This window comes from Elgaria multicarinata, chromosome 16 (assembly GCF_023053635.1).
Source record: "Elgaria multicarinata webbii isolate HBS135686 ecotype San Diego chromosome 16, rElgMul1.1.pri, whole genome shotgun sequence".
NCBI classification, from domain to species: Eukaryota; Metazoa; Chordata; class Lepidosauria; order Squamata; family Anguidae; genus Elgaria; species Elgaria multicarinata.
The window spans coordinates 14,109,365-14,181,453 of NC_086186.1; the positions used below are offsets into that span (position 1 = coordinate 14,109,365).

General features: G+C 44.0%; 1 non-coding gene across 1 annotated transcript; it reads left to right on the forward strand.

Annotated features, from left to right (window-relative positions):
* Positions 1-32,743: 32,743 nt before the first annotated feature.
* On the forward strand, positions 32,744-32,908 carry LOC134409895 (U1 spliceosomal RNA). Its single transcript, XR_010026221.1, has one exon. It is a non-coding gene; the product is annotated as a U1 spliceosomal RNA (small nuclear RNA).
* The last annotated feature ends 39,181 nt before the right edge of the window (positions 32,909-72,089 follow it).

Here is a 72,089-nt window from a genome sequence, read left to right on the forward strand (position 1 = left end):
ATGAGGACATGGTGGGAGTTGTAAGTCTTTTCTTTTATAAACAAAGAAAGCTTTATTAATCACAATAGTACAGCCGTAGAAAAATATGTAAAATGAGAAAAGAACAGTTCCCCCATAGACTAAATCCTGAAAATGTGCATGGGGGGAATTTGCACTCTTTGGATAGGATTTGTGCATTTTGGCAAGTGTGAATTTGCACAAATGTGAATTTGCGCTAATCCAAGTAATTGGGGGGGGGGAGATCTGAGTCCATTAATGAGCAGACGACAGAATGAAAGTCACCCAACAATCTGTGAAATGCAGTCAGAATGGATTTTACAAAAGCCATACATCCCTAATGCTGGGATCTATGTGATGCCTAGTCTTGTCCAGATGTTACTTTAAACATGCATACAATGTATTGAATCTGGGAGTAGGGATGGAAAGACTCACCTCCATTCGATTTCACCGGGTAGCCAATGAGCCACCGCTGCTTCCTGCCCCTTGCTGTGCTGCCACTGAGCTTACTACAGCCCCATTGCAAGTTGCCATTTTCCACAAGAAGTGCAGCTCAGGAATATCTGGGAAGGTCAGCTTGCACAAAATGAAAGCTGAGACGTTTCTGGTAAGGTCCCTTTGCATAAATGGCAGGCCATAAAGTGACCAGTTATGCAACATCACAGGTGTGAATGCTCCATATAATATACCGCTTGAAAAATGGTATATTAAAACCTTAAATAAATAAAACATCCCCATCTTCTATCCCCAGGTCCCTTTAAGACCTAAACAACTTGGGACCAGGATACCTGAGAGAGCGCCTTCTCCCTTACCAACCTGCCCAATTACTGAGTTCATCCGAGGGCCTGCTCCTGGTGGTTCCACATAGATCCATCCTCCGATTGGAGTCCACCAGGGGAAGAGCCTTCAGCATGGTGGCCCCCCTCCTGTGGAATTCCCTGCCTCTGGACGTCAGGCAGGCGCCAACCTTGTACTCCTTTCGGCACCTCCTGAAAACGTCTTTATTCCAAGAAGCCTTTCTTTAACATGCAGCCTTGGATTTCTGTTTTTGCTTCTTTTAAATTTTGTTTCAACTGTTTTATTCTGTTTTTATTTTCATTTTACCTTGTACATCGCTCCAAAATTTTTCAATGGGGAGCGGTATATAAATATTGTAAATAAATAAATAAATAAATAAATAAATAAATAAGACTCTATGAATCTCTCCCCCACCCCATCCCTCTGAAGACTTTATAAATCTTTGGACTTTCCGACCCATCAGTCTGAAGAGAATAAACTACTATGTACACACCACAATTACCCCAGAGTAGCATGATCTGACAAAGAAAATAGAAGAATATCTATGGCTATCATTTCAGCTATTCCATACCCTGAAAATTAGGAATAATAGTGGGCCTGCAAGGTATACTTTGCCTTTCACCTTCCTAGGTGTGGATGTACAATACAATTTTCTTTCACCTGGCATCTCTCCACTGACGAATTGCCTTCTGAAACAGAACTCTGATTTTTGGGCTCACGGCCAGAATTTCTTTGCTGAATAGAGTCTCTCTAAAGGCATATTGTCATAGTGAAGGGTGACTGTTTGCTAATGGGCCCAATCATCTTATCATTGACACTAACTGAATCGTTGATACCGAGTGGCAGTAGAATAAAGACTTCAGCATTATAGCCCACTGTCAAATTCATCACTGACGTCATCTTCATATCATGGCAGACAAAGGGACCATGCATGCAGCTACTTATCACTGATCCAGATGAAGCTTCATCTTCACATACTGTAACATTGGTGACTTTTGAGCTTTGGGCCTTAGGACTTAGGGTTTGGGGTTCATTCTCAGACTACCAGTTAAATCTTCATTTGATCAGTTGGTCAGGCTCACCTGTGCACATAATGGCTTGTTTTATGCATGCACAAGGGCTAATCTAGTTGATGCATGGCTGCTTAGCGTACTGCAGCATATGTTCTCACTAGTGATGGATGAGCTTGCCCTGAATGAGTTTGTTATCCCATTGTAAATTAGCAAATTCATCTGTGTTCTCCATCCATACAAGAGTTCTCCATTGATTTGAGATCTGGTTATGTGTATACATATTTCTGTGGATGTACAGTATCAAATGAAATGGTGCTAGCTTTAACTACATTAAAAAGACCATATTCTCCCTTATGAACCTGCCCATGCTTTAAGATCTTCTGGAAAAGCCCTTCTTTCAGTCCCACCATCTTCACAGGCGCGCTTGGTGGGAACACAGGAGAGGGCCTTCTCGGGGCTGCCCCAGTGCTCTGGAACTCTCTTCCCGGGGAAGCTAAACTGGCTCCCCCCTTGATGAGCTTTCGGAAGCAGGCAAATACTTCTTTGTTCCGGCAGGCCTTTGGAGAACAATCTGGTCCGCCATCTATCTTAAGGGCTTGTACAATTGTCATGTATTTAAAACATTTAATGTTTTAATATTGTAATTCTTTTAAAAATAATAATTGTACATTTCTTTTCCTAGGTTTTAAAATGTATATGTTTTAAATTTTGTAAGGCTACCGTGAGGCCCAGTATTGGGCAAAAGGCGGGATACAAATAAAAATAATAATAATAATAATAATAATAATAATAATAATAATAATAAATAAATGTTGCATTATTGCCCATTATGTAATGACCTATCAAAGACTGGGAGCTACACTCAGAGGCATGGTGTAGTTAGCAGGGAGATTAGTACTGTCTACTATACTAGCAGGCTGAATTGCACAATGTAAGAGTACTAGTTTGTCTGGAGGATGTCATGATGTTTTTGTATGGTTTGTGGTTGTTTTATGTCAATAAAGGTACATTGAATTGAATTGAATAATAATATATCCCAAAGTACATGCAAGAAAAAAATCCAACTAAAGTTTCATTTGCACAAGTGTAGTTGTGCAAAGAGTTGTGCATGGTGCCTTCACAGTGGATAACCACTTGTGATGTGACTCACTGCCATTGAGTCAGAGCTTTGGCTGATAACTGTGACCCTCCAGCCAGTCCCCTAAAGCACAAACACGGGTCAGATACATATGTAGACAGATCGATTGGTCTGATAATCCTGTATTCTAAGAACACTCACCATTTTTTTTAAAAAAAAGTATACAAACCTTAGCCTATTTCTAGTCCATGTCAATTTTCTATGTATCCAACCATAAGTCCATTCTATCCAATGTGTGCATCAGTCTGCAAATAGGACTAATACTAATACTAAACAACACACAAGAATTTACATTTATTCCCACATGCAATTTCCTCTAATATGTGCATTTTTCATTTTTATGCAACTTTCCTGATATATGCATTTCTGTGGGCAAACTTTGAGCTGAGCGCTGTACTGCAATCTTCAGAGCAGTGCCCAATCCAAAGGATAACTGCATTCTGATTGGTATACTAGTCAAATTAGGTCAGTTCAATTATACATGCAGACCAAACACGTTTCTTCTAGGGGTGTGCACAGACCCCCCGCTCTGCCCTGTGGGCCGATCCGAAAATTTTGGATCGGCCCGCTCCGCTCCGCCAATACTCCGCTCCTAATACTCTGGCCTAGGAAGTCTAGGCCGCAAGGGAGAGGAGGGAGGGGGGTTTACCGGCGACAGCGACAGCGGCAGGCCCCGGTAAACCCCACTTACCTTTCTTGCGGAGCTCCGGATCAAGGCGAAGGATCCGCCTTCACCTCGATCCTCTTTGCAACGCTCCACCGGCCCCCCAATCCTCTTTGCCTCCGCTTTAAGGGGAGGCAAAGCACCCCGCTCTGCTTCTAATTCGCCAGTCTGATTAGAAGTGGAGCACATCCCTAGTTTCTTCCCCTTTCCCTACCTAATTTGTATCTCAGTGAAGCTGTCTGAATATGGCGTCGAATCAAATTCAAGGTTTTCCTGTTCAGTAACGCTCATATCTCTCCCAGGTTCAACCGAAAACAGAGAGATGAGATGGTTGAAAGCACTCTTCCTTGTTTTCACTTTGCCCTTAGCTAGTGCCTGTTCATTTGTCCTCTCTCTCTCCCTCTCTCTGCTAAAAAACTATAAAGTATGCTTGATATAAGCCAATCTAGAGCCTGAAAAGTCACCCAGGTCCATATGCATTGAAAATTATACATCTTTTGTTTCTGAAGAGGAGACATGGCCACTTGGCAATCCCTTGGCAGCTGATTTTGTTGCAGAAAGGGCTTGTGCTGCTCATTCCTTTGAAGGAGATGTTCTCAGAAGGATTGACCACAACCAGTGAGTGCAAAGCCGTTTTTCTCAAATGTAAGAGCTTCAAATTGAAGCAGTATCTGCTTCATGTGGAAAAGAAGAAAATGACCCACGCCATTTGCTCGATTGTAAAGCTTCTCAACGGAACAGGTTTTAAAAGTCACAGAGCGAGATTCATCTACATCAGTCATGTAAGATCAGGGTGTAAGTGAATCTCTGAAAGAGAATCCGCTCAGCTTACATGAGTGACTCAAACATTCAGATGATTATGCTAGCAGGGAATCTCAGGGAACAAGCATTTTGCACATCTGCATTCCAGCATGAAGCAGAAATTGGACTGGCAAGCATGAGGCTTCTTCCTTAAAAAAATATAAATATAAAAATATATAATTCCATATAACAACAAAAACCTGTAATTTGCACAATTTTAAAAATACAGAAAATCTGTTAGCTGGCCCAACTTGCAAGAGACCAAGTGAAAAAATAATAATGCTAGTTTGGGGTGAATTAATAAAAGTATACCTTCCAAATCATTCAAGGTACTGGTTCCCCTCTATTTAGCACTGGTTAGGCCTCACCTTGAGTATTGCATCCAGTTCTGGGCACATTTCAAGAAGGATGCAGACAAGCGGTCAGAGGAAGGCAATGAGGATGATTACGGGTCTGGAAACAAAGCCCTATGAAGAGAGACTGAAAGAACTGGGCATGTTTAGCAAGAAGAGAAGACTGAGGGGAGACATGATAGCGCTCTTCAAGTACTTGAAAGGTTGTCACACAGAGGAGGGCCAGGATCTCTTCTGGATCCTCCCAGAATGCAGGACATGGAATAATGGGCTCAAGTTACAGGAAGCCAGATTCCGGCTGGACATCAGGGAAAACATCGTGGCTGTTAGAGCAGGATGACAATGTAACCAATGACCTAGGGAGGTTGTGGGCTCTCCCATACTAGAGGCCTTCAAGATGCAGCTGGACAGCCATCTGTCAGGGATGCTTTAGGGTGGATTCCTGCACTGAGCAGGGGGTTGGACTCGGTTGTCTCATAGGCCCCTTCCAACTCTACTATTCTATGATTTTATAATTCTAAGTAGGGCCAGTTAGTGGAAGGTCAAACCAAGTCCAGGGAGTTGGGACTGGTTCCACCAACTTCTCTAGAATCTATACGACAAGGTTTCCCTTTGTTATCTCTTTAGGCTCCCCTGTTGTGCCACTATCTGATACTGACACCAGCTCATATTTTCCTCAACGCCTCCTTAAGCTATTTGATCTCAACTAGTCCTCTTGCTCATTAAGAGTGGCCATGAGCTGAGCTGCTGAGCACGTTCACTGGAGTTAGCCGAGACACTTGCAGGTAACAAGGTTGGCAGTGACAAACCCACTCAGTTTGTCCCCTTGCCGCATCGTGAGAAAAGAGATAAATGGAGTGGGATTGATGGATCCTGAAGAGTGACAAGTACACATGGCTGCACTGCAGTGTAAGTGAAAACAATCCTGATTTGATTGGTCAAGTTCTTATCCATGTGTCGGGTATAGCCAAAACTGAGTTCAAGATGCTGAGCCCAAATGAAATGGGGAGGAACAGGTGATGCGAAGGTTGTAGACTGACCAGTAATTCCCAAACCATGTCAGGAGGGAACTGCTAGGCCAGATCTACACCAAGCAGGGCAAAACACTTTGAAAACATTTTGCAAACTGTATATGGAGCGTGTCCTGGGCCCCAGCCATTGCCAAAACTGTTATAAACCGAAGTGTAGATCTTGCCCTAGTGTGCTGTGAGAAATCCATTCGGGCACATTCCCATGCATGTTTGGACAGCGAAAAGACCTACAACTCCCACCATGCCCCAGCCAGCTGGCTGGGGCATGCTGGGAATTGTAGGCCTTTTCGCTGTCTAAATATATATAGGATTGCACGTTGAATCAATTCGTTACATAAGAACATAAAAATGCCCCTTGATGGATCCGACCAAAGGTAAATGCAGTTCAGCTTTTGATTTCCGTCAGGGCTCATCTGCACCAAGCAGGATATTCCACTAAGAAAGTGGTATATGGAAGATCTACACTACTGTTTTATAGTGGTATTGAAGTGCACTGACAACTCTTGGGGCCCATGACACATCTACTGCTTTCATACCACTTCCATAGTGTTTCATCCTGCTTGGTGTAAATGTGTCAATGGGCCCCAGCAGTTGTCAGTGCACTTCAATACCACTATAAAGCAGTAGTGTGGCTCCTGCCTTTTATATACCAATTTCGTACTGCTTTCATAGTGGAACATCCTGGTTGGTGTAGATGAGCCCACAGTGGCCAGGCAGATGCCTCTGGGAAGCCCACCAGCAGGACATGAACGGCCTTCTCCCATGGTTGCCTCCCAGGGCCAGCACAAGACCTTTTGCCACTTGAGGCAGAAGGATGCACCCCCTCCTCTCCTCCCCCAGCCACTCCCTGCCTCCCACTCCCTGCCTCCCTCTGAAGGGTTCTTCCTCAGAGCAAGGCATTGGCAGGGAGCGAAAAGCAGAAAACAAACCCTGTCCTCTGACATGGGCTCATGTCAGAAGTAGCTGTAAATTGGAATTTGGATAACTTTTTCCTGATTCACGCATCCCTACTCTCCACCAGAGGAGCAACACAGAGACTAAAAAGAGGGGGATCTCTCAGGGTCCAAACCCCTACTTTGCATGCAGATGGTCCCAGTTTTGATCCCAAGTATGTCCAGTTAGGGCTGGAAATATTCCTGCCTGAAAACTGGGAGAGATGCAGCCGATCCATATCTAGATGGACCAGTGGCCTGACTCTGTATCTTCCTAGAAACAGAATGTGTGGTGTGTGTGTGTGGAGGTGTAGTATCAAAGCATGCCTCCAGTTTTAATTTTGGAAATGACTGAAACCAGACTATTCCTGCCATTTGGGCAACTCTGTTTTGGAATGTGCTGCCATATCTTTGTGTGAGCTGAACCACCTGTCATTGCAGGTCATAAACTGTTGCCAAATGAAGCACCGTGGTGCTACACCTGTCTTTTTTATTCCATGACCTGGTCTTGATTAAGTTGTTCTGTTTCCCCCATCCACACTCTGACACACACTCCGCTCCTTCCAGCCTTAATAAATTATCTTCATGAGGTTCTTATCTGCTACTACCAGGTTCTATTGAGATGAGCTTTTCCATTCCTCCCCGCTTCCTGGAAATCACAGGGGAACCTGGAACTCTCTCGCTCTGCTATAAATCCATTCATAAAAGGACAGACTGCAACTTGCTTCAGAAGCTATTAATGCCACTCCGTATGTCAGGCAGAAGCAATAACTCAAGTGTATTTTCAGTGGACCTAGGGAAGGCTGGGTTGTCGTTTTTTTGCCTGTGCAATGTTTTCTCACGTGGATGAAGAACTCTATATTACGAACGTGTCCACATGGAGATCCAGGGCATGGATCTGTAGTTTTCTCGTTATTTCTCAGTACAATCTATCCTACATTGTTCTGAGCCAACGTCTGCTCGCAGTTGAGTTCCTCTGTGAATCTGAGCATTAGAGATTTACAAAGTTCATAGATCAGTGGAAGATGGCATGGTTTGCTCATCCCACATACCTGTTTCCCTTGAATTATCCCCTACAGCACTAAGCTGTTGTTGTTGTTGTTGTTGTTGCTAGCTAATCACACCACGGGCGGCAGCGCTCCTAAGATCCTTTGCATACCAGGAAAAGGGTTTAAGGGGGGAAATGTAAAAAGTAGGGATGTGCTCCGCTTCTAATCGGACCGGAGAAGCAGGAGCGGAGTGGGGGGCTTCGCCTGCCCTTAAGGCGGAGGCGAAGAGGATTGAGGGGCCGGCGGAGCGTGGTGAAGAGGATGGAGGTGAAGGCGGATCCTTCGCCTCGATCCGGAACTCTGCCGGAAAGGTAAGTGGGGTTTACCGGGCCCTGCCGCTGTCGCTGTCGCCCATGCAGCGACGGCGGCAGGGCCCGGTAACCCCCGCCCCGCCCTCCTCTCCCTTACCTGCCTCCGTCCGCGGTCCGTCGGCGTCTTCAATTGAGCCCGCGGTGGCCCAGACTTCCTGGTGGAACCGCGGGCTCAATTGAAGACGGCGACGGACCACGGACGGAGGCAAGTATGGCCCCCCTCTCCCTTGGTCCCTTACCGGGCTCTGCCACCGTCGGCGCATGGGCGGCGCCGTCGGCAGGGCCCGGTAAACTGCCCCCTCCCTCCCCTCCCTTACCTGCCTCCGTCTGCAGTCCGTCAGCGTCTTCAATTGAGCCCGCGGTTCCACCAGGAAGTCTGGGCCGCTTGCGGCCCAGACTTCTTGGTGAAACCGGGGCGACGGACCACGGACGGAGGCAGGTAAGGTCCCCCTCTCCCTTGGTCCTTTACCGGGCTCTGCTGCTGGGACTGCCTTGAGTCTTGGCGTGCGTATGTATCCCTGGACAAGCTATCATGGTGGCGAGTTTGAGGTTTCTAAAGTTCAAATTGACGGAGCTATGGAAAGGGGTGTGAATGGGGTGCCCGGTTTTCATAAATTCCCCAAAAATCAGGGGATGATGGGACTGCCTTGAGTCTCAGCATGCGTGTGCACCCCTGGATAAGCTTTCATGGTGGTGAGTTTGAGATTTTTAACGTGCAAATTGACGGAGCTATGGAAAGGGGTGTGAATGGGGTGCCTGATTTTCATAAATTCCCCAAAAATCAGGGGATGGTGGGACTGCCTTGAGTCTTGGTGTGCATATGTATCCCTGGACAAGCTATCATGGTGGTGAGTTTGAGATTTTTAATATGCAAATTGACGGAGCTATGGAAAGGGGTGTGAATGGGGTGCCCGATTTTCATAAATTCCCCAAAAATCAGGGGATGATGGGACTGCCTTGAGTCTTGGCGTGAATGTGCACCCCTGGATAAGCTTTCATGGTGGTGAGTTTGAGATTTTTAACATGCAAATTGACGGAGCTATGGAAAGGGGTGTGAATCGGGTGCCCGGTTTTCATAAATTCCCCAAAAATCAGGGGATGATGGGATTGCCTTGAGTCTTGGTGTGCGTGTGTATACCTCCATGAGGTGTCATGGTGCCAAACTTGAGGTTTCTAACTTTAACAGAAAAAAAGTTGTATACTTTTTTAGCTTGATGCAAGCCTATGGGGGGGGAAACGGAGCTCCGATCCGGATCCGGAGCTCCAAGCGGAGCGGAGTGGACATAGGCGGAGCGGGGGCGGGGCGGAGCGGCCCGATCCGCAAATTGGGAATCTGGAAGTGAAGCGGAGCGGGGGGTCCGTGCACACCCCTAGTAAAAAGTAATAAAAAAATCAACAGATGACCCAATCCAATTCAAATTTGGTATGCTTAAAGCTCTCCTTAATATCTATTGCTGTGCCAATGTTGATGTCTTTATCTTTAAAAACTAACACAGATGGAAGCATTTGTTTAATTTGAAGCTTAGAGTATCAAATCCTGCTCCTGCGCCCCCAGTGGCCGCTCGGAAAACAACAAATGATTCACTCCAAAACTAGTAGCAAAATAGGGAGGGTCTTTTGCCTTTGAAGCACAATTAAAGCAGGATGCACGGGAGTACTTCATAGTCATAGTGAAGTACTCTGGAAAACTTCAGAGTACTTCACAATAAAAGCAGATTATAAGCTGGAAAACTTTGGAGTCCTTTGCACACAATTTGCAGTGATTGCACAGTATAATGATGGTGTGATAAAGCTCTATATCTCAGGATAAGTTGGCCTAATGCTCTCTCTCTCTCTCTCTCTCTCTCTCTCTCTCTGTGTGTGTGTGTGTGTGTGTGTGTGTGTGCATGCTGTGTGAGGCTGTGTGAGGCCTTGCAAGCTCTAGACCATCAGTCTGCACTTGCGCTATGGGTGTGCAACTGTTTTTGGGGGCCAAACAAAGGGGAGTCTGTCCAACTCCTGGACTCAGTTGGGCACTGGCGACATCCCTATTGCCTGTGAACGAGCCCTGGGTGATGTATAAGCGAGAAAATATGAAGACAGAAATAAATGCAGAATGCTTTCAGTTTACATCCTGGCTAATCTGGAATTTATTGCCATTGACACATTGTGGAACTTTTCTACTCTTTCACTAGCTGCAGCTAGCTGCAATGACCTATTATGTGCGTGCGTGACATGGTGTGTACCAATTTAAAAATGACACTACGCTTTGATTGCTTCATTTTTATCGAAGGCCTCCTTCACAGTACAAACCTATATACTGTATTTCTTTGATTCTAAGGCCACAGCTAGACCTAAGGTTTATCCTGGGATCATCCAGGGTTCGCCCCTGCCTGAGCACTGGATCCCCTGTGTGTCACCTAGATGAACAGGTTTGACCCCTGGATGATCCACGGATAAACCTTAGGTCTAGCTATGGCCACAGACACACTTTTTTCCCCCATATAAACATCTCTAAAAACGGGGTGCATCTTAGAATCGCGGGTGCAATTATTATTCTTAGAATCAAAGCTTTTTTTTCTGTTGGTGGTACTGAAATTAGTGTGCGTCTTACAATCGATGGCGTCTTACAATCGAAGAAATATGGTATGTCTAATTAGAAGCAGGCCCCATTGAGGCCCAGGTATGTGGGTTTAAGATTGCAACGGTATGTTCTTAGAGCAGAAGGTGGGGGGATAGAAAAGTTTAAAATCCATAAATATGGATGAAGTCTCATTTACACGGGTCTTAACTTCCTACAGCTATTAGCTTCCCTGTGTATTGACCACGTCAGCCACTGTTTCCACATGAATTTGTTTGCAATCTGGTGACATTCATTGTTTGCTTGGCAGGCTTATGTGTGCTTTGCTATTTTTCACGCTCTATTGCTGGTTAATGCCCCTGATACTGGGGAATTATTAATGGGAAGCCAGTTATAGCAAGCTGTTGTCTCATTTCTGATGAATCATGTTGGATCCCAGCAGAATATTTCTGTATGCCTTTCTTGAACATTGCTTCCCACATCTAATTGCTGGGAGGTGAAGACAGCGAAAGGGTAAGACTGGGCCACAAGTATATGGATGTTTAATGAATATATATCAGCCCATCACATTCACTCACCTAACCTACACATTTACCCAAGAACTAAATAAATGGAAAGTCACAATGGAGTTTAGGAAAAAGAAAAGAGAAAGGTAAAGAGAAAAGAGACAGAGATGACTGAAATAGGTCAAACCCTGAGCTGATGGAAGCTTCTGTATTTGATCTAAGGCTGAAATCATGGGCCTTGGGCCTGGAGGTGGGGCGATGGCGCACTGACATTAGAGCACGCCGCCCCGGCTTCCAGATGCGGGACGCGCAGGGACATTGGGATCCCTGCAGCGTCCTCCATTTTTAAAAAAAGTTTAAAGGGGCCACGTGCGGCCCGAAGACTTCGGACCAGGTAAGTCCGTTTTTTAAAAAAACGAAGCCCCCCCCCATGCCAGGCATTGCCCGGGCATCGGCGCCTGCCACTTCCCCGGGCGGCGGCGCAACTCTTCCATGCCGGGCATTGCCCGGGCGTCAGCGCCTGCCGCTTCCCCGGGCATCGGGGCACCCTTTCCATGCTGAGCATTGCCCAGGCGGCAGCGCCCACCGCTCTCTCTCTCACCCGCCCTCCCCCCTTGCCATCCCTGATGCCTGCTCTCCCCCCCACTCCTGCCGGGTCCGGCCTTCCCTCCCCCATCTCCCCCCCGGGATCAACCCCCTCTGGCGCGATGGGCACAGCGCTTTTTGCGGCCACGGAAGTCTCTAGGCCTCAGGCCGGAGCTGCGGAAAAGGTGCGCCATAGGCGACTTCACTTATGGTGCATTAGAGGAGGCTTCAGTGCGGCCTGGGGCCGGATTCCCGTGTGCGTCATGTGGAAGCACAGCAGGGAAACCAGCTCTCAAGGCACGCTAAGGCCTCGTCTAGCAACGCCCTAAATGCCCCTTGGACTGGAAACTGGTAGGTCTGATTTAAGTAGGGCTGTGGATCCACTCTGGGTTATAGCCAGAATCAGCTATAATTCTAAAGGAGCTATCTAAAGGAGCTATCCAAGATGCTGAACTTACTTTGAAAATAGGGTTCATCACCTCAGATAGCCGCTTTGGAGTTGAAACATACCATAACCAATGCTCCAACCATTAAAATGTAATATACAACAACCAACGCAGATCAGTTAAACAGCAGTAGATAAAACAACCCAGATCAGTAAACAGCAGTAGATAAAACAAAACCCAATAAAATACAAAATTTTATTCTGTCCAATAAAAAAAACACCTTAGCAAAACCTTAGAAAATAAACCCTTTAAAACACCATGATATCATCAATATCATCATCATCATCGAAAGAGCTCAGACGTTTCTGATTTTGTAATAAGAGCTGTGGTGAAACACTGGCTAACCAATAGCTCTTTACCATTTTCCCCAATTCAAATAATTCCCAAAGGTCCATTTTAGTTTTGCAGCAGGAAAAGAACAACCATCAGGCACAATAGAAGTACCTTTATTTTATTTTATTTTATTTTATTTTATTCCTCTGTGGAGCTAACAGCAAACTTAGTGAAGGTGATTCCAATCAGGAAAATAGCCTGTATGAAAGCGTTAAAATGCTCCTTCCCTTTGAGCCACGGATTTGATCAAAATCAGAGCTCTCTGCAGCTGCTTTGAAGTTTTTTTAAAAAACCCAAAATAAAACAAAAGACCATTGAGAGAACTAATCATGGATCTCCTCATCGCATGTATTTTGCTCCTCGGGGATATTACAATATTATATCCCCAGGGGAATTATAATGCTCAGTAGTTCTGAAGGCACTGCCAGGCTTTGAGGATCATTAGCATTCTGTTCTTTTACAGTAGAGAGAGGCTGGTCATAAATTATGCCAGTGCAACTTTAATAGAGCTTTATGAGCTGAATTCAATTGAGGCCTTGAAATTTCTCAGTGCTAAACTTGTAAACAAGGATATCAGAGCCAATTAGGAGATGTGTCACCAACGGCTGCCGCAAATCTCTTACAAGATTGGTCCAATCGATGTAGCTAGATTTTCCCCTCAAGGGAATCCAAATTATTTTGTGCTTCGTTCTTCGTATGAGCAAACTACCCAAACACCCATTTTGGACACTTTTGAAACTTGCCTCCCAAGAGTTGGAGGTGTTTTTCTTTTCCCATCTTCCTTTGCCAGTTTCTCTTCAGAAAGCGTGAGAGCCGGTGTGATGTGGAGGCTGAGAGTTTGAGTTGGTCCAGTTGCGTTCACTGGGTGGCTCTAGGCAATTCACTGGATTTCAGCATCAGCTTTCTCATCTCTAATATGGGGATAAAAAACCCTGTTAATTTACAAATATAGATAGATCAATAGATCAATAGATTGATCTATTGATCTCAATAGACTGAGCAATATATTGATCTATTGATCTGTACACACATGCGTGCACACACACGCACACACACGTACATACTGAGTCAAACATTCTCAGCTGTAAACTTCCAGCTTAAATTTTGGAAGACAGAGTGGGGATACCATGCAATTTTTCTATCAGTGTGAAAACATTTGATGGGGTCAAACTCACTGCCACTCACTGCCCCGTGTATTTTGACCAAAAAACAACAACACCCTGGAATAATACTATGACACTTCATGAATGGTTCAGTGGGCATGTCCAGGCATGCGGGTGTGTGTGTGTGGAGGGCAACAATCTCACACTTTTATGATTGTGAGATCATCACCCTTGTCTACACAGGCGTGTGATATCGCAGCCACCATTTTGGATTTATTTATTTTTTAAGGAAAAGGAATGCACGAGCCCTCGACCGAAATCATTACTCATGAGGAGCCAGAGAAAAAATGCAACAGCGGGCCACATGTTCCGCAGTCTCAGGATCATCCCGAGACTGCGGGAAAATTGAAATTAATGAGTAGGGCGATATCCCGGGGAAAGGGAGGAATCATCCCTCCCTGCTCCCAGGATGGCCTGTGTGTCATGTGGATGCACAGGGATGATCCCCGGGATATCACCCCACCTAGCCATGCCCAATGTCCCCCGTACCTTCCTGGAGCCCCATTAGAATAATGCTGTGTCATTATGTGCCATCGCTCTTAGAGATTTGGGGGAAAGAGCATGGTCGTTACTAGCTAGAGGCTTCTAGAAGGAAATCTAGGCATATTTGTTTTCTGTTTTATTTGTTGTAACTCACCTTGAAAGGCTTTCTTGTGGGATAATAAGGTATACATTTCCTGAATGTGAATGGATGAATTTGAAGGCCAATGAGCTATTAGGAAATATGCTAAGTCAACGTCAACAACAACAATTGTTCTTGCTATGTCCTTCTCTGCTGTGGCACCCCGGCTGTGGAATGAGCTCCCTAAGGAGGTTCGCTTGGCACCTACATTATATGCTTTTAGACGCCAGGTGAAGACCTTTTTATTCTCCCAACATTTTAACAATCTATGAATACATTTTAACTTGGTGTTTTAAATTTGTAATTTTGCATTGCTGCTGTTTTTATCTGGTTGAGCGTTTATATTGTATTTTATATTATGGTTTTATACTGTTGTTTTATACTTTGAATGGTTTTAATTTTTGTGAACTGCCCAGAGAGCTCCGGCTATTGGGCGGTATAGAAATGTAATAAATAAATAAATAAATATTATTATTATTCCATGTTTATTTGTTTAATGAATGCATAATTTAAGTGTAGCATTGTTGGACTTAGGGCAACGTTGTATGGATGCTAATTCATTTCCCATTGGGATAAAGAGCGATGATTTCCCCACATACATACCAATGCACCCTCAAGAGGATAGGGATTAAGATGGTATGGGAAACTGACTTGAAGGAACAAATAGAGCAACAGAGTTGGAAAGGGATATGGAAACAACGAGTGTTGAGAAATATGTCCGTGAGGATAAAAGAAAATTATTACAAGCTTGTCTGGAGGTGGTACCTAACCCCTGCGAAATAAAATAAAATAAATAAGATGAATTCAGCAATATGTTGGAGAGGTTGTCAGGAGAAAGGAACGTATTTACATATGTGGTGGGAATGTGAATATGTACAAAAATTACGGGAAATGGTGTTTAAAGAGATAAAAGAAATTTTAGGAATGGAGATTGAAGAGACACCTACTGTGGCATTATAATCAGTTTATGGAGAACTGAATTGTAATCAAGAGACAAAAGAATTGATAACGAATTTGTTAACAGCAGCAAGACTAATGATATCTAGGAACTGGAAGGTTCAAGGGGATTATCATATAGAAGATTGGTATAAAGAAATACGGGATATTGCTATTAATGATAAATTAACACGTAACATGTAAGTTAGAAGAGGAATGATAAAAACAAATGATTTTGAAGGAATATGGAAACAGTTTTTAGAATTTGTATTACTAAAGGGGAGAGGGAAAACACCTCCAGAGGAAGTAATGAGATTTTGGAAATATGAATAAGATCCCGGGGTTGGAGGGAGCACACTTATGTTAATTATGTTATGTTAAATGGAATTAAGTTAGAACATATGTTTATTAAATTGTTTACTTTATATTATTATGTATTATGGGGCATTGTTATATTGTATTGTTGTATTGTTTGGATGTTTTAAAAATAAAAATTATTATATGTGTTAAAAAAGAGGATAGGGATTAGTGCCTCTCTTTTTTTATATTATTGATGTTGCCTAGGTTCTCTCTCAGTATACTTTATTGCAGGGCTAGAAAGTGCCTTGCAGAGACTGAGTTGTGGAGTTGTAAAATCAAGCTCTCTGAAAGCTGGAGAAAATTGAAATGTCACTCTCTACAAGGAGTTTTAAGAGAGAAACTAAACATTTATACCCCTCACTCCCCCACCCCCTACTCATCTCATCCAATGTGAAGTTCAGTGTAGAAACTCCAAAAAATAATTTTAAAATCTTTTCATCCTGACCTTCACATTCCTTCATTAACCTTTACGATCATATCATCACTTCAAGGGCAACATTTTGGACAATGTGTTGGATTACATGTTTATTGGTTTGGTTTCGGGTCCACATACAGAAGCTTCTTCAATCTAATCCCCTCCAGCAGTTTTGGACTCCAATTCCCAGCGTTCATGACCATTGGCCATGCTGGCCACTAAAATCACGGAGAAGTGTGGCAAGCAAACTAGCCTCACTCTCACCCCAGATTTCCTTGTCTCCCCTGTAATTAGTCTTACAACTCTAAGAACACCCACTACCAGTCTCAAGGCGACACTTTCGTTCCCATTTATATATGTTCATTTCCTGCTCTTCCACTTTGATCAACTAAAGCAATTCACATCTTGCAAAACAGTTTACAGAACTACCTGAGTTGGATCACAGTAATGTCTTTTGCTTGAACTAACAAGTTCTCTCCAGCAAAGGAGATCGTTACCTTGTCGTGGTGCTGGAGCTTGAGCACCTCAAGGATGCCATGAGCTAAACCGTGAAGGGACACCCAAGACGGGAAGGTCATGGTAGAGAGGTCAGAGTAAATACGATCCCTGGGGAAGGTAATGGCAACCCACCCCAGTATTCTTGCCATGAAAACGAAATGGATCAGTACAACCAGAGATGTGTTGATATACCATCGGAAGATGGGACTCCCAGGTCGGAAGATGGTCAAAATGCTACTGGGGAGGAACAGATGATAAGTTCAACTAGCCCCAGATGTGATGACGCAGCTAGCTCAAAGCCGAAAGGACGGCTAGCAGCCGACGGTGCTGGTGGTGAATGACGAATCTGATGTTCTAAAGATCAACACACCATAGGAACCTGGAATGTAAGATCTATGAGCCAGGGCAAATTGGATGTGGTTATTGGTGAGATGTCAAGATTAAATATAGATATATTGGGTGTCAGTGAACTGAAATGGACTGGAATGGGCCACTTCACATCAGATCACCACCAGATCTACTACTGTGGACAAGAGGATCACAGAAGAAATGGAGTAGCCTTCATAATTAATAATAAAGTAGCTAAAGCAGTGCTTGGACACAATCCAAAAAATGATAGAATGATCTCAATTCAAATTCAGGGTAAGCCATTTAACATCACAGTGTTCCAAATATATGCCTCAACCACAGATGCTGAAGAAGCAGAAGTAGATCCGTTCTATGAGGATCTGCAGCACCTACTGGATAATACACCAAAAAGAGATGTTATTTTCATTACAGGAGACTGGAACGCTAAGGTGGGCAGTCAAATGACATCTGGAATTACAGGTAAGCATGGTCTAGGAGAACAAAATGAAGCGGGACATAGGCTGATAGAATTCTGCCAGGACAACTCACTGTGCATAACAAACACTCTCTCCCAAAAACCGAAAAGATGGCTTTATACATGGACTTCACCAGATGGCCGACACCGAAATCAGATTGACTACATCCTTTGCAGCCAAAGGTGGCGGACATCTATACAGACAGTAAAAACAAGACCTGGAGCTGACTGTAGTTCAGATCATGAACTTCTTATTGCACAATTTAGAATCAAACTAAAGAGAATAGGGAAGACCCACAGATCAGTTAGATATGAGCTCACTAATATTCCTAATGAATATGCAGTGGAAGTGAAGAATAGATTTAAGGGACTAGATTTAGTAGATAGGGTCCCGGAAGAACTATGGACAGAAGTTCGCAACATTGTCGAAGAGGTGGCAACAAAAAACGTCCCAAAGAAAAAGAAAACCAAGAAGGCAAGATGGCTGTCTGCTGAGACACTGGAAGTAGCCCAAGAAAGAAGGAAAGCAAAAGGCAACAGTGATAGGGGGAGATATGCCCAATTAAATGCAAAATTCCAGAGGTTAGCCAGAAGAGATAAGGAATTATTTTTAAACAAGCAATGTGCAGAAGTGGAAGAAGACAATAGAATAGGAAGGACAAGAGACCTCTCCCAGAAAATTAGAAACATCGGAGGTAAATTCCAGACAAAAATGGGTATGATCAAAAACAAAGATGGCAAGGACCTAACAGAAACAGAAGAGATCAAGAAAAGGCGGCAAGAATATATGGAAGATCTGTATAGGAAGGATAATAATATCAGGGATAGCTCAGACGGTGTGGTCAGTGAGTTAGAGCCAGACATCCTGAAGAGTGAGGTTGAATGGGCCTTAAGAAGCATTGCTAATAACAAGGCAGCAGGAGACGACGGTATCCCAGCTGAACTGTTTAAAATATTGCAAGATGATGCTGTCAAGGTGATGCATGCCATATGCCAGCAAATTTGGAAAACACAAGAATGGCCGTCAGACTGGAAAAAATCAATTTATATCCCCATACCAAAAAAGGGAAACACTAAAGAATGTTCCAACTATCGGACAGTGGCACTTATTTCACATGCCAGCAAGGTAATGTTCAAGATCCTGCAAGGTAGACTCCAGCAATTCATGGAGCGAGAATTGCCAGATGTACAAGCTGGGTTTAGAAAAGGCAGAGGAACTGAAGACCAAATTGCCAATATCCGCTGGATAATGGAGAAAGCCAGGGAGTCCCAGAAAAACATCTATTTCTGTTTTATTGACTATTCTAAAGCCTTTGACTGTGTAGATCATAACAAACTGTGGCAAGTTCTTGGTGGTATGGGGATACCAAGTCATCTTGTCTGCCTCCTGAAGAATCTGTATAACGAACAAGTAGCAACGGTAAGAACAGACCACGGAACAACGGACTGGTTTAAGATTGGGAAAGGAGTACGGTAGGGTTGTATACTCTCACCTTACCTATTCAACTTGTATGCAGAACACATTATGCGATGTGCTGGGCTTGATGAATCCATGGCTGGAGTTAAAATCGCAGGAAGAAACATTAACAATCTCAGATATGCAGATGACACCACTTTGATGGCTGAAAGCGAGGAGGAGCTGAGGAGCCTTATGACAAAGGTGAAAGAAGAAAGTGAAAAGCTGGGTTGCAGTTAAACCTAAAAAAAAACAAGATTATGGCAACCAGCTTGATTGATAACTGGCAAATAGAGGGAGAAAACGTGGAGGCAGTGACAGACTTTGTATTTCTGGGCGCAAAGATTACTGCAGAAGCTGACTGCAGCCAGGAAATCAGAAGACGTTTACTTCTTGGGAGGAGAGCAATGACAAATCTTGATAAAATAGTTAAGAGCAGAGACACCATACTGACAACAAAGGTCCGCATAGTTAAAGCAATGGTATTCCCCGTATTAACCTATGGCTGCGAGAGCTGGACCATAAGGAAAGCTGAGCAAAGGAAGATAGATGCTTTTGAACATCTATGTTTTGAACATCTATGTTGGAGGGAAATTCTGAGAGTGCCTTGGACTGCAAGAAGATCAAACCAGTCCATACTCCAGGAAATAAAGCCAGACTGCTTATTTGAGGGAATGGTATTAAAGGCAAAACTGAAGTACTACAAGTTCAACCACAGCTTTTAAAGCACAACTAAAAACTTTTCTTTTTCCTAAAGCTTTTAAAACTTGATGTTGTGCAGACTTCTACTGTTACTTTCTACTGTTAGTTTTTCCCTACCCAGTGCCTGCTTACCCTACCCTGTACCTGTTTGCATTCTCTTCCCCTCCTTATTGTTTTACTATGATTTTATTAGATTGTAAGCCTATGCGGCAGGGTCTTGCTATTTACTGTTTTACTCTGTACAGCACCATGTACATTGATGGTGCTATATAAATAAATAATAATAATAATAATAACTTTGGCCACATAATGAGAAGACAGGATACCCTGGAGAAGAGGCTGATGCTAGGGAAAGTGGAAGGAAAAAAGAAGAGGGGCCGACCAAGGGCAAGATGGATGGATGATATTCTGGAGGTGACAGACTTGACCTTGGGGGAGCTAGGGGTGGCAACGGCCGACAGAAAGCTCTGGCGTGGGCTGGTCCATGAAGTCACGAAGAGTCGGAAATGACTGAATGAATAAACAACAACAACATCAAGTTCTACTCATGAACATTAAAAATCCTTGCAGACAACAGAGTTGCTAGATCAAAGTGAACCACTCAGTGGAACCTCAGCTATTTCCTAAGTTAATCAGAATATAGATCGATATCTATATCTATCTGTGGCCACACCTGAGCTGCATTGCAACTTGTATCTGAAGCCTTGCAAGCAAACTTCAAGAGAAGGCTTGCTTAGGATTTGCAAACAAACGAGAAGGATTAAATTTACTGTCCAACGTGAACTATGATGGAGCCTGGTGGATTTCAGTGGGGCTATTATTCCAATCTGAACCCATTTGGTGGCTAACATCCAGTAACTTATAGAATCATAGAATAGTAGAGTTGGAAGGGCCTATTAGGCCATCGAGTCCAACCCCCTGCTAAGTGCAGGAATCCACCCTAAAGCATCCCTGACAGATGGTTGTCCAGCTGCCTCTAGTGTGGGAGAGCCCACAACCTCCCTAGGTAACTGGTTCCATTGTCATACTGCTCTAACAGCCAGGAAGCTTTTCCTGATGTCCAGCCAGAATCTGGCTTCCTGTAACTTGAGCCTGTGGCCGTAGCTAGACCTAAGGTTTATCCCAGGATTGTCCTGGGGTCAAACCTGCTAGATGAACAGGTTAGATGAACAAACCTGCGCACAGGGCATCCAGCGCTCAGGCAGGGACGAACCCGGGATGATCCTGGGATAAACTTTAGGTCTAGCTATGGCCTGTTATTCTGTGTCCTGCACTCTGGGAGGATCAAGAAGAGATCCTGGCCCTCCTCTGTGTGACAACCTTTTAAGCATTTGAAGAGTACTATCATGTCTCCCCTCAATCTTCTCTTTTCCAGGCTCAACATGCCCAGTTCTTACAGTCTCTCCTCATAGGGCTTTGTTTCCAGACCCCTGATCATCCTGGTTGCCCTCCTCTGAACACGCTCCAGCTTGTCTGCGTCCTTCTCGAATTGTGGAACTTGGATAGCTCCTTTAGAGTTCTGGCTTGTTCTGAATGAAACCCACAATGGAATCACAGCCTCACCAAATCCACCGGAGCTCACTATTGGTGGGTAATTACTGCCTATTCTGGTTCTTCTTCTTCTTTTTTGAACTGGGCTCATACTGGACAGCTGTTCAAACTGTGGATGCCTTCCTAGAAGGACTCTCTTCTGCCAGCTCCTCGCATAGAGGACTATCCTTTGCAAAAGAGGGCATGTGGAAGCCTCGTTACAGCTCATCGATATGAACTATTTCAATCTTTTCCGCCTTTATCATAATTATGGGCGAGGAACAGCATGATCATGTTTGGCTGTGCTTCCAGCCTGATATCCATAGAAAGGACAAGGAGAGGAAGGTTTCATACCCGCCTTTTTCAGATTGCCCCCAAAGTTGGCAGGTGGTTGCACGAACCTTGCCAGGCAAAAGCTAGGTATTTGGGTTATTTATTTACTTACTTAATTAATTTGTTTTTGTGAGGTCCATTCGACCTCTGCACCATGGGGCAGATGTTTTTTCTCAATCACAGAGCCTGTAATGGTCTTCCAGGGTTGAATTAGATTCACACAGCATGGCTGCTTAGGCAGCAGCATACGCTAATTAGCAGCCGCAATTAGAAAACAGTGCCAGCTCCGCAAAAGAGGAAGAAAGAGGCCTGCTTGGTACGCCCTTGACAGAAACCAAATCAAGAGAAATCCCGTTCTGTCGCGCAGGTTTCTCACTGACCCCTGAATTTCACAGTCTGGGCAGCTTGGCCTCTATGAGGAAATTTCATTAATCCAATGTGTTCTCCTGTCAACAGGTGCATATTTAACATAATTTATGTTTCCTGTGGGCAGCTGGTTGGCCACTGTGTGAACAGAGCGCTGGACTAGACGGACCCTTGGTCTGATCCAGAATCCAGAATGGCTCTTCTGATGTTCTTACACATGCACACATATACACAGACTATCCCAAACAATGCAACGAGGGTCATTATTCAAAATTACACTAAATTCATTTGTTTCCTGATTATATCTCTCCTGTCAAGGCCTATATAATTCACCCAAGTGTTATACTGTCTGTAACGCACATGGCATCTGGGTAATTTCAATGGTGAAAGCCACAGATTTGATTTAGCTTTCTTTTCGCACAACATTACTAATGAGATAGGCAAGAAGACAAATGTTCTTAAATACTTATAACCTTGTCACGCTCTGGGCGTTGTTTGCTGCTTCTGATTTCACCCTTTTCAACCGCCCCTGCCATCGGTAACACCACGTGCCATCCATTCATTTTCCAACCTTATAATCTTCCATGTAATTCAGCAAGGTTGAATGAAACTAATAAGCTTTGGGGAGCTTAAAGCAAGATTATTTTATTAGGACGATCGGGGAATGAATAAAAAGAAATTTGGAAACGGGCAAATAGATTGGCCATATAAAGCAATACTTTTCTTTTTCTTTCCTTTTTAAAGGGAAAGGAGAGAGAGAGAGAGAGAGAGAGAGAGAGAGAGAGAGAGAGAGAGAGAGAGAGAGAGAGAGAGAGAATGCATTGGTCCCTGTTGTAACTTAGCAAACACGGGGTCCTTAAATTGAGTGTGATGGGCGAATCTTGACATTTAAGATGCATATTTAACGAGGCTTTGGCATCGCTACATTCCAACGGGAGAAAGAAATAATTCGCTTTTCAAACCCGGGCCTTCCTTGTTTTAAATATTAAAGGTAAATGTAATTTATTTTTTTTCTTCCAGCATGTAACCACATTATCCCTGCTCCCCACCGCAAACATTCCCCAAAGGGCCAAATCCTGAGGTACTAAATATTTTACTGCACTAAATTTTAATTAAGGAGGACCGAACATTAATCCTCTTCTCTTTGCTCTGGTCCGTCCCTTTTGTCTGAGAACTCTTGGAGCAAAGGCTCTGTTTCGTGTACAACAATGAGCAGCGTAATTAAAGATTCCAGGAAACCAGCTCAGTCTTTGGAGGATCTGACACTTTCAGCCAGCACCATGAGCAAGAGATCCTTCTGCATAAATTCCTATTGAGAAAATGACATGTATATTTTAGCATTCTCCCCTCCCCACCACCCCGGTGGATTTTACGTCAGATTTTAAATTGGGTTCATTTTTGTTGCACTGGCTAATCATCATTTTCATTTTTAACATGAGAGGAAAGAGCTGTTTTAGAATGTGGACAGGTGTTTGCCAGAAAATGGGTGATATCCACCTGGACCGTGGGATGCAGAGGCCCAAATGAGTGCACATCTTTGTTTCATGGCTTGCTTTGGAGTGAAGAGGCAAAGCATCCTGGTGGCTTCCCAACAGCTAGCTCCATAAAAATCCTTCATCACTAATGGGGCTTCTTATCCCAGAGGTCCTTCAAGCAACTGGCATAGCGTTATCAGGCATGCTACAGACAGTGTGTACACAGCCATAGCTGCTGGGGTGGCCTTGTATCCTCTCTTACAGCCCTCTTCTCGAAGAACTGCTGTCATGACCCCCACCATATAGTGCTCCTTTATTTCTTTCCTGAATCAAAGGACCCAGGGCAGGTGCAGGAGTCAAGAGAGTTGGAAGGCTGCAGCCGTCCCTGAGACACACCTTTCTCTACTTTGGCACCACAGCTATACAGCTCCAAATTCTCCCTTCTGCTGCCACCATAGATCTGTACCCCTCCCAGGTATTCCAAGGACCACCCCTGTTGTAAGTGAATGTAACTTATTAACAAGTATTTAGTGCAGGTACCAAAGTTTATTGGTTTCCTCAGTTCTCAAGCGTAATGGTTATAAAGGACAATGCATAATGGTTTCAGTCAGTTCTTTCTCTAATATGTTTCACAATATAACTTTAATGTTCTCCTGCCTACTCTACCCCTACTAGGCTACACTATTCTCTTTATTTATTTATTTATTTATTTATTTATTTATTACATTTCTATACCGCCCAATAGCCGGCGCTCTCTGGGCAGTTCACAAAAATTAAAAACATTCAAAGTATAAAACAACAGTATAAAACCATCAAATAAAATACAATATAAAATCTCAACTAGATAAAAACAGCAGCAAAGCAAAATTACAAATTTAAAACACCAAGTTAAAATTTATTTATAGACTATGCTGGGAGATTAAAAAGGTCTTCACCTGGTGTCTAAAAGCATATAATGTAGGTGCCAAGCGAACCTCCTTAGGGAGCTCATTCCACAGCCGGGGTGCCACAGCAGAGAAAGCCCTCCTCCTGGTAGCCACCTGCCTCACTTCCTTTGGTAAGGGCTCGTGGAGAAGAACCCCTGAGGATGACCTTAGGGTCCGGGCAGGTACATATGGGAGGAAGCATTCCTTCAGATAACCTGGCCCCAAGCTGTTTAGGGCTTTAAATGTTAATACCAGCACTTTGAATTGGGCCCGGACCTGGACTGGCAGCCAATGAAGCTGGAAAAGGACTGGCATAATCTCGTCGGCCAGTCCCTGTTAGTAAACATGCTGCCCTGTTTTGTACCAGTTGAAGTTTCCGGACCATTTACAAAGGCAGCCCCACGTATAATGCATTGCAGTAATCCAAATGAGAGGTTATCAAAGCATGGATCACTGTAGCTAGGCTATCTCTGTCCAGATAAGGGTGCAGTTGGTATATCAGCCTAAGCTGATAAAAGTGCTCTTTGCCACTGAGTTCACCTGTGCCTCAAGTGACAGTTCTGGATCCAAGAGCGCCCCCAAACTACGGACCCGACCCTTTAGGGGGAGTGCAACCCCGTCCAGGACAGGGCAAACATCACCTCGCCGGACAGATGAACCACCCGCTAACAGTACCTCCGTCTTGTCTGGATTGAGTCTCAGTTTGTTAGCCCTCATCCAGTCCATTACCGTGCCCAGGCACTGGTTCAGAACAGCCACTGCCTCACCTGGGTTTGATGAAAAGGAAAGGTAGAGCTTTCCCACATACTAATCCACCAAAACAACAAAGCATGCAGACCCTTCCTATCTCTAATCCAAAACTCATCCAACAACATCATACCTTCTCTCCTGTCAGCAGAAGCATATATACTCCACCCTCCTCCCAATCTCTCACACCAATCCAGATGCTCCACACCAACATCCAATCAGCACTCTCCTTCCATCCAGCACTCACTCCCCTCTATGGCTTTATACTTACCACTCTGCTGTAAATACACAGTGAGTACCTTCTTTAAACTTTTCAAACATTCTTATTAACTAATAAACCTTTATATTAACATCTCAGTCTAATGCAGTAGAATGTCACAACTTCTACAGGACCCTCTGTTTGAAGGCAACATCTCTGGACCAGCTTCAAGGGTCAGTATGGTTGGGCACCTGCCAAGGGCCCACACCTTAACAGGGGCTCCACTCAGAAGGGCTCCTTGGACTTAATCCTCCCGTTCACCATGATGACCCCCTTGCCCAGGCAATGGTAGTGGTGAAATGGTGGAGCAGTAGATGCCATGGCCTACTTGCTCACTGGCTCTCTGCCTGTCCAACAAGCAAGAGAGAGCAGTGATGAGAAAGAGAGAGAAGGTGAAGAGTAACATCAGCTGGTGACCAACGCAGTGGGAAGTTAGACTCACCGAGGGAAGGGGGACATTGAAGGTGTCTTGCCAAGGGGTCCTCCAAAGTCTAGAGCTGGCAGTGGATCTTCTGTTTGAAGGACCGACCTGTCCAAGGTAAAGAACCTACAGAACTTTTGCCGGTCAACAGTGAACACCAAAACAGCAGACCAAAAAGGCAGGCACAAACGTCACATGGTTACAGTCACATGATGGTGAGATGTACAGTATTTCTATTGAATTTCTTTTGCCGAAGGAAATTGGCACAAATGAGGAGATTGGCACAAATCAATCTGGGCATTGGAAATGAAACGAACGCGAACATGTGTTTGACCAATTACGAATTTCTGGAGCTTCAAAGTGGCCTATTTTGCGAGTAGAAACGAAATTCCTGTACAACCCTAACCCTGATCCACTTACCCATTTGGGGATTCGACTTCTAGAATGGGAGTGTCTGACCTCTTTCAGCCAAATGGTTGATTCCATTTCAGGGAAGCTCTTGGCAGCTGCATCACCATGCTCAGTGGGTCCAAATGCAAAAGGGGTGCAGTCAGAAACACACACACACAAACCAACAACACACATTTTGACTTAATGCCCTTACTGTCTGCATGCCTCAAGATAGGCATTGCAATCTTCTTAGTGTGTGTGTGGGGGGGGGGGAGGGGATAAAAGCCACAAAACCACCAAATGATCATTGCTTAAGGCTAGGAAGTGGGTGTGGAGCCAGGGTAGTGTAGTGGTTAGAATGTTGGACTGGGACTTGGGAGATCTGGGTTCTAGTCCCCACTCAGCCATGGAAGCTCACTGGGTGACTTTGAGACTGTCACAGACTCTCAGCACCACCTACCTCACAGGGTCGTTGTTGTGAGGATAAAAATGGAGAGGAGGAGGATTATGTATGCCACCTTGGGGTACTTGAAGGAAAAAATGCAGGATATAAATGCAATAAATAAAACGGGGTGCTCTTCTGTGGATCCCCAGGGAGCCAGTTTGAAAATCTAGGCAGACTGGATTTGCCCCCTGGATCTAAGGTGCTGTGCCCCTATTCTAGAAACCCTGGGAAGAGAGCTGAACCCCAAAGAATAATAATGTTAGGACATCACACTAACAGCATTTTGAGAAGACATTCCCTAAATGCAAGAAATAAATAAACTAGACACAATGACAAATGCCAGAAAATAGATAGATAGATAGATAGAAAGATAGATAGATAGACCACTTCTTTGCTTTATTTGCTTTGCCAAATGATGATAAATAATTGGTGCTGACAAGAAACCAGTTTTCAAAGATGAGGTGGGAGGCATCTCGGCAAGGATCATGATCCTTGCCTGCCTTGAACTATGAAGAAAGGTTAATTATATCCTGCTCTGCTCTGGCTGTGGACTCTTTAATGTTGTTGCTTGACTAATAATGTGTCACCGGAGAAATGGATAATATTAATGGAGGAGTGAAATTTCGTATTTGTTACAGAAACTTGCCTTACAGGTGGAGATGGAGGAGGAGGAGGAGGAGGAGGAGGAGGAGGAAGTGAGGAAGCAGCCCAACTACGAATAAATCAATTTGTAATCATTGGCCATCTTTTGGTTTAGAAAAGATTTCATTCATAGTAACTGTAATTTTCTCCTTTTGTGTTGGATGGATTTTAATGCTTGCTTGTGAAGCAACAAATTGGGCTACCATCAACCGTATGGTATTCTATTGTGATTGTTGTGTTCCCTGTAAAGGCTGAGCAGCCCTTCATATGATTTCAATAGGTTTACTCTAAGCATGATGGGTAATGGGTAAATTCTAGATCCAACCCCATCCATAGGCATGACTGTAACTAGATCTAACCTCCCCTCCCTCTCTCCCTCCCTCCCTCTCTCTCTCCCTCTCTCTCTCTCTCTCTCAGAGAATCTCTCTTTTGAATGAAATTCTAGTCACGATATGTAACAGAACCCTAAAGACAGATTATACAGTTGCCATGATGAAAATTGATTGCTAAGCACTCTGTGAGTCATCTGCTTCAGGAAGTAACTACTTCAATCTATTAGCCAATGTCCTGATGGGTCAAGCAGGACATGGAAGGGAATTTGCATTAAATTGATCTGAGTGTTTCCCTCCCCGAAAAAAGATCACTCAATCACAGGAACATGTTCAGATTAAGCTAGACAGGGTCCTGGATTTGTTTTGGGAAGGAAGAGCAATGAAGAGGAAATGGAATAATTCAGAAGGGTGTGTGTGTGTGTGTGTGTGAGAGAGAGAGAGAGAGAGAGAGAGTGAGAGAGAGAGAGAGAGAGAGAACGAACACACACACACACACACACACACACACACACACATCCTCTGAATTATTCCATTTCCTCTTCATTGGTCTTCATTTATTCAGTGCGAGATTTTAAGCAAAACAAATTTAGTATGACACAGTCAAAAGCTTGAGTTGCTTTTGTAATGCAGATTGGGTTGCATCTCCATGGAATACTTTTGCACAAACAACAAATACATTCCATGCTAAACTACACATGGGGAAGAATCACACAGTGCAGCTTTCCTTGGACAGTAACATCTCAAATTGCAGGGCGGAGGAGCTGTGGGTTGCACGTTTGAGCATACTCAACCTGGGGTGAGGGATGGAACCTGCCTGCACATCACCACCACCACCACCATCATCCACAGCCTATCCTAAAGGATAGTAACAAAGGCATTGAGCCATAGCCTTCCCTCTCTCCAGTAACCATCCTATTAACCTGCACACATAAGGGCACTTGGAAGCCCATGTTGTGACATCTCAGCTGTCCAAGTTAGCAATGCCCTTTAAAAGCAGCTCCACTGGCTGCCAGGTATAATATATATATTATTTATTTATTTATTTATTTATTTATTACATTTTTATACCGCCCAATAGCCAAAGCTCTCTAGGCGGTTCACAAAAGTTAAAATCATGAAGAGCATAAAAACAACCAACAATCTAAAAACGCAAACACAAAAGACAATATAAAACAATATTTGAAGACTGTGTTCACAGCTTGGGGGTGCTTCTGGATCTGTCGCTCCAAATGACAGCCCAGATAGATGCAACAGCCAGGAGTGCCTACTACCAGCTATGGGTGATATGCCAGCTGCGCCCCTTCCTAGAGTTGGAAGACCTAAAGATGGTAGTGCACGTGCTGGTAACGTTGAGGCTCAATTTCTGCAATGCACTCTGCGTAGGGTTATCTTTGTGCCTAGTCCACAAACTTCAACTAGTTCAAAATATGGCAGCCAGGTTGGTCACCGGTACATCTAGGGGTGACCACATTACCCCAGTTTTAAAATCTCTTCACTGGCTGCCAATTAGTTTCCGGGCAAGGTATAAAGTGTTGGTTATCACCTTTAAAGCCCTACATGGTTTGAGTCCAGGTTACCTGTGGGACTGCCTTCTCCCGTACAATCTGCCCCACACACTCAGGTCATCTGGGAAGAATCTCCTTCAGTCAGCAAAGACTAGGTGGACAACCATTACCCAGAGGACCTTCTCTTCTGCTCCTCCCAGACCGTGGAATAGCCTGCCAGAGGAGACTCATCAGCGTGACAGACTTTTAGCATTCAAGAAAGCTATCAAGACTGATCTCTTCAGGCAGGTGTATCCAGTAGAATTTTAGGGTGTTTTTAGGATGCTCTTAGGAAATTTTTAGGATGATTTTTAACAGTGTATAACTATGTTTTGAAACAGTAGTTTATATATTTTATGCTTGCTGTTGTTCCCCCCCCTCAATCCAAGCGGAGAGGCGGGTAAGAAATATATTATTATTATTATTATTATTATTATTATTATTATTATTATTATTATTATTATTATTTGAATCAGGTGAACATTATTGACTCAAGCACTGGGACAGGGACGGAGATTCAAGTCTGGATATTCTTTAATGAAGGTTCTTATTCCATTGATGTAACTTTGAAATATGTGTATGTGTGTTTGTTAGCTAGATGCTGCTTTATATGTATTTCTAGTATTTTATTTTTTATATATAAATATAAGCAGCCTTGGTTATCATTCAATAGAAATCCCAGCTACTGTATGAAATGAATAAATACGATATGATTTAAAAAGTGTTGTTCAAGGAAATTATTCTACTATATAACAATGAAAACCAAAATGGGGGAATATGTAGTTTTGTGGAGAAGCCCTAATACATAGTGGGTTGGATCCAGACTTAGTCATACTTAGTAGACCCATGAGTAGACCCATTGTAACACATGCAATTTAAGTTATTCATGGCAAATTGATGTCCCGTTGATTTCAACAGGCCTATTCTGAGTCTGACTAACTCTGGATACAACCTAGCATAATAACCCATCACTCCACCCATGAAAGGATGAAAACATGCATTCATTGGGTTGAGCAAACCAAACTCTCCCATTTTTTTCCTATCATCTTTACAATCTATAGAAAATTCATCCAGATAGGAATATAGAAATACCTTCTGGCAATTTTCTTATTGATGTGGATGGCTGTGGACAATGGCAAATCCTTGGTCTTATGCAAGATCATGGAGATTCATCATCTCCAATAAGTGATCCTTGCACACAAGCCCACATCCAGTTCTAGTGATGACATCTCACAATGTAATTTTCCATTATGCAGCTACAAGTGAATTCCTCTGAACAAATCCTGCAAGTCTTGTGGAGTTCTGCTCCCAGCCACTTTTTTCAAGAGAATACCATAATTGGACGACACTAATGCCCTCATTCTTAAAAGTAAGTAGCCTGCTTCTTACCTCCTCCACGTTTGTATTACTCAAGTTAAGAATGTGGGTGATCACTATAATAGCTTGCTCTTGACCCTCTTCACGGAAATGCCAAAAGCTCTTCTCTGTGGCTTTTCCTTTCAGGTTTGCATGCTTGCACAGATTGTTCATGCTATGGGGATGAATGTAAAAAATATACATAGTTTAATTCAGTATTTTAAAAAAAGATTCAGAAGAGAATTTTCTGAGAATATTCTTTTTAAACCTGTTGGATAATTCCCCGCCACAGAGTATATTTGATCAAATATCCCCACTGCATTTCAGTGCTGGGGAATATCATTGAGAATTTGGAGAGGCCATGTTCACTCGGGCCTGATAAGGTTGACAGACACTCACTCTACAGAACATGGAAGTGGCAATCTATACTCAGAAGGCCTATAATCAACTACATTAGATGGACTAGAGACAGATGGAGGAGTCATTGAGGATTGACAGGTGAGCTCTGGGGATGGGATAGAAGGAGAGTTAGATAGGGATGGACAGATCTGTCAATTCTGGTTTCTCTCAGTTCCTCATTTCATAGAATCATAGAATAGTAGAGTTGGAAGGGGCCTATAAGGCCATCGAGTCCAACCCCCTGCTCAATGCAGTAATCCACCTTAAAGCATGCCTGACAGATGTTAGTCCAGCTGCCTCTTGAATGCCTCTAGTGTGGGAGAGCCCACAACCTCCCTAGGTAACTGGTTCCATTGTCGTACTGCTCTAATAGCTGAGACATTTTTCCTGATGTCCAACCGGAATCTGGCTTCCTGTAACATGAGCCCATTATTCCATGTCCTGCACTCTGGGATGATCAAGAAGTGATCCTGTCCCTCCTCTGTGTGACAACCTTTCAAGTATTTGAAGAGTGCTATCATGTCTCCCCTCAATTTTGTCTTCTCCAGGATAAACATGCCCAGTTCTTTCAGTCTCTCTTCATAGGGCTTTGTTTACAGACCCCTGATCATCCTCGTTGCCCTCCTTTTTCCAGTCTCAACTTCATTTATTCCCAAACTTTGAGAATTCCATTTTTTTAAAAAAGTTTGCATGAAAATTCATCGGTATTTTTATGTGCATCCTTCCTAATACATGCATTTTTGTATGCATGTTGGTTCACAAGCAGTTGTCCTAATGCATTTTCACAATATTTCCTCTAATATGCACATTGCTATATGTATTTTTTTGATTGGAGGACTCTACTGCAAAATTCAGAGAAATGTAAATTTCAAAGGATGACTCAGTTTTCGTTCACATAGCAGTTTGAAAGCGTGAAATTGGGTTAGTTCTCATTCAAGTGGGAACCCAGTGAATTTCTCCTCCATCCCTAGAGTCCGACAGTTGTAAACTTGTGTTGGGGTAGTTGGACCTTCATGCAAGACAGCAGTGACAGAGAGCGAGAGACAAGTAGACATCTCTCTTTGTCTAAAGCAAGTAGTCCTCAAAACACATTAATTTATTGAGGACCTGGAGCCTAGCAGGTTGTCATTTATCTATGCGCTCAGCATTTTGAGCCTGAGCCAAAGTATTTAATCAAGGATGACATATAATAAATAATTGAAGCCAACCTCTTCACTTGGTACAAGGCTGCAAAGAGATGCTACCTCAACCAAGAAACCCAGCCGAGGATAAAGCAGATCTCAACATGCCACTCGGCAGTTAGTCCAAAATCACTTGGCCAAGACAATAAAAGACTAGAGGGAGGGAGAGAATGAAAAAAACTGTAACTCAACAGCAGCCCCCCCAAATCCTAAATAATGCATCTAAGTAATCAGAACAATTGGAAACAGCAGCCCGCAAAAAGCCACAACGTAAGAAAGAAACAAGCGTTCACTGGAGGGGAAGCCATCGAGACAAAATGGGTGATGATAAAAATATATATATATCCCAAAGGAAAACTTCTGTTCCAGAATTTTATTCATTATTTAAATTTTATTTTATTTATTACATTTCTATGAAGAATAGAGGCAAGCATAAAACAAAACAGGAAAATGGATTCTAGTCTACATAGAGAGATGGAGGGGGGGGCAGTTTGGGTCTCCAACATAGAGGCTGTAGTGCTCCACTGGCCAACTGCACTTGTGGGAGAAGGAGGCTTCTGACACATCAGGTGAAAGGGTAGCACAGTGTAAGGAAGGCTGCTGACTCTATGGCCATGGCTAGACCAAGCGATATCCCGGGGATCACCCCAGGATCATCCCTGTGGGTTCATATGATGCACAGGGGATCCCAGGGGCAGGGAGGGATGATCCCTCCCTTGCTCTGGGATATCGCCCTACCCTTTTAGCCTGCTTTTTCCGTGGTCTCGGGATGATCTAGAGACCGCGGAACGTGTGGTTAGGCATCACGGGTCCTCGTGAATAACTGTGAGGAGCTAGGAACCGGGCACTGGGCACAGAGCTCCTCAGGGGGTGGGTTGGGGAGGGGAGCGGGGAATTTATTTATTATACTTACCTGTCAGGGGAGACACCTTGATCATGAAGGAGGTTTTCCCAGGGTGAGGCTCATCCTTTGCACTTCGGGTGTGCTGACCCCTGTGATTTCCCCAAACGCGGGAAACTCGACTGCATAATTTGTGGTCTATTCTGTGGAATTTTAGGATGCTTTTAGGATGCTTTTATGATGCTTTTAGTATGTCTTTTGGGAATTTTTAACAATGTATACTATGTTTTGATTAATATTTTATGTATTTTATGCTTGTTGTTGTTCCCCGCCTCGATCAGGAAGGGTGGTCTATTTGTGGTCTATTCTGTGGAATTTTAGGATGCTTTTAGGATGCTTTTAGGATGCTTTTAGTATGTCTTTTGGGAATTTTTATCAATGTATACTATGTTTTGATTAATATTTTATGTATTTTATACTTGTTGTTGTTCCCCGCCTCGATCAGGAAGGGTGGTCTATTTGTGGTCTATTCTGTGGAATTTTAGGATGCTTTTAGGATGCTTTTAGGATGCTTTTAGTATGTCTTTTGGGAATTTTTATCAATGTATACTATGTTTTGATTAATATTTTATGTATTTTATGCTTGTTGTTGTTCCCCGCCTCGATCAGGAAGGGTGGTCTATTTGTGGTCTATTCTGTGGAATTTTAGGATGCTTTTAGGATGCTTTTAGGATGACTTTTGGGAATTTTTATCAATGTATACTATGTTTTGATTAATATTTTATGTATTTTATACTTGTTGTTGTTCCCCGCCTCGATCAGGAAGGAGAGGCAGGTTAGAAATAAATTTATTATTGTTGTTGTTATTGCTATTTATTTATTTATTTATTTATTTTTAAAAAAACACTTATGTTTGACATTCGAGTGCTCATGAGATCCTTCTCCTTTAAAAACAAAAACAAAATGGCGGGCACGACGTCCTCTTCATCCCTGGATGTCACGTGCCATGTGTAGACTGAAGGGGGGATCTCGCCATCATAAAATCACAAAATCATCCCCCTCAGCCCCCCTCATTGAGCCATGGGCTGTGTCAGGTTTTGTGAGGACATCTGGCAAGATGCCTCCCTCCCCGAGTGGACCCATTTCATGCTCACGCCTCCTCTTCCCACCAAGGGAGAAGACTAGAGAATTGGACACTGCTGCCAGTCAAAGGTCACCTAAAGGATGTCACAGATGCCCAGTGCCTGGTTCTTCATGTTAGGAGGCCTTGCTTTGAAAACAAACAAGCCAATAGAACTGCTACTGGAGCCCTGGAATTACACAGGTGTAAAACAAGTATTGGGTATGTGTCTTCGAAGCTCAAATAACAGGAACCTGCTCAGGCACAACAATCTCTCCCCCCCCCCCGAATAACATTTTGCTCGCAAAGCTAAACAACCTCCTGTTTCTACGTCTTCCTTGTCAAGAACAGCTCCCAGACTGTTATCTAATGTCCAGCCTTTGCCAAGACTAGACATCATTGCTCAAAGTCAGCTTTACAGAAAATGAAATTACTTCCTCTATGGCTTCACTCTAATTGGCAGAACTACATGCTCTCATAGGATTTTAATCAAATGCAAGTCAGTTCCATTCAGATCCCATGCTCCAGGTGATCACTCTTCCTGATACAGCATCAGAAACGACCCAAATCCAAATACTGAGCCAAGTCTGGAGAAAAAAGTCCCTACGGATGAAGATCCAACCATTGCTTTTCATTGCATAGATGATAACCAAGAGGAAATTCTTCTTCTCCATCACTCATAAAATATAGGCGCAAGATGAAATGGGCACGGTGCTTGGTGAAAGAAAAAAAGAAAGAAAATGCCCCCAGTGATATATACCCACTCCCATTTCAATGATAAACCAGGGACCTGTAGAACTGGACAAAACATCTTCATTTTCAGAGTAAGGACAGGAAGCATTGCCCTCACTCTGATTTGGCTTTAGTGTCATAAGACAGCTGGAGCTATTTGGCTGCATGACACTATGATGTCAGCACATTGGTTACATGTTCCCTAATTGGCTGGATCATATAGCCCACAAGAAATGGAGCACTTTTTAAACAAACAAACAAGCTCCTGAAAGAGGCAACGGATAGCAAAAATTACTTGTGCCTTTGCTAGACCTAAGGTTTATCCTGGGATCATCCTGGGGTCATCCCTGTTCATATAAATGACACACAGGCTATCCCGGGAGCAGCCAGGGATGACCCCGGGATGACCCTGGAATAAACCTTAGGTCTAGCTAAGGCCTTGGAGTGATAACTGGTTCTGGACAGGTGTATATGGGAAAAGATGATCTGTATATGCTTGCCCACTTGCACATACTATTTCACCTAGGATAACCTGAACAAGCTGGCATGATACTCTCCGACAGGGCCGTCTCCCAGGATCTGCCCACAAAGGCAACTGCTTCACTCTGCCTTGTGATAGGGCTGGCCCTGCTCTCCTACAAAGAATTATTATGCACTGAAATCTTAAAAATTCATCAGCCAATGTTATCAAATTTGTTAACAGCAGCAAAGGTGACAATAGCCCAAAACTGGAAAAATAGAAAACCAATTGCTATTAAAGAATGGTTTACTAAAGTGTGGCAAATTGCACAATTATTGAAAATTAGTGAAGTAGTGAGGTTAAGAGATGGCAGACAACAGATCCCTAAATTTATAGAGGAATGGAAACCTTTTATTGATTATTGGAAAAATAATTTTGATAGAAAAATTAATATATATCCTTTTTACTATATAATAAAACATTGCTTGGGAGATATGATATTCTAATCTTATGTGCTATCTAATCTATTTAGTTCAGTTTAGATTTAATTTATTTTGGGATGTTTTGTGTAGTGTTATGAAAATTCTATTTATTGGATACAAAATTTACTTAATTTATTCTTAGATATTAATAGGTGTGTTATACTGAGTGTTTTTTTGTTGAATTGCTGAAATAATTGACAGTGTATAATGAATATGTTGTATTTTGTTGTTGTTGAAATAAAGCATTAAAACCTGGGGGGGGGGGGAAGAGAATTATTATGCACTGCAGATTAATGTGTGAGTCAAGAGGGCTCAAATGATATGGACATGCAGTCAGCCCCAAAACTCATAAAACAGTAAAAGATTCACAATAACCAGGAGGAGCTGGTCTTCTTCTTTTGTCCAACTGACACCATTTTTTTCATCAAAGATAAACAACATCACCCTAGAAGACTCAAGTTTAGAACAAATCAGCTTCAGATTATGGTTGATAATTGAGGAACTTGTTGGGCCAATAAAAGGACAAGGGTTGAAAAAAAAATGTCTGGAGGAAAAATCAATAAGAACAGCTGTTTTCTCCATAAATTCAAGATCCTTTCCACACAATAGTTTTTGTTTATGGGGCCATAAAGCAGAGTCATTACTCCCAAAGTAACTTTCTTCACATTTGTTTTCACAACGTCCCAGCGAATGTGAAAGTCCTACAGAGGACTTTACCACTTGGGATTACATGTAGGGAAAGGATAATTTAAACGGGTTCACATTTCAAACTCTCTTTGCTTACAAAAAGCTAGTATTCCAGAGAGAAGATATCTGGCAGTTTTTGATGTTTCCACTTGGCTTTGTGGAAAGTGTTAGACATCAGCTTATAAATAACATCTTCTTAGGGCTACCAATTTAAAGCAGAGATGGATGGAGCTACTCACCCGGGGACATCCTGAGATATTTTGTTCCTCATGTAGAAAAACAATGGGTTTTTCTACATGAGGCTGTTCATCTGCTGTATCACTTCTGGTTTTGTTGCAGAGTTGAGATCCGAGCACAACATAGTGTTTCCTTTCCTGCTTTTCCACTATATAACCTCTAGGTGGCCCTGTGGTGTAGCAGAATAGCACAAATACACAAGTGGATTTTTTTCCCACTTTCCCAAATAATACCACATTTTTTATACTTTAAAGTGCTCTGTAAAAACCGAAGCAAAACTGGAGGGTCACGACATTGTCTAAAGAATCCATAACCATTAGCAGGTGCACAGTAAAGTCCTTATGTGGAAAAGTTCAAGATGGCATGCCACTCCATTCCATGTGCAGAAGTCAGCTGGACTTTCACTTGAAACTTACTTTGACTCTGGCAGTGGGATAGCATCCTCCGCCACTCAAGAGCAGCAGGCTAGCCTATAGGGTGCACACAGCTTTGCCCTACAAGAGAGGGGAATGGCAGGGGAGTTCAGGTAAAACAGCCAGGAGGTTACTGGGCTACCCCATAGCATCTGCCACTTGAGGTTTTTGCAACATTCATCCTAATAGTTGCTGGCCCTGCACTCACATTGGAAATATTTGCTTTCTCAGATTTCTAATCAAGTGTGCCTAGTAAAGTTCTAGAGATTGGTGTAAACTGTGCATCTGAATTCAGAAGGAGCTTGCTCGTTCAGGAAGAGCAAGCACATTCCAAATTGAGATGGTACCAACCATGGCATCAAGGAAATGGTGAGGCCAAGTGAGGGGAGAGGGTTTGTGTATTGGCCGGCCGGCAGGACGGAACAAGTTGAATTGTTCATGGCTCAGGTTTTTGAAAAAGAATCCCAGGATTATAATCCTTGCTGTACATTGATGCAGCTTTATGAGCCTCCAACGTTCATATTTCCAGGCCAGGAAATATGAATCTCGGTGACATCCCTATAATTTCCCAAGCATTTGCCCAAAGCTGGATTCCTTAAAGATCTGGGAGCAATGCTGATATTCTGGTTGAACTTGCACCACTTACATTTAATCAGATCCCCTGAGTCGAAGACGCTGCAATTGTTTTCATACTCATATTTGCATTGCTTCCTTTCAAGAACGTCTGTAGTCAGAAACTGAAAATCCAAGCGCGATAAAAGCTCTTCTCTGTGCACACCCCTGCAAAATCGCCAGGTGCTTTTTGTAAATGTAATTTGGAACAACTTTAGCCAATGGCCTGGTTCAGACAATACGCTAAACCATGCTGGTTAAGCAGCATGGTTTAGCGTGTTGTCTGAACCAGGCCATTGTAGAAATCTGCTAGATTTTATTGCTGCTAAATCATTTGGAATCCAATTCTTTGTTTAAGCTAGTTTTTTTTTCCCCCTGGAGTTGATTTGTTTTCTTTTGTGTGCTTCTGAAGAGGCAGATATCACTTTAGAAGAGTGCATATAAAGATATAAAATCAATACGTGCATTTAGGATTTTTCAATAGGGGTGTGCACGGACCCCCCGCTCCGCCCCGCGGGCCGATCCGAAAGTTTCGGATCGGCCCGCTCCGCTCTGCGCCGCTCCACCCATACTCCGCTCCTCTTCGCCACGGAGCTCTGGCTCCGAATCGGAGCTCCGCAGTGAAGGGGAGTGGCACCAGGTAAGGCCGGGAGAGGAGGACGGGAGGTTTACCAGGCCCTGTCGCCGTCGCCGCCTGTGCGGCGATGGCGGCAGAGCCCGGTAAGGGACCAAGGGGGAGGGGGGCCTTACCTGCCTCCGTCCGCGGTCCGTCAACGTCTTCAATTGAGCCCGCGATTCAACCAGGAAGTCTGGGCCGAGCGGCCCAGACTTTCTGGTTGAATCGCGCGCTCAATTGAAGATGCCGACAGACCGCGGACGGAGGCAGGCAAGGGAGGGGAGGGCGGGGGGGTTACTGGGCCCTGCCGCCGTCGCCGCATGGGCGACAGCGACAGCGGCAGGGCCCGGTAAACCCCACTTACCTTTCCGGCGGAGCTCCGGATTGAGGCGAAGGATCCGCCTTCACCTCGATCCTCTTCGCCATGCTCCGCTGGCCCCCCAATCCTCTTCGCCTCCGCCTTAAGGGCAGGCGAAGCCCCCCGCTCCACTTCTAATTCGCCGGTCCGATTAGAAGCGGAGCACATCCCTATTTTTCAACACTACCCCAGGGTCTTCATGTTTCCAGTTCAATTAGTTTGGGCTGGTGCTCAGTGGTAAAGGAAATGTTTTGCATGCAGAAGTTGCCAAGTTCAGTCTCTGATAACATCAGATAGAGCTAGCAATAGGAATGAATCAGCCTTTCCATTTTGGTTTCTCACGTCTCCGCTCTTAAGCTTGAGATTTTAATTTTTTTAAAGTTTGCATGAACATTCATAAGCATTTAGTGAACATTTCTCCCCAAACTTCCATTTTTGTATACATGTTTACTTAATATGCACATTGCAAGCAATTTACTAAACATAGTGCATTTAATGTTAATTTCCTAATATACACATTTTGTATGCTGTTCGTTTGTTTATTTGTTTGTTTAAGGGTGAGACCTCAACTGCAAAATTTGCAGAAGTGTGAATTTTGAAGGATTATGCAGTTTTGGTCTGCAGAGTGGTTCGAAAGTGCGAAATTTGGTAAGTTCACATTGAAATGTGAAATAAATGAATTTCTCCCCCATCTCTAACTGTGAAAGCCGCACCCACCCACCCCACCACCCCATACGAAGCCCTGGAGAACTGCAGCCAGCCAGAATACATGGACCTGTCAGGTATAGGCTTCGTACCTAGTGGTTAGATTTATTAGGAAATGCTTTGAGAATGTCAGATGTTCCCTGCAAGCTTATCTCTGTAAGCAGTTCCCATGGGAGTCGCTGGTTCATCCCTTTGCTTCGGCCTTGAAGTAGCTGGTTCTCTGGGAACTTTGGAGTGTTTTGGAAAAGGTGGGGGGACATTCTTCGAAGTGGGTTGTAACATCCTCTTGGCACGTGGGCATGGTTTACAGGTCAGAGGACCTGTCTGTCAAGTGACTTTGAATAGGCCTTAAAGGCTGGTGCAAAGCTGAAGAAGCTTTGCTAGGTTTCATCTCTCAACGCAACGCCTGACCTCCCTCCTGCTTTGGATTCCATCTCCGCTTGGGACTTTGAAAGCACTCTGCACATGGACGCTTTGCTATTTAGACTTTGGATATCTAAGAACTGCCATGAAAAGTAGTGAGGTTTTTAATAGACTTGGACTTGCATATGCTGTGAATTCTGTGTTCGTGCCCAGACTCAGGTGGCAAGGAATTCCCAGTCCTTAGCAGAAGGATGGGACTCCTGGTCCTGAGGCTTAACCTTTCCTGAAGTCATGGTAATGGGGCCAGCTCAGCAGTGGTAGGCTGAGACTGACAAGTGTGTGACGGATCTCTCTGCCTGGCTCTGGTGGCTCAGAGCAACCTTTCCTGGGACTTTGTTTTAGGAGATTGGCCATGTCCCTTTGAGGAGCCAACGTATGTGGCATCTGGAGAAGCTCAAAGCTGTTATTGGCATACCCTATTCACCCCCCTCCAAGTGTTTGCCTTAAGGATCGTTTCAGAAAAAAGAGCCTAAAGCTTCCTAACCATTGTTCAGCTTTAAGTGTGTTTTGGAGACTCTGTAACCATTAAGCTTGACTACTGTGTGATTTCCTCAATAAAAGAAGTCTCACTGATGTGAGTGTCTCATGTCAGCTTGCCAGCATGTGTGAATGCCAGAGGGAACAGGCAAGAACACGACAGGATCAATGGCCTAATATAGTATAAGGCAGACAGAGATGGGCAAACAAGAAATGTTCGAGATCACCAGGGTTTTACCAACGCCATCTCGCCCCTCATCTTATGCCTGATTCCTATTGGTGTTGCAATCACAGCTCACTGTGTGGAAACAGGAGGGAATCGACACCAGTGATCACGTTGTATATTACCATTGAAAACGTTTTATTTTCTGGCGGTTTTAAATGTAACGGGGCACAGTCAGGGATTAAAGCGTTACTTACCTTTCGCTTTGACCATGTTACTCCGCTTCTGAAATCTCTTCATTGGCTTCCAATTCACTTCAGAATCCAATATAAACTTCTCCTGTTAACCTTCAAAGCTTTTCACGGTCTAGCTCCTTCCTATCTCTCCTCTCTCATCTCACACTATTGCCCCGCTCGTGCTCTTCGCTCCTCTGATGCCATGTTTCTCGCCTGCCCAAGGGCCTCTACTTCCCTTGCTCGGCTTCGTCCATTTTCTTCTGCTGCCCCTTACGCCTGGAACGCTCTTCCAGAACATTTGAGAACTACAAGTTCAATCGCAGCTTTTAAAGCTCAACTAAAAACTTTTCTTTTTCCTAAAGCTTTTAAAACTTGATGTTGTGCGGACTTTATACTGTTAGTTTTACCCTACCCTGTGCCTGCTTACCCTACCCTGTGCCTGTTGGCATTCTCTTCCCCTCCTTATTGTTTTACTATGATTTTATTAGATTGTAAGCCTATGCGGCAGGGCCTTGCTATTTACTGCTTTACTCTGTACAGCACCATGTACATTGATGGTGCTATATAAATAAATAAATAATAATAATAATAATAATAATAATAATAATAATAATAATAATAATACATCATTAAAGCAGGACACACTGTATCTTGTGGCACTCTAGCAAGGAGTTTCTTTTTGTCGTTTGGTCCAGTGATCTGCCCACTTCCTGTTCTCCTGGCCTTCGCCCTCCTCCCTATTAACACGAGGAGAAATGTAGGAAGCTGTTGTTTTCGGCGCCGAAAGGAAGTATACACGCCCCCAGGAAAGCGATTGGCTGAACATCAATGTTTGAAATATCAGTGAGACAAAACAATAATGAAGTAAGGGGGCACATACAACATCAGGCAACGCTTTTAAAATGTAACAAAAGAAAAAATACAACAAAAGAAGGAAGGGAAATACAACGAAGATAAAACGTTAAAAAGGTAGCATCATGTGACCCAATAAGTAACTGTAACCCTTCCTTAACATTTTAAAACATAAGTGTACATCCTGCCCAGGACACTTGCGCAAATCAACCAGCACTCAAATGGAAGATTTGTGCAAGTTTCCCCCTAATTTGCACAAATATCCTTATTTGCGCAACTTCCCTCTATTGGCTAAAACAGGGTTGATTCACTCTACAGTGAGACTTGGGATGTATGTGAAGCAGAAGAGATAGCCGAATAATTATCCTTTGGCATGCCAGAGCAGCCGTATTTGTTCTGTGCTTGATTGGTTAAGGAAATCAAAAGCAACTGTGAAGTATTTAGGCTCAATGGAAAGCAATTAAGTGCAACTCAGTAAATAGAAAGCAAACTTGCCGGTTAAAATTAAGAGTTCAAGTTAAAAAGTTAAAAAGTTTTAAAAGTTTTAAAAAAGAGGAAACCAAAAATTAAAAGTCAAAATATTAAAAACAAAAGGCAAAAACTTTCCACGGACAGCAGCAGATAGCCCTTCAACTTCCTTGCTGTCAAGGGCATCCAAGGTAAAAATTATTTATACACGTTAAAAACAACAACGGCTTATGTCAGTTTTCAGTGGGATTCGCTCAAGGTAACAAGCACATAAAATAGAACAGTTGAGAGTAAATAAGGTGGGAAGAAAAAGAAAATACGTGCACAAAATAGAAAATATGTAAGCAAAATCACGGAGCTCACTCAAACCCAACTGGCTCCTCCCGGCTCCACAGTAGAATTGGGATGCATGCGAAGGAACCCCCTTCTCCTCCTTTCCAGGAAGCCCACCACGCCCTGGCTTTTATGGGCCTCCAATTTTAATTCAGAACAAAACATGTGACTCTACTAGGGGAAGTTTGGGAATGACGCCCTGAAGTCTAAAAGCCTGTTGATGATTAAAAAGATCAGCGCTGAAGTTCGTGTTGCTCATCATCAGTCTGCAAAGGGATTTTCCTTTGATCCAGAGAGATAAAAACAGAAGGTTCTTTGCAGTGACATCTCCCTGCAAAGTTCCAATGCGCACTTGCTAGGGCAAGAACATGTCAACTGCTTTATTCATCTCTTCCGTTCCCCCCTGCCATCCACATGCCCTGCAACAATTCTTGGGAATTTCCACTAACGCAACCCCATGATTCCTTCTGCCAACTGTGAAATCCTATGTTCCACCAATCAGCTTAATAGGTGTAGACTTAACTATTAAGCAGCCTAGCCTGAAGGATGAGAGTGAATTTGACAATCTCATATGTTAGATGAGCGAAAGAACGCTAAGAGACAGATTAGATACAATGGTACAGCCCTGTCTCTTAGGGCCTTCTCTGATTACAAAGAAGCATCTTTCTTCCAAAAAGCATCCTGAATAGAAAAGAAAAACATTCTTCACACTAAGGGGAAAAATATATAATCTATCTGTGTTAAACTCCAGGAAAGATCTGAAATGGATGAAAGTATTCCTCAAGTGTTGAACAGCTAGGTCTATTGAGTCCATGGCAGTTTCACATGTATTCAATCATAAATCCATTCCATGCAGTTTTTGCCACAGCCTGCTGTAAAATCACAAGAAAATCTGTGTTTATTTTTACACGAGCCTTTCCTAATATACATAGTTTGTACACAACCTTCCTGAGCATGGGCATTTTTGTATGTCATTTCCCAAATAGATGCATTTTTTAAAAAAAGTTTAAATTATTATTTTTCATTAAACACAACTTGGAACAATACTTTAGAGTCCTTAGTATATTGCATAAACAGACACATTTCATCTTGCAGTGCCAAAGTTACACTAGATATAAAGAGTTGCACATGATAGATAATATCATGTGCAACTTAATAGATTTTAGAATGGTTTTAGGATGTTTTAACAATGTATATTTTGTTCTTAATTCAGTTTTATGTATTTTATATTTACTGTTGGTCCCCGCAGGTAAGAAATTATATTATTATTATTATTATTATTATTATTATTATTATTATTATTATTATTATTATTATATTCTCCAAAATGATTTCTCCATGGCCTTAGCTAGACCTACCTTTTGTTCCAGAACAGAGGAGGGGAGATCTTGCATTGTGATTAACACGAGATCTCTCCCCCGTTTACACGCAAGGTACAAGGTCCTCAGGAAGAGAGGCATTGTGCCCACCATTTTTTATTTTTAAAGTGACGGCAGCGCATGAACGCTCGTATGCAGAAGGTTAGTGTGTTTTTTAATTTAATTTGGTTTCCCCACTCCCCCCCCATAACCCTGTTAGGTGCAGCGCTCCTGAGGAGCACTATGCCCCGTGCGCGGCTCCTGGCTCACACAGAGTAGGGTCAAGCCGGGTTAACGGGCCACACGTTCCGCGGTGTTGGGCTCAGCCCAGGACCATGAAAAAAGTGAGCCCAAAGGGGAAGGCTCTATTCCAGGGCAAGGGAGGGATGATCTCTCCCTGATCCCAGGATCCCCTGTGTGTCATGTTCACCCCGGGATATAGCCTGGTCTAGCTAAGGCCCATGTTTTGAAGACTGAAGTCATTTTCTTTTGTTTTTGTTAACAAAGGGCAAAAAGGAGAACATGTCTTTATAAAACCTTTATCTATTTGGAATGATCTAATAAGCCCTGTAAGCCATAACAAATTAGACCACCATTATTGGAAGCAGGACACCTGCCTGGAACTCCTTGGACTAGAGTTGTGCTCCACTGGTGTAATAAATGGCCATAGGAAAATCCCAAGTGTGCCATCTGGTGTCCTGCATGCTAATATGATTTATATCTGTAAATGTTTAACTTGTTTGGTTATGATTTTTTCCCTCTCTTTTGGCTACCACCTGTAATTGTGTGCCTAATAAATTTGGTTTGGATTTGGATATGGCTAATACGTGTTCCATGTATTAATCTAAATGGATTTATCAGACCTTAGATGCATCATTCCCTGTAATATTTAACTTGGGTGGCTGAGAGCCTTTCACTTTGGAAGTGAAATGAATCTAACTAAAAATACAGTAATGGTTGCAGTATTGCTAGGGAAATTCCTAGGTATGTAAACATATATCTATTTGCAAGTTTGATCGCTGATCATTTGGTTGTTTTATAGCTTTTGGACAGTTTCCCTCCCCACATTCGGAAAGGTTGAAAATGCCTCTCCTAAGAGTCAGTTACTTGCAAGAAGAGCTTTTGACTAAAATAAGCTGAACTGTGTGGCATTTTGGCTACAATGAGGATTAGAGCAATCATCCTTCAGGTACTACACCAGCTGGAAAAAGTGCAGGAAAGGGGAACTAAAATGATCAAGGGGCTGGAGCATCTCCCCTATGAGGGAAGGTTACAACTGCTGGGATTGTTTAGCTTGAGGAAAAGGAGGCTGAGGGGAGACATGATAGAGGTGGGCAAATTTATGCCTGGTGTGGAGAATGCAGAGAGGGAGACATTTCTCTCCCTCTCCTGTAATACTAGAACCCAGGGTCGTCCCAGGAATCTGATCAGTGAGAAATTTAGGACAAGTGAAAGGAAGGACTTCTTCACGCAGTGCAGAGTTAAATCATGCAATTCACTACCACAAGAACATAAGAAGAGCCCTGCTGGATCAGACCAAGGGTCCACTCTGTTCACACAGTGGCCAACCAGCCGTTGGCCAGGGACCAACAAAGCAGGACATGGTGCAACAGCACCCTCCCACCCATGTTCTCCAGCAACTGGTGCACAAAGGCTTACTGTCTCGAACACTGGAGATAGCACACAACTGTCAGGGCTAGTAGCCACTGATAACCTTGGCCTCCAGGAGTTTATCCAACCCCTTTTAAAGCCATCAAAATTGGTGGCCATCACTACATCTTGTGGTAGCGAATATCATAATCAACTATGCGCTGTGTGAAGAAGTCCTTCCTCTTATTTGTCCTGGATCTCCCACCAATCAGCTTCATGGGATGACCCCGGGTTCTAGTATTTTGAGAGAGGTATACAGCCATCAATTTGGATGGCTTTAAAAGGGGGTTGGATAAATTCCTGGAGGAGAAGGCTATCAATAGCTGTTAGTCCTGTTGGCTGCATGCTACCTCTCGTTTCAGAGGCAGTAAACTTATATACACAAGTTGCTGTTGCACCATGTCCTGCTTGTGAGTCCCTGGTCAACAGCTGATTGGCCACTGTGGCCATAGCTAGACCTAAGGTTTATCCCAGGATCATCCCGGGTTTGTCCCTGCCTGAGCGCTGGATGCCCTGTGTGGCACTTAGATGAACAGGTTTGACCCCAGGACAATCCTGGGATAAACCTTAGGTCTAGCTACGGCCACAGGCTCAAGTTACAGGAAGCCAGATTCTGGCTGGACATCAGGAAAAGCTTCCTGGCTGTTAGAGCAGTATGACAATGGAACCAGTTACCTAGGGAGGTTGTGGGCTCTCCCACACTAGAGGCATTCAAGAGGCAGCTGGACAACCATCTGTCAGGGATGCTTTAGGGTCAACAGGTTTGACCCCAGGACAATCCTGGGATAAACCTTAGGTCTAGCTACGGCCCCAGTGAACCGGGTGCTGGTCTAGATAGACTCCTGGTCTGATCCAGCAGGGCTCTTCTTATGTTCTTATTCTTCCTTCCTTGAATTTTGCTACGCAGTTCTCTGCTCAAGAAAATGGCATACAAAAAACACAAATGATAAGGAGAGTTGCATACAAAATGCATTTGTGAAGGCAAATTGCATTTGAGAATAAATGTGGTTTTCGTGTGTGTGGGGGAGAACGAGATCTTTTGATGGATGCAGAAATTGGATGGAACAGACTTACGATAAGAGAGTCTTTCTTGAGGCTTTGGTAATATGAAAACTTATTTAAATTCAATTCATTAATCTGTTCAAAGGCAGGTATTTGATCAGCTAAAACTTCTTGAATCTGTTCAAAATATTATTTTATTTGTTCTAGCCATAGGATACTACAAAAAAAGAAAACACTGGTGCAAGTTAGAAACAGACAAAATGTGTATCATTAGCACACGCTCTAACAGAAAAGACAATGAGCTCAAATGTCCTTCAGTTTTGCAAAAATGTTAAGAAAGATGTCTTTATTATTCAAATGTAGAAAAGTACAAGCTTAGTTATGACTTACTTTAGCTTGCCTGAATTGGAGCCAAGGAATCATATCAGCTAGCAGTCAGGAATGCCTCTAAGGCATAAAGAAAACTTTCTCCTGCTAGGAGGAAGGGCCCAAAGTTATTCTGAAGCATGGCATTCCAAAATGTGGATGCCATTTTATTATTATTATTATTATTATTATTATTATTATTATTATTATTATTATTATTTGTATCCCGCCTTTTGCCCAATGCTGGGCCTCAAGGCGGCCTTACACAGTTTAAAATATACATGGGGGGGGGAGGGAAAAAACCCCATAAACAATTAAAAAATACACAACAAAATTATAAGACATTAACATAGATGGAGGGCTGGATTATTCTCCAAAGGCTTGAACAAAAAAGTTTTAGCCTGCTTCCGAAAGCCCATCAAGGAGGGAGCCAGCCTAGCTTCCCCGGGAAGAGAGTTCCAAAGCACCGGAGCAGCCACCGAGAAGGCCCTCTCCCATGTTCCCACCAAGCGCACCTGTGAAGATGGTGGGACTGAAAGAAGGGCTTCTCCAGAAGATCTCAAAGCACGGGCAGGCTCATAAGGGAGAATACGGTCTTTCAAATAACCTGGACCCGAACCATATAGAGCTTTATAGGTCATAACCAGCACTTTGAATTTTATGAAGGCTGTTTTGAAATAGGAATGTCTGTCACGAGGAAACTCGGCCCTGTTGGGGCCAGATGGATGCCTGTAACGCTCCCTGACTCACTGCACTGCAGATCAGTTTCCAAAATTTGGGATTTTTTCAGGATTTTTACAAAAAAAATCACACCATTTATGACTGGAATTTTGAAGTCTTTACAGCTGCAGTTTTACTCAAATGGCTAACTATGCAAATAAAATATATATACTAACAATCCACCAGCTGTCCTGATGCATTGGGTACCTAGTTGGACCAGGTCCTGGAAGACAGAACCACATCAAGGTCCATCCCCAAATGGATTCCTCTGACATCCCTATTTGGAGAGCATTCCTTCATTTTTCATATAAAAAGACAGTGTGGTGTATTGGTTAGAGGGCTGGGACACAGGAGGTTTGCCCGTGTTCTCCCGTTCACTGCTTATTGACTTAACCACTACACCATGCTACCTTTCATTTCTTATTGATCACCTGATATTTTCACTGAAAAAAAATTAGGCTTAAACTGTCTACAGACTGCTTCTAGGCACACAGGACACTTCCTGCAAGGGCACCGTGGAAGCCTTCGGAATTAAAGCAACATTCTTAGCAAGCATCTTTTCCAGAAAACTATTTTAAGAATGAGTTACTGGGTGATAATTAGATACTGAAATGCGTCTAGTTTCACATTTCAGTGCTCCTTTCCAATTAGAATGGCATTAGAGCGAAAGTGTAGCTATATAATTGTATGAAGAATAGATCTAATTTTCTCAATGTCACTGCAATATCACCTTTCGGCAGTGACAGCACTGAATGATTACGCATATCATTTAGCAATTGTATTTTATTCCTTTCGCATAGAAGTCTTCTTTTTCTTCCTTTTTAAAAAACGGAAAGATACGTAGACATGTGATTAGATTACAAATGAGCCCATCACAGAGAGATGCTGAAATGTATCAATATGTCATTGTTAACACTGCCGTGCCTTAAATCTGTTGTGAAGAACAGGTGGCGTCGTATTTGTTAACATCCCACAATTATCTCAGGGTGTTGAACTCTTTCATTGGGTGTCATTATTGCCCAAAAAGGCAGCATGAAGCACCTTTTGAACCCTCCAGTAAAAGGGAACACCTTCATGGTTTTTCGTCTCAGGCTTGAGCTGTTCTTAGAAAAAAAAAGTTCTGGTCCAGCATTAAATGCACCCATTAGCCTCTCAGCTTCCCCGGCGCTCTGCACGGCATATTGGATGAAACATGCTTTTTTGAGATAACATCACCTCTAGCTTGCTGGAGACTAAAGGAAGTTATAAAACAGATAAAGCATTGTGAAAAGACAGCTCTCTGAAATTCCAATATACCACAATCCATGTTTACATAAAAATAGGTCTTTGGGGTCCAATGCGAGGAGTTTATAGAGCGATCTGCTCTTAAATGGCAGCCGTCTGAAGTAATCAGTAAGGAAACAGATTAGTGTTTTTAAGAAAATGCAAACAGTGGCATGGAGGACTCCAGATAGGTGTTGAACTTTTCAAAATCCAAGCTTATAACATTTTAGGGACCCTGAGTCATAAGCTATGAGGATACAACATTGCACATGCACACCGCAGCTGTGGCTGTGCACCTGGAGACATCTTCGAAAAGCAGGAATCATGTTGATCGATGGCTCAGGAAGGAGTGGAGGGACTTCAGCCTCTCAGCTCCCTATCCAAACAAGTTATCGGTTGAGGAAAAAAGCTTAGTGTATGCTCCACCCCAGCTGCAGGGAGAGAAATAGCATGCTCAGCACGGATTTCAAGAATTACTAGGGCCATGGCTAGACCTGCTGATATCCCAGGGATTGCCCCGGGATCATCTCTGTGCGTCCACATGACACACAGGGGATCCTGGGAGCAGGGAGGAATGATCTCTCCCTTGCCCCAGGATACCAGCATATAATCCTGCTTTTCCAGCAGTCTCGGGATGATCCTGGGACTGTGGGATGTGTGGCCAGGTGTCATGGTTTTGTCCTGGCTACTTGCGAGTAACCACAACAAGCCAGGAACCGTGCACAGGATGCAGAGCTCCTCAGGGACTCTGTGCCCATCAGGGGTGGGATGAGGGAAGCCGGGGGTGGGGGTTGTAAAAAAACCTACTTACCTTTTGCACTCAACCACTCAGGTGCTCCTTCCCCTTTAAGAAAAAAAACAAAATGGCGGCCGTGACATCCTCCTCCTCCCAGGACATCATGCATCACGCCAAACCACCTGGAGATCTACCTACCCTGGCCTTAGGTCAAAGTTATGCCCATTAAAAGGATGTGTGGGTTAAAAGCATTTGTTTTGTGAAAACTAAACGTTATCAACTACAGAAGTCAATACAGAACTTCTTGTTGTACTAGAATTTTAAATAAAATAAAATAAATGAACCTGAACTATTCCGGTTCCCTGCTGCAGCAGCACAGTCAGTGTCAGGGATCATATTTTGTGCTCCACTAGAGGGAGGCAGACACGCCTGGGCCAGAACTCCATATGGAAGGAGTGCTAAAACTCTTTCAGCCTGCGGTCCAAATACTATTTCAGAGAAGCCACGTTTGGGGACCACGTTCCAGTGGTGGGCAGGGCCAAAGGAAAATGGGCAGGGTCAAACATACGAAAAGTTCCTGCTTGTTTCATCTTAAATTCTTTTCCTTGCCCTACCTGGAGATTTATTTATTTATTTATTTATTTATTTATTACATTTCTATACTGCCCAATAGCCAGCGCTCTCTGCGCAGTTCACAAAAATTAAAAACATTCAAAGTATAAAACAACAATATAAAACCATACTATAATACAATATAAAAGCTCAACCAGATAAAAACAGCAGCAATGCAAAATTACAAATTTAAAACACCAAGTTCAAATTTATTTATAGACTGTTAAAATGCTGGGAGAATAAAAAGGTCTTCACCTGGTGTCTATTGTAGGTGCCAAGTGAACCTCCTTAGGGAGCTCATTCCACAGCCGGGGTGCCACAGCAGAGAAGGCCTTCCTCCTGGTAGCCACCTGCCTCACTTCCTTTGGCAGGGGCTCATGGAGAAGGACCCCTGAGGATGACCTTAGGGTCCGGGCAGGTACAAATGGGAGGAGGTGTTCCTTCAGATAGCCTGGCCCCAAGCCGTTTAGGGCTTTAAATGTTAATACCAGCACTTTGAATTGGGCCCGGACCTGGACTGGCAGCCAATGAAGCTGGAAAAGGACTGGCGTAATGTGGTCTTGTAAGCCAGTCCCTGTTAGTAACCGTGCTGCCCTGTTTTGTATCAGTTGAAGTTTCCGGACTGTTTTCAAAGGCAGCCCCATGTATAACACATTGCAGTAATCCAAATGAGAGGTTATCAGAGCATGGATAACTGCAGCTAGGCAGACAGGGTATCTCTGTCCAGATAAGGGCGCAGTTGGTATATCAGCCTAAGCTGATAAAAGGTGCTCTTTGCCACTGAGTTCACCTGTGCCTCAAGTGACAGTTCTGGATCCAAGAGAACCCCCAAACTATGGACCTGATCCTTTAGGGAGAGTGCAACCCCGTCCAGGACAGGGCAAACATCACCTCACCGGACAGATGAACCACCCGCTAACGTTACCTCCGTCTTGTCTGGATTGAGTCTCAGTTTGTTAGCCCTCATCCAGTCCATTACCGTGCCCAGGCACTGGTTCAGAACAGCCACTGCCTCATCTGGGTTTGATGAAAAGGAAAGGTAGAGCTGGGTATCATCCGCATATTGATGACACCTCAGTCCACATCTCCGGATAACCTCCCCCAGCGGCTTCATGTATATGTTAAACAGCATAGGGGATAAAATAGAGCCCTGCGGAACCCCATGGCTTAGGAGCCACGGCACAGAGCAATAATCCCCCAGCACCACCTTCTGGAATCAGCCATCCAAGTAGGAGCGGAACCACTGCAACGCAGTACCTCCAACTCCCAGCTCAGACAACCTATCCAGAAGGATACCATGGTCGATGGTATCGAAGGCCGCTGAGAGGTCCAGGAGAACCAACAGGGTCGCACTCCCTCTGTCTCTCTCCCGACAGAGGTCATCCCGCAGGCCTGAAACCCGATTGAAATGGATCTAGATAATCCGTTTCATTCAAGAGTGCCTGGAGTTGTCCTGCAACCACCCGCTCAAGCACCTTGACCAGGAAGAGGATATTAGCCACCGGCCTGAAGTTGTTAACATCCTCCGGGTCCAGGCTAGGCTTCTTCAGGAGTGGTCTAATTACTGCATCTTTTAAAGAGGCCGGCACCACTCCCTCTCCCAAGGAGGCATTTACAACCTCCTTGATGCCAGGGATCGAACCGGGTGCCTTCTGCATGCAAGGCATGTGCTCTGTTACACTGAGCTACGACCCCTTCAACTTCACTGCAACCTGAAACCCTGCAGAGCTGCCGCCAGACAGTCTTGACAATACAGGGCTAAGATAGACCAATGGACTGACTCAGTGTAGGGCAGGATCCTAGGATCCTGGACTTGGACAGATCTAACAGGCCTGCCTTTGGGTAACAAGCAACAGCAATCCATCCTCTCTCAATGGCTTTAATAGATTGACTTTCCTGGGACATAATGACAAAGAAGAGAACAGATCAGAATCAAAATCGTCAACCTACAGTTGTAATTGCCATTTGTTCCTGTAATTGGGGCCCGGTATTTAAACCCTGGGAAACATCTTCTTGGACGTCAGGCATGCAAAGTATACCGCTGCAGCCCTGCCAGGTCTAATACTTGCAATTGTCATTCTGGTCATCACAGAGCCAAGCAGCTAAGCACACCACCCTCCACAGATGGCCACTGTGTGAGAGCCAAGGGTTTGGGGAAAGGGGGTGGGTGGGATAGACATCATTTAGAGAACAAGAATGGTTTTCCTTTTGCTGATGTCTATTTTGTTGAGAAGTTCTCGCGCCGTTTTTTCGACCTTTATCATTCAATTTGATAGACAAGAAATAGCTTTCCAAAAGAAATTCAAAGGAGAAGCAATTTTTGGAGAGATTCACAAGTAGGGTGACCATATGAAAAGGAGGACAGGGCTCCTGTATCTTTAACAGTTGCATAGAAAAGGGAATTTCAGCAGGTGTCATTTGAATGCATGTCACACCTGGTGAAATTTCCTCTTCATCACAACAGTTAAAGCTGCAGGAGCTATACTGCAGCTATACTGTGACCAGATTTAAAAGAGGGCAGGGCACCTGCAGCTTTGATTGTTGTGATGAAGAGGAAATTTCACCAGGTTCCCCATATATATACAAATGACACCTGCTGAAATTCCTTTTTCAATACTACTGTTAAAGATACAGGAGCCCTGTCCTCCTTTTCATATGGTCACCCTATTCACAAGGGTTCGGTTTGGGGGTCTGGTGCTTACCTTGCACATGAGGGAGCTGAGGACAATGAATGGCTGTCCTGTCTTTCATTATCCAACGATATCTCTGATAACCTATGGCCTCCAGGACTTCCCACACTTCAGGAGAAGACATCACGGAATATTTTTTGAATGCAGGCAGTCTGGGAAGCTGCAGAGTGATGGACAATTGTATAATAGGAAGAGAAAAACGTCCACATCACCCTTAGTGACCTCACGGTGATTAGGTAAGCTCAAAAACACCATAAAAGTAACTCAGAATAAATTATGAAATGCCCTGGGAAAGAGGCAGAGAAATGGAAGCCTCAACACAGTTGAGGTGGCAGTCCTCTCTCCCCCCCCAAAAAAAAAACATAGGAAAAGAGAACGACACTGTGCTACATCCCTTGCCCATGGTGAGTCCTACCTGTGAGAAACTGTTGAACAAACTCCTACCTGTGAGAAACTGTTGACTGGAATGGCCTGTTGGAGGAGATTCATCAGCTTAATACACTCTGAGTTTAAGACAGCCCTAAAGACTAGTCTCTTCCAGCAGGCCTACCCAGATGAATTTTAAAGCTAAGAATTTTAAGATGTTGTGATATTATTATTATTATTATTATTATTATTATTATTATTATTATTATTATTATATTTATTTGTATCCCGCCTTTTGCCCAATACTGGGCCTCAAGGCGGCCTTACAGAGTTTAAAACATATATTGTAAAACCTAGGAAAAGAGATGTACAAAAAAACTTTTTAAAAAACCCATAAATGTTTAAAATACACAACAAAATTATAAGTCCTTAACATAGATGGAGGACCAGATTATTCTCCAAAGGCCTGCTGGAACAAAAAGTTTTAGCCTGCTTCTGAAAGCCCATCAAGGAGGGAGCCAGCCTAGCTTCCCGGGGAAGAGAGTTCCAGAGCACCGGAGCAGCCACCGAGAAGGCCCTCTCCCATGTTCCCACCAAGCGTGCCTGTGAAGATGGTGGGACTGAAAGAAGGGCTTCTCCAGAAGATCTCAAAGCACGGGCAGACTCATAAGGGAGAATACAGTCTTTCAAATTTTAACAATGTATTGGTTTTATATGCTTTTTAAACTACTTTTAGGTATTATACTGTATTTAATATTGTTCCTTGCCATGATCCAGAGGGAGAGGCTGGTAAGAAATAAATATATTATTATTATTATTATTATTATTATTATTATTATTATTATTATTATCATTATCATTTATATACTGCCCCATAGCTGAAGATCTCTGGGCAGTTTACAAAGATTAAAACACTGAATATTGTCTATTCAATGAAAGATTTTCCTCCAGGAAGGAGAAAAACAAAACGCAAACGCAAAACCCCCAAAGCAAACCGAATATCAGGGCAGGCATATTATCATGCACCACGCAGCACACCCATTTGTTTTGCTAGAATTCATTTGGAAGGAGAAACGCTCTTCATCAGTATTCTTCCGCCACCGCCGCCACCTCTCCCCGCCCCGCTGCCCCGCTCCAGCGGACCCCGGCCAATGTGCATTTCCTTAATGTATTCTCAGCATCTGCATTGCCGTCATTTATTCATGGGCTGAAATCTCAAATCCCAGTTTGGGGTGGCGAGCTGTTGACTCGGTCACTTACACCCTGTTAATGTGGGATGGCAACAGGCAGGTCACACGCAGCTGTCTGTTGTCAGGCAAGGTTCGGAACGGCGGTTTGTTATTTATTTCGGGTGCCCGGCGGGGGGCACGCGGGGTGGGTGGGCGCGGCTGGAGGGGAGGGACGGCCGGGACGGAGGTATCAAAGAGACCAGGAGTCTGTACGGATGTATCAAGAATCAACTAATGGACAGAAAGTGGCTGCTCACTGACACATTAATTCCCTTTCCTGTCAGCTTGGATCATTCTGGAGCGTGCGTGATGGGAAGCCGAGTCCCATCACACTCTGGCACCTGCTGCTTTCCCATCTGCCAAATGCAATCGCTTCTTTGATTGCCCATTTTTCAGCCTAATGACTTTATTCTTTTTTCCCCCTCTTCTTGGTAATTTTTTGGGTTACATTTTAGTGTTGTTTTAATAGCTGCCTCTTCTCTCTCTCTCTCTCTCTCTCTGTGTGTGTGTGTGTGTCTCCCTTCTAGTCTTCTTTCCTCTTAGCGGTGGTGCCATGAGAGTAGGACTTTGGGGCAGCCGCCCAGGTCCCGCTCTACAGAATGAGCCGGAGGGCCCCCAAATTCAAGTGAGCTGGCTTGAAGTAAGCGAAGCAATAAGCATTACCATCTAAATTGGGGGAGGGTGTGTGTGGAAGTCCATTACGTCCAGAATCAATAATGACCTAAGTGCACCATTGCCTCTTAGAAGCATCCCAAAGAACACTGGATAAAAAAAAAGGGGGGAAGTCTGTTCCGTGTGCCCAAATTCAAATTGCCCCCCGATGTTTTGGTTGACGGTTGGTGCCTGATAAAGTTGTCATGGTGATCGCATCTCTGAAGAACAGAAGTGGCATTTGCCTGACTGATAGCAGGGAAGAGCTCAGCCAATACGCAAACTGGTGAATATTGAACCCCTGGGCTATCATAATTGCAATTTTTTCTTATCTTTAGATCTGCTTTCTTTGGTTGGTTTTTGAATTCGTTTTTGTGCACATCACATCATCAGCTTTGTTACTGAAAATAACCCCCCTTTCCCCTCTTTATAGGGTAAGAGCCTTTATTCTTGTAGCGGGGGGGGGGGGAGGAGGGAGGACAACCAACAGAAATGGCCTTTGAATCCTGTCTAAAGTGGGTGATTTGGCTAGGATCCATCAAAGCAGCAAAACATTACCACCGATCGAACATCTGTCAAAAATAGAACTTTGCAATTAACAAATAGATATCTTCCATAATTTGCTGTTTCGCACTTCCTATGTGGGAGGGGAAAGTCTTAGCAAATTCAGACAAATGCTGACACCACTCACTGCAAATGTAATTTATTTATTTATTTTACTAAAGCAGAAATAGAACAAAACATCCCCCTGTTTAGGCACCGGTCAAGTTACAATCAAAGTGTGAATCAGCATAGAATCCTTAAGAAGGAAATAAGTCTTAGCCTCTTGTGAGAGCGTGCAAGATGGTCACAGGATGAAACGCTTGACAATCTGAAACTTTCCAATGAAATATTTATCTTTGCCTCCCTGGCTGTTTTGCATCTCAAGGGGTATGCAAATGGTGTCTTCTTTTGCAGCACAGGCAATCATATCAATTCATGAGAGATTGCTACCCTTAAAGGTGGCCTAAATCATTTAAAATGAAATAAATGAAATTTATTTATTTATTTATTCACCACCTTAAAGACTAGCCAGTGTGACCCAGAGACTTGGTTTGCACTATCAAAACAATGGCTGTTTAACCCACAGTGGCTTGTCGCGAGCCATGGTGTGTGCTGGGCGCAAGGTGCATAATCATCACCTGGCCATGGCTTATTGTGTCACCCAAACCATGGTGGCATGGCTTGTTGGAGGGTTAAACAACCCTCAAATAACTGTTGCAGGGTTATTTGAAGGTTGTTTAACCCTCGAACAAACCATGTCACCCAGGTTGGGATGGCCCCAAAAGCCGTGGGTAGCCGGTGATTACGCAATTCATGCCTGGCACTCAGTGGCATGTGCTGCAACTCACAACAACCTGCCAAAGCTTATTTATTTATTTATTTATTTTAAGGATTTTTATGCCGCCATTCAGCCAAAAAAGGCTCTCACGGCGGCTTACAAAAGTATTTCTTGACAGTCCCTGCCCACAGGCTTACAATCTAAAAGACATGACACAAAAGGAAAGGGGACTGGGAGGGAGGAGGAGGAGGGGGAAAAGGAAAGCAAATTCAGGCACTACAATTTTAGTTGTAAAGTTCAGCAGTTACAGATGACAGCAGGAGGGAGGGGGCTCTCAGCTGGAGCTGGACCCAGGCACGATGGAGAAGTGCCTGGCTGCTGCTTCCTCCCTCACTGGTGGCCTCTGCAGAGACAGTTGGTAGCAGGAGGGAGGGGGCCCTCAGCTGGAGCTGGACCCAGGCACGGTGGAGAGGTGCCTGGCTGCTGCTTCCTCCCTCACTGGTGGCCTCTGCAGAGACAGTTGGTAGCAGGAGGGAGGGGGCTCTCAGCTGGAGCTGGATCCAGGCACGGGGGAGAGGTGCCTGGCTGGTGGCTTGTTTTGATCACACCTGGACAAGTGGCATTCATATCTCTGCTTGGCCGTGATGGTAACAGGCTGGCTTTGGATTCGTCATTCTCAGCCTATCCTACCTCACAAGGATTGTTGGTTTGTTTATTTATTTATTTATTTATTTATTGCATTTTTATACCGTCCAATAGCCGAAGCTCTCTGGGCGTTTCACAAAAATTAAAACCATAATAAAACAACCAACAGTTTAAAAACACAAATACAAAATACAGTATAAAAAGCACAACCAGGATAAAACCACACAGCAGAAATTGATATAAGATTAAAATACAGAGTTAGAACAGTAAAATTTAAATTTAAGTTAAAAATGAGTGTTAAAATACCGAGAGAATAAAAAGGTCTTCAGCTGGCGACGAAAGGAGTACAGTGTAGGTGCCAGGCGGATCTCTCTGGGGAGCTCCTTCCACAGCCGGGGTGCCACAGCAGAGAAGGCCCTCCTCCTAGGTTTAGCTGAGGTCTAGCTATTGTTGTTAGAATACAATAGCATGACCCCTAGGCGGTAGCTGGACCTAAGGTTTATCCCAATATCATCCCGGGTTCATCCCTGCCTGAGCGCTGGATGCCCTGTGTGGCAGTTAGATGAACAGGTTTGACCCCAGGACAATCCTGGGATAAACCTTAGGTCTAGCTACGGCCCTAAAGACCACAAATAGGATTTAATCATAACTCATGATATGCTTGCTTCTTTTCTGATGATCTTATGTGACCATTTTGGTGTTATAAACTTGTAGTCAGCCTTGTCAACCACCCTATGAAAGTAGCCACCCTAGAGGGTGGGATATTGAACCCATCCAATGAATGAATGAATAGCTAACAGAGAAGGTCCATTGCTTCCCAAAGGCATGTGGTTGGCTACTGTGAGGAACCAGATTCTGGGGTAGATGGTCCTTTGGTATCATCCAGCAGAGCTCTTCTCGACGTTCTTGCATGTGCAATTCCCCATCAAGATAGTTGGCTTTCATCTTCATATGACCCCCAACCTGGACTGGCATGAACAGTTATTTGGATTAAGGTTTGGTTAAGTTTCCTAAGGTTTGTCCTTGGCACAAAGAATAAATGGATTGATGATGCTGAGCCTTTGCTAGCCACATTGGATTGGGGGGAGGGGGGAGAAAACCCCACCCCTCCAAATGTTCCTGCAAGATGTCAAGGCGTCGTTAAAAATAACTTTGCAACTTCTTCTAAAGGGGGGCGTGAAAGTCTTCCATCCTTTTAGCACTTCTCCATTTCTTATGGCAACAAGCAGTATATTTAGTTTCCTGACAAGGTTATATGTTACACCTAGAGGAGAGGAAAAAAGGAGTGTGGGGAGACAGATAGAGAGAGGCAGCGAAGAACACAGCAGACAAAGCCTGGCATTATCTCTAATGGGTGAAAGACAGCTGTGACCCCTGCTTGGGAAAGTGATGGAGGATCTCTGCTTTGACAGCTTCCTTTCTGTTCTTTCAGATACAGTGAGACGGACGGAAGAAGAATGGCTGCATTTCACTGCTGGTCCTCTTAAAAAAAATACAGTGAAGGGACAGTCAGATTTACTTAGAGCTGGAAATAGATCATCATCATCATCATCCCTTAAATGTTTACCTTTTGCTTTTTCAATATATGATATTATTATTTATTACATGTATTAGGGTTGTGCCCAATCCTGCCCCTGTTTCAAGGAGCTTTTTCTCTCCCTGGAAGAAGGGCATTGTTTTCCTGCCTCTTTCACAGGGAAAGGGAGAATTTCAGAGAACTTTCTCCTTGGGGAGGGAGGCAGGGTTTGCACATACTTTTTTAAGTGTAGCCAGTTGTTGAGGGGTCCTCTCTCTCTCTCTCTCTCACACACACACACACACACACCGGCACTTGGAGGAGCCCAGGAGTTCTTCCTGTATGCCTATTGGAGACCATGTGACCTCGCCCTCTCCAGAAGTTGCTTCTACCAGGTAACCTGCAGGACCTTCTGGATAGGCACAGTATGGCAGACGTGGGCAAATTTCAGAGATACTAGAATTAGTGTGTGTGTGTGTGTGTTTACTAAACTTGAAGTTCCACCAACCACAGCTAGGTGAAACTGATCTTCCTGTTGCCTGCTGTCATCCATCCTCTATACGGAGATGGATAACAAGATGCTGGCATAAACGTGCCAGCCAATAGGAGCAAGGATGTAAGGTTCTGGCCCAGGCCTTCTGAGTATGTTGTTCTTTGGACAGCATCCCACCCAACTTGCCGCCCACTAAAATTCGCAGCATGGAATTAGCCAGTCGGAAGTTATTTGTGAGGCTACATTAGAATTTTAGAGGTCAATTTTACCCTTAGCCATCACTTCTAAGGGTAAAGTTTTCTTCCCCCTTCTTGCTGTATTATTTCTTGAGGGGGACTGGCCAAAAGTATTCAAGCTGGAAATGAAACTCGGAAGGTGGGAACACAGTGCTGGTGATCCAGGCCTCAGCTAGACCTACCTGGTCTAATGTGATGGAGGGGTGAGGCTCTCATGATATTTTTATCATGAGATCTCCCCCTCTTACACATAGCATGCGATGACCTCAGAGGGAGAGGACGTCGCGGCTGCCATTTTGTTTTTTTAAAAACACAGAAGAAATGCATGAGCGCTTGTGCGCTCAAAGGTAGGTGTTGTTGTTTTTAAAAAATAATAATTTCCCCGCTCACCCCACCTCCACCCCCGTGCACAGTTCCCGGCTCCTCGCGAGTAACCGTGAGGATCTGGGACAAACCACAATGCCCGGACACACATTCCGTGGTCTCGGGATCAGCCCAGGAGGACCACGGAAAAACCGGGCTGCAAAGGTAGGGAAAAACCCCGGGGAAATGGAGGGATCATTCTTCCCTGCTCCTGGGATACCCTGTGCCCTTGTCTAGCTATGGCCCCAGACTGCCTGGAAAAGAACTGGATTCTCTCTCTCTCTCTCTCTCTCTCTCTCTCTCTCTCTCTCTCTCCATTTCTCTCTCTCCATTTGTCTCTCACACACACTGGAGCCCTGCACCTACCACTGCCAACTCCCCTGTCATTTAGAGAGAAAGGTGGATTGGAAGGATGAAAAAAAAAACATACAAGATATCCTACAGGAAGCAAATTGAAACCAGGCACTGGATTTATGTAAATAGGTTACAGTTATCTCAGTTATGAAGATCTGCTAGTGCTTTCTTAGCCAAATATGTATGTTAAATGTATTTATGGGGTGGGTGGGGAGTAAGGGAAATACATTTCCAAACCTTTCAATTTCTCCCCCCGCCCTCCCAATGCATCCTTGAAAGTAAGAGCTATAATGAATATTGGCCTGGAGCTCAATTTAAAGCCCACCTACCCTTCTCTGCTTGTTATAAGAAGGATGCTACTTGTATGGACCCCCCTCGGTTACCTTTTATCCAAAGTTGTCAGCTAACAGAAGCTGGAGAAAAGGCCCAGCTACTTTAACCTCCATAATCCCAGAAGTGCCTGGGGGTCAATCGCATTTGGAGGCTCTCACTTCGTGACCCCATGAATCGAATCGGGCAGTGTCATAAATTTCATTGAGTATCTGTCAGAAATAATCTGTACACAGAGCTACAGCAGGCCCAAAATACTTTTGCATCCGATGCAGCATGGGGGGACATGACTTCTTAAAGCCATTCTGCTTCCCCCTGCAAGCATTAATCTTCCCCCTGCCCCAGGATTTTGGTTTTCTCATGTTACTGCTACCACCACCACTTGTCTCATAATTTCACACCCCAACGCATAGTCGCTTAGCCGCAGGGTGTGCCTCAACCATGCCCCAATCAGATTTGGCCTTTCCAAAGGGGTCACCATGTAGAATGGTTTCATCTCGAGGGATTCCTTCCATGTCAATAACGCTATTCATCTCTTACTCGGAGACTTTTAGAAATATTGTTATGCTCCTGCACCCCAGTCCTGAGAGGGTAGAACTTGTAGAGGATTCAACACTTACTCAGACTTACTCAGTTTCCTAGAAGGAGGCACTGGAGACTCCAGATGTTTGTTTTATAAAGAGGGATTATTTACACTGTGCTCAGCATGAAGGCCTACAACATTACAACTCCAAACAATCCCTGCTTCCTCTCCATTGCCCAGCGATGATCTTCTTCTGCAAGACAAAAGCCGCTCTCCTTTTTTGTCTTCGATTCACCCTTCCCCCAAATCCATTTCCTCCTCCCCCTTCAGGACTTGTAGAACAAAGGTTTGCAGTTGCAAGTCAGTGAGGTGAGGAAAAGCCTTAGGGCTTTGCTAGACCAGGGGTTAGCCCGGGCTGACACCCAGGCTCGCCCCTGTGCGTCCAGATGATGCACAGGGGCTCCCGGGGTCAGGCACGGGTCAACCCTGCCTGGCCCCAGGGAAACGGACACCACTTTGGGCCTAGTATTTACGCAGTCCTGGGCTGAGCCCGGGACCACGGAAGGTCTAGCCTGTTCCGTGGCTTTTCCCGGCTATACTGCTTACTCACACGTAGCAGGGAGAAGCCGTGCATAGGGAGCGCTGGGCCCATGGGGGCAGGGGGAGATATCGGAGCCAGGGAGATTGGGGGGAAAGTGGAGCCAGGGACAGGGGGAATTGGAGCCAGGGCAGGGAGAGATCGGAACCAGGGAGATCAGTGGGAGATTGGAGCCGGGGGGGGGCAGGGGGAGTGGGGAGAATGATTTTTTAAAAAATAATACTTACCTAAGTGCATGAGCGTTCGTGCGCATCCGGCTCCTTTAAAGATTAAAAAAAATGGTGGATGCGACAGGGCTTTCCTGCAGCCCGTCACGTCTGACGTGTGGACAGGAGCGACAGCCTGCGCTACTTCTAGCGCAGGCTGGCCCCTCCTCACCACTGGATTATCAGGTAGGTCTAGCAAAGCCGTAAGTCTCTTTGTCCTCAGAGTCATCAAATTGGAAGGTACCCCTGGAGCTAATTTAGACCGAACGCAAATATTTTTTTATTTTTTTATTTTTTTATTACATTTCTATACCGCCCAATAGCCGGAGCTCTCTGGGCGGTTCACAAAAATATGTAACAATATACTCCTATATTGTGTCAGTGGGATTTTCTTTAGCTTTGTCCACTTCCTCCTCCATATTCTGGGGCGAACAGGTAATAGACATAGCAGTGAGCTTTTCTTCTCCGTTCAAGTGGATGCATTCATGGTCATGCTGTTGAGGAAGCTTCCTAAGGTCTATGGCAAGGCAAAAAACCAAAACACAAACACAAGCAAACCAAAGATAATGAAGCACAGTAAGTTCAACCCAGAGGGCTTCGGCTATTGGACGGTATGGATGTGTAATACATAAAGAAATAACGTAAGTCTCTTGCCATCTTTGGTAAATATTTCATTGAACTCTATTGACCTTGCACAACATGCTAGGAATTGTCTTGCCATGACTAGGCCTGTTCCCCTTAGGCTGGGGGAAGGCGTTTCAGGTGATCAATCAGAATCAGATTCTGAAACAGAAGAGACGGTGCCAGAAACATCCCAGCCTACATGGGGAGTGGAGGAGGTGGCTCTCACGGGCTCTTCACCAGCTGAGAATGAACCATCGCCAGGCCTTCTCTCTGAAAGTGTAAACAACACATGGTCTTTGGGAAATCAGTATTCTTCCGAGGGGGAGGACACTTCAGGGCTAGCTGAACCTAGCGTCCGCCACAGACTAAAATGGGCAAAGTTAAAGGAAGGCGAGAGAAGGTCAGCCCAGCTAGCCTCTCACCAACAGCTTCTCCAGAACCAATCTCCTTGAAGTTAAAAGTGTTCTGGGAAACGGCTTTCTGTGCTTCTTGAAAAGACAATTGTCTCACTTAGTTTGCATAGCTTTGCCTGGAGGAAAGTTCCTAGAGGTTGGACTCTCTTAGGTTGGAAGAGATGTTTATTGCCTGAATAAAGCTTTGTGGATTATGTGGCAAGCCTCTTTGTTGCCTCCCAATAAGGCGGGAGGTTTCGGGGAAGCAGGACAGGTCTGTCCTTATTTGTACCATCAAGACAAAATTCTTGGGCTGCAAATTCTCTCCTCCTCCATTTTTGCACAAAGGCCCCCACTGCTGCGAGCAGCTGGTGCCTTCTCCCTGTCCTGGGAGCTGGCAGGAGGAGAAGGAGCCAGTTGTACTTCACAGGAGAGTTTTTGTGCAAAATGACAGCAGCCCATGATTGCCACCATTTTGCACACACACACACACACACACACACACACATCTTGGCAAAGTTCCTGAGTTTGGGGGATTTTACCATGGCTTGGCCCACTGATGCAGGGCAAGTGATGTTCATTGAGGGGACCTGTCAGGACCAAAATTTACCTAAAAGTAGGACACACATCCATCGGAAGCACAAAATGTTGGCAATGAGGATCCTGGATGATCTTCTGTGAAAGGATCTGACATTTACCTCTAACTCATCCCTTCCCATTCACATCCTCAAAACTTTGCATGCACAAAAAAGGTGGGTGTGGGTGTGGGTGTGAATTAAGTGTACTAAAAGATTAATTTGCATATTCCATACACAATAGATGGAATAAATGGAAAGCAATTACGAATGAGATAAAGTAAAATAATATATAATCTCTGTAAAGTATTAATAGTGATATACTTTTGGAAATCTAATTAAGGCAAGAGGCAAATTATTATTCAACCATGACTAAGTAAAATAAATCACGGAATGGAAAAATAGGACACTGTAAAGCAAATTCTTTCTTCAATGTGTTGTCAGCACCATGATATAGGACAGCAACTTAGAAAAGAGTTACTATGCAGCATTTGTGTGCTACTTTCATTGTTCAAAGCATGTTAACAAGCAAACTAGGGGTGTGCATGGATCCCCCACTCCGCCCCATGGGCTGATCCAAAAATTTCGGATTGGCCCGCTCCGTTCCACACCGCTCCGCCCATACTCCGCTCCTCTTCGCCGCGGAGCTCTGGCTCCGAATCGGAGCTCCGCAGTGGAGGGGAGTGGCGCCAGGTAAGGCCGGGAGAGGAGGGCGGGAGGTTTACCGGGCCCTGCCGCCATCGCCGCCCGTGCGCCTCTGCGGCGACGGCGGCAGAGCCCGGTAAGGGATCAAGGGAGAGGGGGGCCTTACCTGCCTCCGTCCGCGGTCTGTCGGCGTCTTCAATTGAGCCCGTGGTTCAACCAGGAAGCAGCCCAGACTTCCTGGTTGAACCACGGGCTCAATTGAAGACGCCGATGGACCGCGGACGGAGGCAGGTAAGGGAGAGGAGGGTGGTGGGGTTACTGGGCCCTGCCGCTGTCGCCGCATGGGTGACAGCGACAGCAGCAGGGCCCGGTAAACCCCACTTAGCTTTCCGGCAGAGCTCCGGATCGAGGTAAAGGATCCGCCTTCACCTCGATCCTCTTCGCCACGCTCCACTGACCCCCCAATCCTCTCCGCCTCCGCCTTAAGGGCAGGCGAAGCCCCCCGCTCCGCTTCTAATTCGCCGGTCCAATTAGAAGCGGAGCACATCCCTAAAGCAAACCGTTTACAGAGTATTGGGGAGACACATGGAGTGTGCCACAGGCTGTTTTCACAGGGTATATTTTTAGAAGTAAATCTAAGATCCCCCCCCCCAAAAAATGAGGGCCATAGCCAGGCTTAAGCACCACAAAGCAAAGTGGGGGCCCTCTGGCATTAGTGTCACCCCCACAGACTTACTGAGAGATTTATCACCAGTGTGGCAGAAACATCATGACCTGCCCTGTGGCATTCCAGCACTCCTTCAGTGCATTCCATGCCCTGATGGAGTCCCACTCCAGGGGCATTGTAGGCAATTCAAAATGGCAGCTTCCTGGCCTCTCCTTTTTGGTACACGTCAGGACCCAGAGGATGGGAGGAAGAGAGGGCCCAAGGCCAGTGGAATGTTGGGGGCATCATCACCTGCCCAAAGTTTCTGTGTGGTGCTAATGCCAGGCCTGCTAAGATAGCCAAGCATGACTGCAGCCAGGAAAGGGCTATATAAGAACTGCATTTCCACTCCAGCTTTGCCACAGCAACACGGTCTGCTGTGCCTGCTGAAGCCCGTACCTGACTACCTGCGAATCCTGGACCTTGCCTTGCCATGCCTGACCTTCTGTTTCTCCTGACTACGCCTCTTGCCTCTGGCCCTGCCTGAACCCTGTTTGCCTCTGGACTCTGAACCCTGCTTGCCTCTGGACCTTGCCTTTTGCCTCTGGCCCTGCCTGGACTCTGTTCGCCGGTTCCACTGCCATCCATCCCAGCCCTGGCGTTTCTGCACTAAGGCCTTGCCACCTACGCCCCAGACCCTGACAAATAGCCAAGCATGACTGCAACCAAGGGCATGTCTACACCTTAAGGGTGTAGAGGGAGGGAGTGGGGAGGATTGTGGACTTATCTGCTTCTGCAATCCTCCCCCAGTGTCTTGATGGCCACACAACATCCCGGAAGTAAGGAGGGATGTCACAGACACCTTTTTTCTTCAGAAGAGGAGCCGCGTGGGTGGGTGGCAAAGGATAAGTTTTAAAAATGTGCCCAACCCCCCTGCCATCTCTGGGATGGCAAAATTGCTGACCCTATCCACAGAGGGCATGGACCCCTCCACCAAACAGCTTCATATCCAGCACTGCCACTGGTGCCCAGACCAGCTGTGGTCCTTGGGATGGTCCTGGGACTGTGGCGAAAATTGGGATAACTGCAGAAGCAGTTATCTCGGGAAATGGAGGGGTCATCCCTGCCTGCCCCCCTGGATCCCTTGTGCATCATTTGGACACACAGGGATGACCCCAGGAAAAGGGGCTGGTGTAGACATGCCCCAAGACAAGCTTGAAACCACATCTGCCTTACTGCTGCAGTTGCGGGATACCTGGTATCGACAGCAGGTCCCTGTAATTTTAATGGCAAAGTCAGGTTTGTGGCTGCATAATTCCTGATGTGTCTCACAGCATTTGGGGCAAAATTCAGCTCTTTACTTGCTCTGTTTGTTGTTTTGTTTTGTTATTAATATGAACTGCATTCAACCCATCTCGGGTCAGTTTTAAAGCTTGTCACTTGCCGGCAGATTAAAATGAGCAAGCCACTTGGACAATGCACCGTTCAACTGGCAATAATCCCAAATCTACAGGTGTCCATCCATCATTCAGCCCTGGCATCAGCCCTGAGGTCATAACCTATGTTTGACACATTTCCCAACAGGTCTTTAGCCAGGTATGTTCTGGTGCAAGATGCTAACATGGAAACAAGCATGTAAATGGAATTTCTCCCTGAGAGGCTAACTTGCTCCGGCTTTCCAGTGTCCCTTCCAGTGTCAAGGAGTTATTTGGGCAATGGAATAACTGACAGTTCAGCCTGTCTCACATACTGGCAGTCACCTGGACACAGATGCAGGGACTGAGGATCCATTGGAGCCAGCAGGGGAGGCACCAGGCCTGCGCACTATTGTGGAACTCTGAGCCTGTACGCCAGAGACCCCCTGCACCTGCCCAAAAGAAAGCCTAGTTTTAGCATTTGGGCTGGCACATCCATCTCTAGAATTTCACAATCCATGGAGCTTGTCCTGTCTAACCCTACTGCCCCTGTTTTGGGAGAAGATGTTTCAGGCAATCAGTCAGAATCAGATTCAGAACTAGAAGACGCAGTGCCAGACACCAGCCAGCCTGTACCAGTGTGGGAGGAAGAGCTCACGGGCGATTCCCCAGCTGGGAGCCAGCCCTCTCCAGAGCTTATCTCCTCAATGCCAAATCCTACACACTCAGTGGGAAATGAACCTTCTTCCAGAGGTGAGCGTCCCAACAAGCTAGCTGATGCTAGGGTCCGCCGGAAGCTGAAATGCAGAGAGTGGAAGGAAGGAGTGAGAAAGTCGGTTCGATTACGCCAGAACCAGCCTCCGCACCAGACACTCTAAAGTTATGGGTGTTTGAGAAGTGGCTTCCTATTCTTCTTGAACAGACCATTGTCTTGCTTAGTTTGCATAGTTTTGTCTAGGGATACGTTTCCAAGAGGTTAGACTCTATTCAGGTAGAAGAGACGTTTGTTGCTTAATAAAAGCTTTGTGAATTACTTAGCAAGCCTCCTCATTTGCCTCCCATCGAAAGCAGGAGTGTTCTGAGAAACACAACAATTGGTTTGTTCATTATTCATTGGGTAATATTTGTTTTTATTTCCATACAGTCTTAAGTTTTTGTTTTCCCAAAAGCCAATTTCCCATTACGTTTGCATTGGTATGACCCATGCTCTACCCTTGTGGCATATGCAAGGAAACCTCACAGAGGCTAAATAGACGTATCACCAAATTATCATCGTATTTATTTGTACTCTACTTTTCTCTCCAAAGGGAAGTGCAAAGATGCTAGCAACTTCTTGCAAAATTAAACACAATAATTGTAAAAGACAGCCAGGCAATGTGAAAAATATAGCTATCAATCAATAACAATGCTACAATAAATCTTTCAATGCGATACCTAAAGCAGCACCAATTCTATCAAAGACTTTGTCGATTATGGGAATATTATCACCTTCATACAAGCACAACAACAGATAGCCCCACAGTTCTGACATTGGAAATGTGGAAATATGGTTCACTTAGGGAGCGATCACAATTTGAAATATTTTATACAGTCCCATCTGATAAAGGCTTGTTAGGGTGGTGTGTGTGGGGGAGAACAGTAATAAATGGTAGACATATTAGAGGTGCATCGGGATATCGGGGTGGGGGAAAATGGGAGCAAGATCTGGGTATGTTTTTTCATCAGCTTGGTTATGGATATGAGATAACATCAGAAAGAGCCTTAAAAGGAATGAATTTAAAGCAAAATATGTGCAGAAGTACTATTGCATCAATAGTATTTAACACCATACAAGATAAAAATGATATATAGATTAGAATATAATGGATGTGAAAAAATTATCTTGGTTAGAGTATGGGCAATTAGAACAATGGAATAAAAAGTGGATTAAAGATAATAGAGTTTGTAGAGAAATGACGAAGTTTGAAGAGTTAATAGTAAATAAGGAAAAAGGTAAAGGAGGAAGTATAGTTTTAAAAGGGTTAATGAGCAAAATATATAAAATATTGTTAGAAAAGGAGTTAAGGGATAGCTCAGGGAAAATGGTATGGGAGACAGATTTGAAGGTACAAATAGGGCGACAGAGCTGGGAGGGACTGTGGAAACAAAGAGTGTTGAGAAGTATGTCAGTGAGAATAAAAGAGAATTACTTTAAAATTTTGTGGAGGTGGTACCTAACCCCGATTAGATTGAATAAGATAAATGATCAGCATTCAGCAAATTGTTGGAGAGGTTGTGGGGAAAAAGGAACGTATTTACATATGTGGTGGGAATGCAAATATGTACAAAGATTATGGAAGATGGTGTTTTTGGAAATTGAAGAAATAGTGGGAATGAAAATAGAACAAACACCAAAGATTGCATTACTGTCACTATTTGAAGATATAAAATGTGGAAAAGAAACTAAAGAGTTGATATCGAGTTTGCTGACTGCAGCACGATTGATGGTAGCTAGGAACTGGAAGATTCAAGGGGAATACTCTATTGAAGAATGGTATAAAGAAGTTTGGGATATAGCTATTAATGATAAACTGACTTGTAATATTAAGTGGAGAAAAGGTATAACTAAAATAAATGAGTTTGAAGGAATCTGGAAACAGTTCCTAATATTTGTGTTTACTAAGGGAAGTGGGAAACCGCCAGCAGAAGAAACGATAAGATTTTGGAATCAGGAATAGATCCCGAGGTGGGGAGAGCACTATTATGTCAAGAATGATTATGTTATGGTATAATATTTTATAGTTAATATTTATTCAATACATATGTACTCAACATTTATTCAACATGTATGTAGTATGTAATAGTTGTTTTAAAAAATAAAAAAAAATAAAAAAATAAAAAAAGAGTATAATGGATGTTGGAGGTGTGGATAATGAATTTTGTCATCAGAATGTGCATTGATCAACATCAGATCCTTTTGTCCAAGTGCCTGCTCCAAAGGAGGGTAGGAAAGTAGTGTATTGATCTGGGGTTCTGATGCTGCCAGGCCCCAGTCAAATTAGATTCTTTTGATTACCAAGATGAAACAAAGCCACTTGTGCAAAAGAATGGTAGTTTATTGACAGAAAAGGGATGCAGAACATGCAAAGAAAGCTCACACCTCTTTCGAGCTAATCAACTGGGCATGTACCGGGGTCCCCATAATAGACGGAAGCCATTCCTAAGGCTACAAGTTTCTCCAAGTTGGCCGTGTGCAAATTGCCCCTTGAAGCAAGACTGAAGCACAACGCCAGCGTGCTTGATCTTATAAGTGTCTTTCCTCAAGTTGAGGAGCTGACAGGCCGGATTCATTTCATACACATTCAAGAGAATGGAGGGGGAGAGCTCTCTTTCACTTCTCACAGGTACCGAGAGAGAAGAGCAACCTTACACGTCCACTTTTACTTCATGAGATCATACAACCAGCCAAAACAGCTTCATGGTGAAAGCCTTATACAGCTTGGGACCACAATACCTGATGGAACGCCTCTCCTGACATGAACCTACCCACTCACTGCACTCTACATCTAAGGTCCTCCTCTGACTGCCTACTCCGAGAGAAGCTTGGAGGATGGCAACAAGGCAGAGGGCCTTTTCAGTGGTGGCCCCCCAATTATGGAATTATTTCCACCTGGCATCAACATTGTTATCTTTTTAGCGCAAGGTAAAGACCATTCTCTTCTCCCAGGCATTTAACAGCATTTAACAACATATGCTGAGTTTGTTTGCTTTTTAACAGACCCCAGAATAGCTGTTTTTATAAGGACACTGTTGTTTTTATGCTTTTTATGTTTTTAAACTTTGTATATTTGTTTTTAATGTTTACTGTTTCTAACTTTTGTAAACTACCCAGAGAGCTTCGGCTAGGGGTTGGTATATAAATGCAATAAATAAATAAATTGCCATGAAAAGACTGTCTTATTAATTTCAGCTATTTATGTTGTTTTTAATATTGCATGTTAGAGATTTTATGTTATGTTTTTAATAGCTTGTATTATGAGAGGTGTGTGTGTGTGAACTGCCTAGAGAGCTTCAGCTATAGAGTGGTATATAGATGATGATGATGATGATGATGATGATGATGATGATAATAATAATAATAATAATAATAATAATAATAATAATAATAAATTGTGTGACCTGTGAGATCTCATTAAACTTCAATAGCATTGTTAGGCAGAATACACTTACAGGTATCAACTGCACATTTGAGGTGTCCTCTGCTTGCATTCATGTCAGGGAGGCTAAGGAATGTCTTGTCTCTTTCCCATTTCTTTCACCTAAGGAGAGAAAAGAGGGAAGCTTATCAGCCGCGACGAAGCATACAAAAGGTTCAGTTGATGTTGCTAGTTGTGTGCCTCGGCTGCAGAATCAAGCTGTACGGTGTCGTTCCTTGGCTAGGGTACCACGAACCTTTGAATGCTTCAGAATCAACCCCTGTAGGAGTTCAGAGAACTGAGTCTGACAACAGCAACATATGGTAACACGGCGCTCAATCCTGATCTTTCTCTCTCTCTCTTTTTTTTTAAAGCGCTAATACCGTATTCAGGTCAGATCCGACATCTGAACAAAACGTACAAGTTCTCCATGACTCCGGAAGTTTGTTGATGTTTAAAGTGAGTTTTAGTGCTGAAGTATATTTGATTTGAGGGATGTTTAATGCACTAACTGTCTTCCTTCATCTTCTCTACCCTTTGAAATGAAATTTTGAAGAGGATTCTCCAGCTTCCCTTCAGAATGGTTACCATCCAGGATATTTCCCATCCCTACTTTAGTTCTCTCAAGTAGGTAGTTTCTTTTCATTTAATTACTATAAAAGCTCTCTCTAATTAGGAATAGGGTATCTTGTTTGATCTATGATCATACATTTAGCTACAAATCTTCACAAATTGAGTTATGTAAATGAAACTGAACAGTGTGAATAACGCACACCTCCTTGGTTCGAGAAAATAAAATACTTCAGAGAACTGTTCAGATTACTCTTTCTTTCTTTCTTTCTTTCTTTCTTTCTTTTGTTCTTTTTTTCAAAATCATTTCCATTCCCCAATATGCCTTACCACCAGAGCTGGCTCCATGTTTTAGGGGGATGGTGTGTGTGTGTGTGTGTGTGTGTGTGTGTGTGTGTGAATTTGAGCATCCCTGTACCTTACTGGTCATTTTCAGAAATAGGAAAATGTGCTGAATAGTCCCTACAAATTCATTCTTTCTATACTTGAAAGGTTGTCACACAGAGGAGGGCCAGGATCTCTTCTTGATTATTCCAGAGTGCAGGACATGGAATAATGGGCTCAACTTACAGGAAGCCAGAATCCAGTTGGACATCAGGAAAAACTTCCTGTTGGTTAGAGAAGTACAACAATGGAACCAATGACCTAGGGAGGTTGTGGGCTCTCCCATACTAGAGGCATTCAAGAGGCAGCTGGACAGCCATCTGTCAGGTATGCTTTAAGGTGGATTCCTGCATTGAGCAGGGGGTTGGACTCGATGGCCTTATAGGCACCTTCCAACACTACTATTCTATGTTTCTATGTAGAAATCTAGAAATATCTGTGTGATATAGAAATCCACTTCCCCCTTACAAACCAAATGAAACAATTTTGGAGTGGTGGCCCCATTGAATGCCCTTGCCTTCTTCCTTACCTATCTGCCATTCTCACTGTGAGTTTGAGGAGGTGTCAGGATGTCTATGCCTCATCACTGACAAAGCCTAGCTCTTCTTCTCTCCAGAAGACAACTAAGCTCAGTTGATCACCAGACCTCATGCGACCACATGTCAAATAATAGGGCCCACCCTACTGGTGATGTCTGCAGTGGCCCTTGGCTGCCGGCACCACTTGAACCCATCCCCTCAGCAGCTCTGGTTGTGATGGCCATCTTTCTTTCCCCGAAATTCATTGATGAAGCAGCCACCAAGTGGATCACCCAACCAGATGCCCAGGTAGAAGAAGGTGGCCTAGGGTGGTCCTAAAAAACCAACCACCTGGATCCAGACCTGCCCATCATGATGAGCAGCCATGGAGAGTAAGTGGCAGTGCATCTCCTGACAATCACTGATGGCAAGTGCTGGCAAGTGAGGGCTATGTCAAGAAAGAACCAAATCTTTTGGCAAGGAGTGATGAAAAAACATAGGAAAGGACAGGCCTTTCGGGGTGGGTGGGTAAGTCTGAAAACCTTTGCAAAAAGCTAGGAATAATTTTGTCTCAGCCATCTTTATTGCTAATTTAAGGCCAAAAACAGCCATTACTTTACACTCTACAGTAAGTACAGAGGGCCCAATTCAGAATGTAAAAGCCCTTCCAACCCCACCCTAGGTGCCTGATCCAGGCCCCTGCACCCCTGCACCTACTCAAGAGTAAAATGGGAGGTGGGATGTAGTCAGAACTGCTAGACACACACGTAAAGATAGTTCTGCTTTGACCCTTACACGCACACACACACACCCACACCCACACACTGCATAATTATCACAGTGCATTTTCACCTAACCAAATTG